We start from the raw sequence: 51,657 nt of genomic DNA, 5'->3' as shown, positions 1-51,657 counted from the left end.
GCCCTTATTTGATTTATTGATGGATCGGTTTAATGTACTTACACTTAATTTTTAACCATGATTGGCTTCCAAAGCAGCTTATAATTAAGATCCATCATGTCATAAAAAAAATAGTTCCTGACTTGTGCATTTCTGGTCTTTTTTTCTACTTGGTGAAATAAGTTTTGTAAACTAATATACTTCCTATATTGTCAAAGGCTTTCACGGTCAGAGTTCATCGGTTCTTGAGAAAATACGGATAGCCGGGCTGTGTGACCGTGGTCTTGGTATTTTCTTTCCTGACGTTTCGCCAGCAGCTGTGGCAGGCATCTTCAGAGGAGTAACACTGAAGGACAGTGTCTCTCAGTGTCAAGTGTGTAGGAAGAGTAATATATAGTCAGAAGGGGGTTGGGTTTGAGCTGAGTCATTGTCCTGCAAAGTATTAAAAGTAATCCTTTAATACTTTGCAGGACAGTGACTCAGCTCAAACCCAACCCCCTTCTGACTATATATTACTCTTCCTACACACTTGACACTGAGAGACACTGTCCTTCAGTGTTACTCCTCTGAAGATGCCTGCCACAGCTGCTGGCGAAACGTCAGGAAAGAAAATACCAAAACCATGATAGCCTACAAGAACCGATAATATACTTCCTGTTGTGGCCTGAATGAACACAGAGAAGTTGAGACTGTCAGTTGGTAGAACCAATTACGGAAGTGGGGAGGGGAGGGGATACTCCTCCACGCTAATTTCTTCCTCTTGATGGCTTCTAATTGTTGGGCCTCAAAGGTCCATGCCTGAGGATGGCTTTACTCTTGGAAGTGCTCACTGACAGATACAAAATGGGCAGAGCACAAGTGATCTTCCTCAGAAGAGCCCAAGTTACTGCTTCATTGCTGAGGATTGGAAGCTGTCTCCTATACTGTTGACAGATGTGAAATTCAGGCCAGGGACAAGTTTAGTTGTCTTTGCTACCCAAGTTTTGCATGTTACAAAATCAGTGTGTATTTGTAGTATGTTTAATGTCTGTGAGAGGAGCTGACCTTTTTGTGGGCACATTTGTTTCCTCTTGCTCCTTATAGGAGACACTGATCTTGAATGGAAGTTTTGTAACATAAAACATGACCCTTCTGGTAATGGATATATGCTGGGGGTAGATTTTGGAAGGGGGGGCTGTTTATTATCACAATGGCCTACAACCCTTTCTTCGGGAATCTTGGGGTCTAAGAGTAAGCCTGTATTAAGGATTATGAGATGTGAACAGAGTTCTGGCTTGGGAGAATGGCACAGCTCCTGGATTTAAGACTGGAAGGAAAAGCTGGTATAGTGTTGATTGGGAGAGGTTCCTTCTCTGTGAAACAAATCAAAATGTGTATGTACATGGTCCAGATAAAGGTCATTGGCTCTTATGAAGACAGGCCTATGAGTTCTTATTGCATGGTTCTGAAATGCAAGCGATGCTTGTCAGTTGGAAGAAAACTACAGAGACTTATAGCATATTAAAAGCTAACTTGCTTATTGTAATACATGCCCTTGAAATTGGTTTGTGGTGGGTTGTTAGCTAAACATCAACAAGGACTTCAGGCAACAATGACTTAGATCCACTGGAGCTTTTCTGTGGGTGGAAGGATGTCCTTCTGCAGAGCCAACGTTTCTTGCTGTCCCTCTCACTGCAGCCTAAAATACCCCCCGAAATCTGAAATGCTGCTCCCGAGCAGATCTTACATATTATGCATTGACTTGATTGATTGAGTTTTCCTTTGAAAAAAGTTAGATTTTCTAGCCTGGAGGAGAGAAAAAACAGCTTTCAGTTAATTGTTAAACAAAGCAGGCACTTTGCAACTGTGTTATAAAGATGGAGGGCTTTGTGAATGCTTTATGAATTCAAAGTGTGAGAAATGCTGTTCAAGGAAGAAATAAAATGTTAAGTTGTAGATGATGGATTTAAGTATGATCTAAGAGTAATTCAGAGAAACTTCATCTAAAAAAGAAAGCTTTAATGAGAGACTAGGACTGTTTGGTTGCAATCTGTTTAGGCTTTCCAGGAAACCTTATTATAGTAACTCAGCCAACAAAATAGAAGGAAAAATGAAAATTTCAACAAATTGTAGGGAAATATTCAGCAATTTAATCTAGCTAAGTGAGATTGTATCTTTTGATGCACGTGGGAGAAAGTAGCACCACCACAGCCCAAGATGAGATGGCAGTTTCTGCCTAATGGGAGCTGTTTAAAGACTTGGCAGTGGTTCTGGAAGTCTAGCTGTGACCTTGATTTTCTTCGATGGGCATGTGAACTGGGCTGGATGCCCACCATGAATGTTGCTAACGAGCCAGCAGAGTTAAGTACTTTTTTTCTCCTTCCTTTTTAGGTTTCAACATGACATCCATATTGACCTGTACTGTCAAAACTCTTCCGGCTGCCACAACGTGGGCTGCCCGATTCTGTAAGTGCTCTCCCTCTGATTAATCACCACATTGGTGCAGCACAGAAAGATGCCAGCCTGAAACTACTCTGGTTTATAAAGGAACATCTGACTTTCCCAATCTTAGTTTCTTTGCACTTATTTTCTTATACAGTAACACATAGCCTAGGACTCCATAGGACTCTGTGTGTCTGTTAAGTACCATCAAGTCGCTTCTGACTTATGGCGGCCCTGTGAATTAATGATCTCCAAAATATTCTGTCATTGGCAGCTTTGCTCAGGTCTCGCAAATTGAGGGCTACGGCTTCCTTTATTGAGTCAGTCCATCTCATATTGGTTCTTCCTCTTTTCCTGCAATTTTTGTCTTTTCCAGTGAGTTGTTGTCTCATAATCTGTCCAAAGTACAATAGCCTCAGTTTAGTCATTTTAGCTTCTAGGGAGAGTTCAGGCATGATTTAATCTAGAACCTACTTAATATTTTAATCCTTTAAATGTCACCTTTCATGCTAGTTATATATATGGGTACTTGATTATTTTATTTTTCTGCTTTTGATATATCTAGGTGTTAGGTACAGTTTGGCCCTTTATCTGGAAGGCTGAGAAATTTTTTTTACATTTGGGTATTCTATTTTTCTTTTGTTTCAGCTGTGAGGTCGTTCAGCTGTTCACACCAGTTAAATGCAGCAGGTAAAGCCAACAACATACAGTTATTACATCTAGATTCATAGTTAAATGGGAGCTTTACTTGCATGCCCGTGTCATTTCATAAGTTGGAATATGCAACCAACTTTTTTTTTGTTAACTGAGGGCTACTTTGTTAAAGCTGTGAAGGCCCAAACTACTGGATTGCATCCTAGGGATCTGTTGTGCTAATGGCAAAACCTTCTCCTGATACAAGGGGGCTCTTGTATCAGGGGAAAACATGAGTGTTGGCTGACTAGATCCACAGGATTCAGTCTGTGTTTCCAAAACTGAAGTATGAGAAACACAAGCTGGTTCGAGAAACACAATCATCTGTGTTCATCTCTGTTCTGCTGGGACATGGGTTTCCCGATTTTGGCCCGTTGCTGCTATCTTTATTTCCTATATGTAATTATTAAACTGTTTTAATAAGAAGCATAAATGTATGATGCGGTTTACATGGATACTAGGAAATAAATCTAATTGAATATTTTCACATAAATGTGTTTAGCATTGGAACATTAAGTTTTTTCTGGCCGAAGTAGGTATCCATTTTACTTTTTCCATTTTATATTATTGCTGAGTTATTAAAAACAGTGTACATTAGGGTGTCCAAACTTGTGCTGAGACCCAGCAGTGGCTTGTGGAAATTTTGTGAGTAGGTAGCCAGAGTGAAAAAGTTTAATAATAGTTAATAAAACACTTGTTGATGTATAACTAGAACAGTCTCCTTTCCCCAACAAATATATTTGAGACAACTGAAAAAGTATGACAGCAGATATAGTCAAAGGGAGGCCACAAAGAAATGTTTCATCAGTACCTTAAAAGAGCTATGGTACAGAACAAGGGAGGCTTTCAAAGCAGTTTACTTGTGGAGGGAAAAAACCTTGTAGCATTTTAATCTAATTGCTTTAAGATCAGAAAAGTACACAAATCATTTCCAGCTAAATCAGCTGCCTTTTTCCTCAAGTGTCCATTCCTTTAATCCTTTTTAACATTGGGAGTGTCAATTTACAGTGGTGCTTTATATTTTATAGTGCTTTGAGCATTTAGAGAGCTATTCATGCTTACCACTGTGCTTTGGGTTTATTTATTTATTATTTCCATTTATTACCCTGCTCTACCCAGCCTGATATTGCAGAGTAGGGGGTGCTTCTGGGGCAAAATGCTGGCTGTGGTGAGTTAAGACTTGCCAGGACAATGCTTTTTTAAAAAAACATTGTTTTAAGTAGCAGCTTTGCTGTAGATCTTTGTAAGCTGTATCCAGTAACTGGGTGATTTTCTCTTTGTGCAGTTCAGCCCATGACTAAAAAGACTTTAGCCAAAAATGGGGTGAAGAATATTGTACTGGTGGATGGGGTTCGTATTCCGTTTTTGCTGTCAGGAACCTCGTAAGTATTAAACTCTTCCCTGACCAAATGACTGGGATGGAATAAGTAAGATGGAGACAAATCCTACATCCTTGAGGCCCTCATTGTTTTTCCTCCTCTTTAATTCCAAGGTATGGAGATCTGATGCCACATGACTTGGCCAGAGCATCACTACAGTAAGTAGCACGTTGTATTAAGAGGAATACAGAAAAATGTGACTGTGCGGAGACAGATGTGCAGTGATTTAAAGTAGCCCAAGTTTGTCCTGTTCTCCTACTCCTGCCTCTGGGCTAGAAGATACTTCCTCTCTGTTGACCAGGTTCCTCCTCCAAGTCCTTCCCTAGTGGAACCTTTCCCAACCCACTTTTGGCTGCCCTGCCCTTGTGGAATGAGATAACTTGTGGGTTTGTCAGTTTCCACCTTTTCTTTGCTATCCCAGCCTTGCCAGTCTATTGTGGAACATCAACTTGTTGAGTAAGGATCTTGAGCTGAGGATGCTGTTGGTACTTAGTCAGTGTGGACAAGAAAGACAGTGGCAAGGATTAGAATTGGCATGTCTGACTTCTTTTTAAAAAGCTGTATTTTGCCTCGTGCTCTGGAGATTCTGCGTTACACAGAAATGCAAATAGTTTAGAACCTTTTTGAGTAGCTGGTCCAAGTCTGGCTTACCCTGAGAAAGAAACTTCCAGCCCTTTCCACTTTCTGTCTTGGGTGTGTTTGTGTGACTTCGCTTCTGTTAAGATTATAGCAGAACAAAACAGTAGAGGGTTTCTTCATGCTTCACTCCTTTGACACTGAGGGTAATATGTATGGGTAAAAAAGCACTTGGCCTTACCTGTTTAGTCTCACCTGCCTACAACTCTGTACTGTCTTTCCTCTTCTGACCAGATTCCACTCGAGACCTGATCTGCTAGATTTGATCTCGTAAGCTTTGCTTGTGTTCCCTCATATGGTGCACAGTGTCAGAACCAGCACGCATGAAATAGCCCTGAATGTGTCATCTTTGGCCAGGCACATTTGCTTCCCTTCTTTTGCAGGCTCAACTTTTAATAGAGGTTGGCTAGTGATTCTCTTGATTTGGCATGCGTACACATAATTTCTTCCTCTGATCTCTTCCCACAGGGGCTTGCTGAACAAGACTGATATACCAAAGGAAGCTGTTGACTACATTGTTTATGGCACTGTTATTCAGGAGGTGAAAACAAGCAATGTCGCTAGAGAGGTGGGTTAAATGGAGAGGGGAAGGGGAAGCACTAGGCAGCTACCTCAAGACACTGTGAAGAAGATGGAATGTTACCTTGAATTCCTGTGCAGTCTGGTTTTAAAAGCGACGTCTGTGCATTTCTTTGCATTCCTCAGAATACTCATTGTGTATTAATAGAAGCCCACAACTCAGTTCTTTATCATCACTTTACAGCCTCTGGGGAACATGGCAGTCCATAGCCGTTCTCCCACATCTGCTGCTGGAAGGAAAGAAAGTGAAATTATTTATATAGTCACCTTGCACTTCAAAAGCAACCGCTGTCCCCAAGCTCTGGAGTAGTGCCGAGGCTCAAGCACTGTGCTTTGGAAGTGCGTGAAGTGCCTCAGAAGCACAGCGTTACATGGATGAGTTCCATCCCTCCTTCTGAGCTAGCAATAAGGGGAAGGGGTGTGTGTCTCTGATCTTGTATTATAATTTGCAGTTTGTGAAGTGTCTCTAGTTCAGCTTGGTGTCTGAGACAAGACCTTCCCCCTCCCCCTTGGAGGAAGTCATGTCTCAGTAACCACAAACTGGTGATAATGAAGTAGTAACAGGGCTTGGGAACTGGAAACATCCCACTCACCCCCTCTGAGGCTTCATTGTAGGCTATTTCAGGACTCACTTTTGGCAGAAGTGGGCTATAAACATCATAAATAATTTTGTTTAGGAAATTAAATCTGTTAAAAGTAGTGTGCTTTAAGTGGGAGTCCCAACTAATTCCTTTTTTCCTACACTTTCTCTTATGAAGTGCTGTTCCCGTCCCTGCATGTTTGCTATACTAATCGAACCTCCTTTTTGCCTCTTTTTGGTCTGCTTGTGGTCTGATCCTGCAGGCTGTTGTACCAACTAGGATTAAATACACGATTCCTTGCACCAGTGTAGTGTTGCAAGCCATGGTGCTTTTCAACTACAGGCAAGTCTGCATAACGCAAGAGGGCTGGTGTGCAAGGCTTCGCAGCTGGAACTTGCAGAGTCATACTGTTGCAGAAAGAGATGACTGCAGGGGCAGAGCAAGAAAGGCATGCTTGTAGCCACCTCAGCTGGATTGGGAACATGGCTGTTAAGGCGTGGGCTCTGAGTACCAAGGCCAAAGTCCAGGCTGACCTGCCAGCCAGAAAATACATTAACAAAACCAAACACTGAACGTGAGTCAGCAGTGTGATGGGGTAGCTAAAAAGGCAAATGCGGTCTTGGGCTGCATCAACACAAGTATAGTGTCCAGATCACACAAAGTGATGGTATCGCTTTACTCTGTTCTGGTTAGACCTCAACTAGAGTACTGTGTTCAGTTTTGGGCACCACGATTTAAGAAAGATGTAGACAAGCTGGAATGTGTCCAGAGGAGGGCAACAAAGATGGTGAGGGGTTTGGAGACCAAGTCCTATGAGGAAAGGTTGAAGGAACTGGGTATGAAATTAAATCAAAAGAGTTTCTGTCTAGACATTAGGAAGAATTTTCTAACAGAACAGTTCCTCAGTGGAACAGGCTTCCTCGGGAGGTGGTAAGGTCTCCTTCCATGGAGGTTTTTAAGAAGCTGTTAGATGGCCATCTGTCAGCAATGCTGATTCTGTGACCTTAGGCAGATGATGAGAGGGAGGGCATCTTGGCCATCTTTTGGTCACTGGGGGTGCTGGGGCGGGGAGGTAGTTGTGAATTTCCTGCATTATGCAGGGGGTTGGGCTAAATGACCCTGGTGGTCCCTTCCAACTCTATGATTCTAAGAGCAGCAAGCAGAGGAGCTTCGTCTGCCAGCAAACACCCAAGCGATCAGATTGCCAGTGTGAAATTTAACTCCTGGTAGCTTTGGTGTTCTATACAGAGCTGAGCGTGTTTCCTGTTAAAATATAACATCCAAAAGATGTGTAAGCGAGTTTATTCCTTTCGGAATAGTGTACTTTGAACCAGCCTGTTGGATTCAGCTCCATTTTTTTTTGGGAAGTCTTTGACACGATAGATGATGCTGTGGAAATTATCAGTCTTCACCAGCCCATAAGAACATAAGAAAGGCCCTACTGGGTCAGACCAAGGCCCATCAAGTCCAGCAGTCTATTCACACAGTGGCCAACTAGGTGCCTCTAGGAAGCCCACAAAGAAGAAGCCCATGTTGACAGTCTCTCTGTTGGTGGCTGTTGCTCACTAGCAGAACTATGGGGGGAAATGTTACCAGTTGAACATTAGGTAGCTCTTTGTGTTTCTGAGAACAAGTGAGTGATGTGAACCTTCAGTAGTGAAGCTGATACTTTCCAGGAATATCGTTGCAGTTAAAGAGGTTTTAATAATCCATTTCTGCTAAATAGATTTGCTATACCTGTCCTGGTGTGCTTGCCTTTTGCCTGCTTGCTTGACCGATACGCTGTCCTGCAGCACTGATAACCTGTGCTTAACTTGCAGCGCTGTCCTAACCTTTAACCCAGCTGGCTGTGTGTCAATTAAGGTGTGTCATTCTGTGGCAATATGTATTTAAGAATGTGTGACTCAGACATTTTGCTTCTGCCATGTGAAGCTGCTTTATACTGTCAGACCTTTGACCCACATAGCTTAGTATTATCTACTCTGCCTTGCGACTCTTCTGCAATGCATTATGCTGAGATGTTGGGGGTTAAGCCTGAGGTGGTCTGATGTAAAGGATGTTCTACCAATGAAGTCCACAAACATAAATGATAATGAATAATTTATATGACTCTTTTTCTGGGGCAAAAATGGGCATCTGTGGTATATTCGGTCTTAACGTTACTGGCATACTTCCAGCAACTTTGGTGGCTGCTCCCATGCCAGTCAGAAGACATCTAAAATCTTCCATCAATGCGGACATCTTAGATGTTGTTCCTAGCAGTCATGCAGACTGTATACTTCCCAAGCAGTGGTACTTCCTTGATTGGTAACATCTTATATGCACCTATATAGGTTCTTTGGTGCTTTTTGGCTTCATGGGAATAACTGGGAGCTGCTGCAGCCCGGCTGCTTGAAGGATGCGTAACGGTTGTTGAGATTTTAAAAATCCAGTTGGCTCAAGTTACTGTATCCACTGGGCCATGCTTGTACTTGGTGACAAACTTTAAAAAGCAGAGGGGGCTCCCTTTGCAGCTTTCAGAAAAAGGGTTCAGCTTTGTGCACTTGCAAAACAAGCTGATTCAAAGATCACAAACCTGCATTGTGAGTAGCATCAGCACCGTAGTGACAGCTGAACTGGTTGTGCTGTGAGCTTCTTGTTCTTGAAAGGTCAGATCCCAGCATAAACACACCGTGAAAGCTTCCATCTGTCAGCCCAGGCTATCGCACAGCATTTTCATGAGACTAAATGAAGCATGCGCTGTAAAGCTCTTCACATGTTGAGGAATGTTATAGGAATGAGACTGTTCTTGATGCTCGATCTGGCAAGCGCATGAGGGCCTCCATACTCTGTTTTGCAGGCTGCCTTGGGAGCTGGCTTCTCAGACAAGACTCCAGCTCACACCGTCACTATGGCTTGCATCTCTTCAAACCAGGCTATGACCACAGGTATGTCAGTTATAAAGGAGACTAACATGAGCCTTCTGCTTTAAATTATAAAAAGGCCTGCTGATTGGCTGCTGATGTACACAGTGATTCTCGGACAGTGTGCAGGATGTTAACTTCTTAGAAGTGGCTGGTCTCCATCATGCTCATTTCTGAACAGCCTGGCCTTGGAACACTTTCCATTTGAAATTAAGGAGGCTTAGAAAGGCAACCCACTTAGGCTAAAATGGATTATAACCATATAACAAATGGTCCACATCTTCTCGAGCAACTTTGGAGCAAAAGATTCAGTTCCTCTTAGAGGACTCAGACCCTCAGCGTACCTATTTTGTTGCTCATTTTTTGGAGGCTGCAGAGAAGAGACGAAGGGAGATGTTTTTAGAGATGGGTCTTATTTAACTTTTATTGTTCAAGACTAAGAAAGAAAGAAAGACAAGCCTCCAAAAGCAAGTCTCCATGAGCAACATCTTGGCAGTAATTGCTTCTCCCATGAAATGTCTTCACAAATACTGCTTTGCATTGATTGCTGAACCACCAGCTGTCTGCAGAAGGGACTATTTCTGTCCTTGCTCCCCCTTAAGGTAACAAATGGGCAGGATATAAGAAGACCAAAGATATTAGGTGCTCAAAAGGAGTACGGAGGTTTAACAGTGCAAAAACAATGAGAACTGAGGGGCAAGAAATCAGCAACCTGAAACTCTGAACAAAGTGAACTGAGAGGAAAGGCTGCATAGGAAAGATGGGCTTTTGGGTAAGGATTTAATGTAAGAAATTGAGCGTGTGCAACAGCTGTGTGCAGGGAAAGAATTCCAAGTCCCTTTTTTTGCCTGCTCTGTTATTTAATGTTGTGCTATTGTGCATTGGCTTAGGAGATGGTAAATCAGTCCTATGAATGTGCAATGGGAAGGCTGGGGTAGCTTAAAGAACGTTAAACTCAGGTGGAGGGATGCTGTGTAAGGATGGCGAATGATACTGAACAAAGCTGTAGGAGGATGTTCCTTCCTAAAATAAAAAAGCCGCATTGTTCTGCTAAAAATGTTACTCCCTGGTGCCCTCTTACTCTTCTCCTCTGTAGGAGCCGGTCTCATCGCTTCTGGCCAATGTGATGTAGTGGTTGCTGGCGGCGTTGAGCTGATGTCAGATGTACCCATCAGACATAGCAGGAAAATGAGGAAGACGATGCTTGGCCTCACAAGGGCAAAGTCCTTGGTTCAGAGGCTGTCCTTGATCTCCAGAATCCGTCCTGATTACTTTGCTCCTGAGGTAAAAATGTACACACGCATGTGCACACGCCCTGTTTCTTTGTCTACTTGTTTGTTCTGCTATTAAAGAAAGGGGGATAATAAATCAGATGTCAGAAAATTATATCCCTTCTGTTCAATCCATTGGGTTCTTAGTAGCCATTGCTGACTGAACTACAGCAAAGGCTAGTGGGTTGATGCTCCTGAGAGCCAGCGTGGTGTAGTGGTTTGGAGCGGTGGTTTGGAGCGGTGGACTCTGATCTGGAGGACCTGATTTGACTCCCCACTCCTCCACGTGAGCAGCAGACGCTAATCTGGTGAACTGGATTTGTTTCCCCCACTCCTGCACATGAAGCCTTCTGGGTGACCTTGGGCTTGTCACAGCTCTCTTAGAGCTGACTCAGCCCCACCTATCCCACAGGGTGTCTGCTGTGGGGAGGGGAAGAGAAGGTGATTGTGAGATTAAAGGGGAATGGATGAAGAAGGGGGCAGCCTCAGTGGAGAGACTGACAGTGTAGAAATTTGAATTTGCAAAGTCCAGGGGGTGCTTGCAGGTGGACAATGGCTGTTGTGCTGGCTGTGTCGGCTCCTAGGAGCTGAGTTTCACCAAGTGCCTTCTGACTTCCTGCAGCTCCCAGCAGTGGCAGAGTTCTCCACCAGCGAGACCATGGGTCACTCGGCAGACCGGCTGGCAGCTGCCTTCGCCATCTCGCGTGTCGAGCAAGATGAGTATGCCCTGCGGTCACACAGCCTGGCCAAGAAAGCCCAGGATGAGGGGCTCCTCACTGATATAGTGCCATTCAAAGTGCCAGGTAAAGCAGCTGCTCAAAGTTTCATAGAGTGTGGACATAAGGCAGTGGGGGAGAGGGGAGAAAGAGGAGATTTCTGTATCCAAAGAGGTCAGAATGATTGGCTGTCAAAGGGCCAGGAACATTTTAAGGATGAAAATTGCATGGGGGAGAGGGGGATAAAAATGCCCATCTCCTTTCATCACCTTCCAATTGCTAGACTTTGGGTTAGATCCTGTGGCTGCATTCTGCAAATAGAAGTTCCAGAAGCTGCCTTCTCTCGGCAAAAGAGGCCAGGCCTTTGCCTCATGGGATGCTTCTTGCACAGGTGGAAGATGCTCCTGTTAGTGAAACAGAGCAGCAAGATCCAGCCCTCTCCTGCTCTTCCCCTACCCTGAAGTTGATCATTGTTTTGTCTTCCAGTATAGGCAATGGTAATATCCAAATAATAAACCTCACTCACCCAACCACACCTGGATTGTACAGAGAAAGTAGAAGCCCCCTGTCCTACAAACAATGGGACTGCTATAGTTATGGTACAGGGAAGCCAGAGTCGATCCAGTCTGTTTGCATGAAATTACAGCCATCTTGAATTCTGATATGGCTTGAGCGAGTCTGAAATTACTATAGTTGTGTCCCAACAAATAGAACTGATTTTAAGATTATTACAATACAAAACTACATGGCTCAAAAACTAGAAGCAGCTTAACAGGTGGAATGCTACATTAAGGTTGAGCAGCCTGTAATACAGGTTAATGATTCCTTACTTCATTGTAAATACACATATCCCCAAATGACTTTTCAGTGCTGACCACAGTTTTGGTAGTGCCTTCCCCAGTTTTACAAGCATGACCGAAGCATCCAGTTTCTCCCCAGCTCATTATCATGTAATAAGGAACAGATTCCTGTTCTTCAAGCAGGGTTCTGTCCTATGTGAACAGTAGCTGTTGCGGCTTCAGTGGTAAAATACTAAGGGGTTTACTGAAATGGATGAAGCTACTTGCAGTGATTGCCTAGTTGATGGTTCGAAGAGCTTCTGATATACTCTGATCCTAAAGGTTGGTGGTTGCCATTGACTTCAAAGCTTTGATCTTACAACTGTACAGCTATTGTTTTCTGAAGATGCAGGTGTCTGGAAAAAGAAGCTTCATAGAAAATGAGTTGAAAAAGACGATGACGAGAGTGGGGGCAAGAATGGGCAGAAACTAAAATGAAATCAGCAGCAGGCACCTTGATCTCTCAATTGGTTCTCAATTGATTCTTGCAGGCAAGGATACTGTTGTGAAGGACAACGGAATCCGTCCTTCTTCAATGGAGCAGATGGGCAAACTGAAAGCTGCTTTTGTTAAACCTTACGGAACTGTCACAGCCGCCAACTCTTCTTTCCTGGTAATGTTAAACCTGCATTTTCCCCCCCTTTGAACAATAGTACAGTTGAAAGTTTTCAGCTGTTCCAAAAACCGTTGCTGCTAAAATCATAGCCTAGAGACCTGTGATCAAAGTAGTTTGAAGGACTACTTGTAATAACTACAGATTCCCTTGAAGAGGGTTCTTGGGTGAAATGTGTAGGAAAATTCTATTCTGAGTAATAATTTTTTTATCCTATTTGGCACCATTGGCCTCGGCCTTATTTTTATCTTCTTTCTGAAATAGAATCACATCTGTGTTGTGCTTTTGGAATAGGCTATACATGCCAATAAATAATCGTTGCAATTGATTATTAAGGAGATGGGGATGGTGGTGCTGTTGAAGGACACGGGAGCTTTTACAGTGTGAAAGAAAGTAGGTCCCTAATGCAAGGACTTTCAGTCTGAAACGTGACATAAGGGAAGACCACAGAGGGCAGGAAGGAAGGTGGGGATGGGGATAAGCTGGAGAAGAATAGGCTTTTATCCTAGTCACATCTCTCATGGTGGAGGGCAGATTACTTTCTGTGTGGCAGGAGTCTGTGTGTGCACACGTTTTTATTTTTATTATTTGCCGTCATGTCACATCTAACGTATAGTGACCCCTTGTGGGGTTTTCAAGGTAAGAGATGTTCAGAGGTGGTTTTGCCTGCCTTCATGTCATGATTCTGGTATTCCTTGGAGGTCTCCCATCCAAATTCTTGCCATGGTCAACCCTGCTTAGCTTCTGAGATCTGATGAGATCAGGCTAGCCTGGGCTATCCAGGTCAGGGTGAGTGCACACGTACATACCCCTAATTCTCCCTGGGCACTGAGAGACTATACCTTCTCAGAATACTGGTGCAGTGGCTAGATGACTGAGTCTGGGTGGTCGCTATAAACTTTTGCCCTGCACTGTACCGTTTGAGACTGCAGGTGGAGCCTTGCATGATGGAATATTCCCCAATGAAGAAACACACCTACACATAGAAACCTGGCATGTCAAAAAGAGTCACACTTAGAAGCCTTCCCCCAACATGCTGATGTTCTGCACACAAAGGGTGGCTTTTGTATGCCAAAGCACAATTTGCTCACTTGAGTGAGAAGCCTCCATCACATACCTCCAGGATAGTTGTGAGGTTAAAGTGCAATTCTGAGTTCCTTGGGCAGAAGTGCAGTGTGTAAACTTAACCCAGCACATCCTCCTCCTTCTCATGCAGTCCCATCAGTGTTCAGCGCAGGTGGCCTCTGTTCTGCTTCTTTGCCTGATGGCGTTTGTCTGGCTTCCTTTTTCAGACCGATGGAGCCTCTGCAGTCCTGCTGATGTCTGAAGAGAAAGCTCTGGCGATGGGGTACAAACCAAAGGCCTACCTCAGGTGAATGGAAGCTTTCTGCTTTAACTGCAGGCTGTGTTGTGCTTGCCCTCTCACCTGTCCACCACTTGATAGCTCTTTGCTGTGCTTCTCTTATCTAGGGATTTTGTGTACGTATCCCAGGACCCAAAGGACCAGCTGCTGCTTGGGTAAGTTGCAGGCTGTTGGGCCTCAACGACTTCTAAGTGTTTGTCTTGCCATGAGAAGCCCTTCTGTTTCAGTAGGACTCCCAAGCTGCAACATGAGCCGAATACTCCCAGCCAGCCCTCTTAATCTCTACCCCCGTACAGTGATTTCTGTTACAGTGATTTCTGAGAGAGCCAGCATGGTGTAGTGGTTAAGAGCGGTGGTTTGGAGCGGCAGAGTCTGATCTGGAGAACCGGGTTTGATTCCCCTCCACATGAGTGGCGGAGGCTAATCTGGTGAACTGAATTTGTTTCCCCACTCCTACACGTGAAGCCAGCTGGGTGACCTTGGGCTAGTCACATTCTCTCAGCCCCACCTGCCTCACAGGGTGTCTGTTGTGGGGAGAGGAAGGGAAGGTGATTGTAAGCCGGTTTGATTCTTCCTTAAGTGGTAGAGAAAGTTGGCATATAAAAACCAACTCTTCTTCTTACTCCAGTTCTAGCTGCCAAGTATGCTGAAGGGAGATGGTAGTCCCCTTACTCACTGGTACATCACCTGCTGTACAGGTCCCAGGTTCAATCCCCAACACCTGTGTTGCGAAGGATTTCTAGTGAAAGGGTTGCAGTAGTCCCAGTCCGTTCATTTAAATAACCCAGTCCCTTTGGTCATCAGTTACCTCAGCTGGAGGAATAGATCCTTTACTATTCCTCTCATGGGCTGTTTTACCAGTCTTCTCTACCCCTAAACCTACTTTTCTTCCTGCTGAGGTAAAAGGTATGTGAACCCCAATGTAATTTGCAAATTGGAATTCCCGCAGAACCACATTAACGTGAAAACAAAAACCATCAGGAGATGCTTTGTGAGTCTCCTCGCATCTTAGCTCTGGTTCATCTTTAGTTCTTTCCAAAAGAAAAGTGCAGCACAAGTAATATTTTAAAAGGGCCCAGAATAACACTTACAAACCACACATCTTTGATAAATTCTTAGAATCCAGCTTATCCGCTAAGTCCCTCCTGATCACAGTGAAGATGGAAAAAATAGTGTGCTGGCTTCTCTCAGAACACTGTTTTTAGAGACACCTCCCTCTCCCGCCCCCCATTCCATTCTTTTTCCACTTAAAAAATAGATCTGGCTTTAGTATAAGGCAGCTTGATATGGTTTCCAAGAGCTAGACTGGTGGTACTCAGTCCGAGTAACAGGTATGTGGGGTACAGACCCTGGTGAAATGAGCAGCCTCACAAAAGAGAATCAGGCACATAGCCTTTCTCCCCCAACACATTCTACCCACAAGGTGGACCCGTGTTTACAGCTGTGGTCCGCCATGTTAAAAGTGCGAGTGTCGAGCTGTTAACTAATGGGAAGAAATACCAGTTTGGGTGCGTGAGTTTTTGGAAGAGAGTCTTGCAGCAGCAACGAAGGAAGATCATCAGTGCGAGTTGGAGCAACCTGTAGAAACCCATCTGTGACGGACAGGAGGCTATCCTGTCCCTGGAGGGAAAAACAGCCACTCAAATGAGCCCATAGGAGTGCTGCTCCAGCATCCAATCACCTTTGAGAAAGGGATGGAATGTTGGAGGGAGGGAAGCAGAGGAGGAGAAGAGAGGGGAGAGCAGTGATTGCTCAGGAAAAAGAGCAGGCAGAGTGAAGGGTAGCTCTGCCCGGTAGTGTGGCAGAGTGGTTTACCTCTGTCTCTAGGAGAGAATAGAGTACCCAGTTGTTAGGGGAAGGTTTATAGTTCAAAACAAACCTAGATCCCAAAAATCATAGGAGGCTGTGTGCGTCCCCTCAGTAGGGGAAAAAGAGCTTGTCACACCATATAATAAAAACTTTTTTGTGTGTTTCGGGTTGTTGTGGATAAGCATAGCACAGCATGTTGTGTCTCACTCCTCCATCTCAGGGCACCAAGTGTGAACGGTAGCAGATCCTCTGTTATTTCAGTGTCGTGAACAACAAGGTGCACCCCTCAAGGGCTTATTCTTGCATACTGAGAGGGGGGTGCCAGCAGTTGTCTTCTGTACTGGTATCTGCAACTCTTCTCAAGAAGCAGTTGGTCCCCTCCACAAGCCCTTGAACCCAACTCTTTTTTTTTCCTCCATCAGCCCCACCTATGGTACTCCCAAGGTGCTAGAGAAGGCTGGCCTGACAATGGCAGATATTGACGTGTTTGAATTTCACGAAGCGTTTGCAGTAAGTATTTCTAAAGTTGTATGTTAGGAGGGGCTCCTGGGATGCACTCCCCATAGAAAGAAAAGCCATACGTCTTCCTTCATCTCTTAACCAAAAGAGACCAAACTGTGTGCAAGGAAATCCTGGGAGTTGTGCAGCCAAAGATAAATGTGGAAATGGAGCCCTGTTACATAAAAACGTCTTCTTTGTGTTGATATTTGAGTTGCAAAAGTGAGGATAGCATCCTTCACTGGCTGCTATTCGTCTATGTTCCCCCAAGAAAATCTAAGTGATGCACCTTGTAGCACGGTTAGTTGGGTTCAAATCTCATTTCAGCCACATAATTATTGGCTGTATTCAGATGTCACAAAAAACCTCTCTGTCCAAGGTAGGTATGACTGCAGCTTATTTTCATGTACTTCCCTACATGGAGGGGAGTTGTGCTGGGTGCCTGTGAACTCAACAAACTGGGTTGCTGACCTTTCTGGAGGAATAGGCTTGCCGCCCTAAGCCTGACTTGGTTGGGAAAGGTGGAACATAAATAAAATAATGTGTGAATGCGGCCACCGAGTATCCTGTGACAAAGCAAGAGGCATCTCTCAGCCCTTGTTCCCCATTTGCAAAATAAGAACAATTAACTGCTGACCTTGCATTACAGTGTTTTATTTAGAAATGATTGTGAGAATGAGTAGCCTAAAGAGTAAAACATTTTGGACAGTAAAAGACCTTGATACGTTTTTGGTGGTGGCAGCAATATGTAAACCCTGGACATCTGCATTTTTATCCGTCAGGTGTCTCCATTCAAAGAGACATAAGAGATCCTCTTAGTGCAAGGGGTTTGTGTGCTTAGATCTGACGCAGCTATTTCTTTTCTACAGACACATTTTTTTTCCTCCTTTTCCTTTCCCACTTAGGGGCAAATTTTAGCTAACATGAAAGCTATGGATTCGGATTGGTTTGCTCAGAACTGCATGGGTAGAACGTCTAAGGTAAAGTTCTGGTTAGCAATTTCATTGTAAATTTGTGCGTTTATTTGTGCATAGCTTAACCCTGCCTGCCCTCGGTTCATAAGAACATAAAAACATAAGAAAAGCCACGCTGGATCAGACCAAGGTCCATCAAGTCCAGCAGTCTGTTCACACAGCTGCCAACCAGGTGCCTCTAGGAAGCCCACAAACAAGACAACTGCAGCAGCTTTATCCTGCCTGTGTTCCACCTAATATAATAGGCATGCTCCTCAGATCCTAAAGGGAATAGGTATGCATCATGACCAGTATTCATTTTGACTAGTAGCCATGGATAGCCCTATCCTCCATGAATACGTCCACCCCCCTCTTAAAGCCTTCCAAGTTGGCAGCCATCACCACATCCTGGGGCAGGGAGTTCCACAATTTAACTGTGCATAGTATGAAGAAATACTTCATTTTATCGGTTTTGAATCTCTCACCCTCCAGCTTCAGCAGATGACCCCATGTTCTAGTATTATGAAAGCACTGGTCCACTCCCTCCATACCATACATAATTGTATAGACCTCTATCACGTCTCCCCTTAAACGCTTCTTTCCATGCTAAAAGGCTTAAGCATTTCAACTGCTCCTCATCGGGCAGTTGCGCTAGCCCCCTGATAATTTTGGTTGCTCTTTTCTGCATGTTCTGAAGCTCTGCAGTATCCTTTTTTAGGTGTGGTGACCAGAACTGTATACAGTATTCCAAGTGTGGTCTCACCATAGATTTATACAAGGGCAGTATGATAGTAGCAATTTTATTCTCTATTCCTTGTCAAATTATGGCCAGCATGGATTTTGCCTTTTTCTCAGCAGCCACACACTGAGTTGACATCTTCATTGAGCTATCCACTACCACCCCAAGATCCCTTTCTTGGTCTGTCACTGCCAGCACAGATCCCATCAGTGTATATGTGAAGTTGGGATTCTTTGCCCCAATATGCATCACTTTTCACTTGCTCACATTTAATCTCCTTTGCCATTTTAACGCCCATTCCTGCAGTATGAAGAGATCCTTTTGGATCTCTTCACAGTCCAATTTTGTTTTAACCACCCTAAATAATTCAGTGTCATCTGCAAACCTGGCCACCTTGGTATTCATCCCCAACTCCAGGTCATGGATGAACAGATTAAAAAGCACTGGTCCCAATACAGATCTCTGAGGGACCCCACTGCTCATATCCCTCCATTGTGAGAACTGACCATTGATTCCTACTCCCTGCTTCCTATTTTTCAGCCAGCTCTCAGTCCATAAGAGGACTTGTCCTCTTATCCCATGACTATGAAGTTGGCTTAGCAGCCTTTGGTGGGGGACTTTGTCAAAAGCCTTTTGGAAATCCAAATACACAATGTCCACAGGCTCATTCGTGTTCCAACTTCTCCACATGTTCCTTGCTTGTTTGCCTCAAGGAAGTAAGCCCTGGGGGGGCAAAGGCCACCTCATATAGGACACTGTTGGAACTAACTACTTTGAATAACCAGGCCCCTCAGCCACCCCAGCCCTACTGCTGTCCAGATGCAAGGAGCATTCCGGCAGTGGTCCTTATGCAACCAAACTGGGTGGTTTGAAAACATTGCCTCATTTTTGGTGTGTGTTAATACTAGTCTTACATTACTACATAACTTACTGTATCCCATTATAGGTGGAATTGTGTGATTTATTCAAGGCGGGGATTTTGCTTATGATATTTCTCCTTCTTGCAGGTTGGAGCCCCTCCTCTGGAAAAGTTCAACAACTGGGGTGGGTCTCTGTCTCTGGGGCACCCCTTCGGTGCCACTGGCTGCCGGTTGGTAGTGACTGCTGCCCACAGATTGAAGAAGGAGGGAGGACAGTATGGGCTGGTTGCTGCATGTGCTGCTGGAGGACAGGTAAGAAAGGGAAGGTTTTGCCTGTTGCATTTGGGAAGTTGCGTACACTTTGGGGGCATCGGCATTCCAGGGGTGAGAAAGTCCCAGGCTTGCCTGTGTAATTTTGCTTTTCCAGAGTTATGTTTTCTTCCTCCCTCCTGTATATGGTGTGAGTCTGTTCTTCTACGCATGTGTCTAATCTAGTGTTGCTTTTCTTCTTGCAGGGCCACGCAATGATAGTGGAACTTTACCCACAGTAAAGGCATGAAGAACTGCTGCAAATGGCATTTCCTGAGACATCGGTGCAATTCCAGCACACTTGTGCGACATAAGTGTGTCTGATCCTGCCTAGAAAGGACTTCTGGTGGCCTTTGTAAATATTTTCTAACTGCCTGTGAAAGCTAACTAAGAGTAGGCAGATCCTCTGAAAAGTTCTATCTATTTATGACAATAAGGGGTGTCAGCAGTTTGTCCAACATATAATGGTGAGTTTCTCCGTTTTTCTGAGAACAGTGTGTAGGAGTGCACTAATTCTGAAACAGAGGCTTGCCAGTGATAAATGGTTCAGGTTTTAACACAAAACCTGTATAAAAGTTTAGGCTTTTTAAAAAGGATCTGTAATCTGAACTGAAATGAACTTTTATAGCAGAAGGCTAGCTCAAAATTGTTGAGACAGTGGGGAGAAGACTATGAACTGCGTACAGTGTCTGTCACCACTTATCAGCCTTAATAAACAAGATAAATGTTAAGGTTTGAGTGTTCTTTGCTTTTTATCTGCTGCTTTCACAGTTATGCATTCTGCAGCCACTGTATGGCTCAGTGATAGAGCATCTGCTTTGCATGCAGAAGGTCTCAAGTTTGATCCTGAGCATTTCCAGTTAAAGGAGTCAGGTGAATTGAAAGACCTACGTATGACACTGGGTAGCTGCTGCCAGGGTAGACATCACTGACCATGATGGATCATTGGTCACAGTCCAACTAAGGCAGGTTCATATGTTCCTATATCCTCCCTCTTCCCAATGGGATTCCATCCTAGCTCATATTTAGGTAGGGTCACTGTCCTCAAGGTGGGGCCTGGAGTTCTCCTGGAATTAGAACTGATCTCCAGCCTACAGCAATCAGATCCCCTGAAGGAAATGGCTGCTTTGGAGGGTGGAGAGTCCAGGAGTTTCCCAAGATGGAGTTGACACCCCTATATCTAGGTAAAGGAAAACTTCATCTGTCAGTGCTTGCAAGCTGAGTGGCAATTTATAACAATATTTATGTTTAAATGTGGAATATGGTGTGTGGGGGGGTAGCACCACTATCCCAGGCTGTGTAAAATGGTGCTACTGGTTTCCAAAGTCTCGCTTGATTGGGAAGGGGCTGACTCATTGTCATAGTAAGGCTCCACAAATAAGTGACTCTGCCGATCCACAGTCCTCTTCGCAAGGCTGTTCAGCTAAAAAACAAAAAAGCACTCCTGATTTTCTATTCAGCAGCTACAACATGCACTTAACAAAATGGAAACGCTGGGTGGGATGGAGAGAATGCTTGCTGTAATATACCCAACTGTGCTTTAAAATGGACCTTTCCATTACTGGTACACAAACAGTTTGACTGTAGCACAGCCTAAGGTTGTCCAGCTGTGAACTTTGCCACCTTCATTCAGATGTGATTTTTTTACACCTACAATCAAAGCCCCTTGTGGGCCAACCTTTGGCGGGAAAGCACCAGTTGATGTGTGAAGCTTTCTTCCCTCCACTGCTTCCCTCCACTACTTCCCTTGTATTTTCATTCTACTCAGCAGCAGCATATTTGCAAGCAAGAAAATGTGAGATAGTTTGGAAGTGCTTGAAATGCCACTGCCTTAAGAGGGATGTAATAAAAAGGGAATGTTGAGATTGAGAAAGGAGTTGGTGCTTTTTTATATTCCCGCCTTTCTCTTAAGGAGCTCTGCATTCTCCAAAGAAGACAAGCTTTATCCTCATAACCTCATACAGTAGGCTGAAGGTTTGGGATTGTCCATGCTTACTCAGAACCTCTTCAGAGCTGAGGTCTGGTCTTCCTGGCACTCATTTAGCCATAGCCTCGGTCCACAGTGAGAGGTCTCCCAATTGTATCTAACTGAGCAGCAGGCAAGTAAGGCTGAAGTTGGCTCCTTTGAACACATGCCACCAGACTCGTATTTGATATGTTGCCCCAGCAAGAGAGAGCCATGTATGCTGCCCTGAGCTGAGATGGGGTTAAAATGTCCCTGATAGTCTTCAATAATACACGGAATGCCAGGAACTCATCCTTGGCTTGTAAAGTCCAACTTGTTCCCTGTACTAGAAACATCATTGCCTATACATGTAGACATGGGGGGGGGGGGTATACAGGTGGGAAGCAAGAGTAAGATCCTTGTGACCCACACCCTGGTAACTGAGTAGAGGAGAGACTGCTTTAACCCTGAGCCAGTTTAAAGTGAGGATGGCACATTCAGTTCTGGGGTGTTGACATAGTGGCTTTAAAACACAAACACTGTAAGCAAGTAGAACACAGTGGGTTTAGGGAATTGGGCAGGCAACAGGCAGAGGCTGCTGTTCTGTTCTTGTTCAGCGAGGAGGTGTCTGTGGGGAGCCTTACATGTCTGTTGGTCTTCTGAGCTGTGCAAATGCTCACTGTTCTCGGTTTTTCTACCCAGAGCAGCTGCAAATAATTTTTCTTCCATTACTGTTGGGTGGTATTGTCACTGCATGCCTGATTGCTTTATCAAGTCACACAGCTCTCAAAAAGTACAGTTTTAGAAATTGAGACTGTTTGTTTAGATCCTGGCTGCCTTCAAAAGTGGTCCTTTCCTGAGGTTCCTTATTTACATATCGTTCCTGAGCCTCACAACCCTCTCTGCAGGGGCACTGGGTATTTTTTTTTTAGCAGGAACGGCACATAACAAACATCTCTCACCTCTGTAGCTTTCCAGCCTGTTTAGCTGCTTAGCCTGGAATTAAGTTTCAATCTTGCTCTGTGAACACAAATTGAAATAAAAGGGCAAATAATGGATCAAGACAGGCTTTGGGCAGCAGGATTCTGCTGCCAGGAGCAGCCCTCCCACAGAATCCAGTGACGTCAGAAGAAAAGTATGGGGGTCGTGTCTCTGGCCCTGCTGTGCCCTAGTGCCTGTTTTCCCTCACCCCACCCCACCCCAGATGCAGTAAAGGAATAACTTGACCAGCACAGCCCTCAGCACTGAAGCCATGATTCCTTGTGCCTGGCAAGAGGTTACTGCTTTCCGGAAGAACAGGGAAAGGGAAGAGATAAGCTAGGACTCTGTTTCTCATGAGACTGTGTGGACAATTCTGGGAGAGAGCCCTGTGGGTTTCTGAACAGGCAGGCCCAGCTGCTTCACCCAGGAACAGGGAAGTTTGTCACCAAAAAAGCTCGCCTCCTGCTGTCTTCAAGCGAGAGGAAAACATTGATCAGGATGACCCCAATCCTTGCTAGGGTACAGCAATGGATGCAGTTGAAGGGAGGGGATTTGTAAGATCTGTCAGGGATAATCCAGCCTTAAGCTAGCATGGTGGCTGAAAGCCAAAGTTATAGCTCGTAGCCCCTTTATTGTCCCTAATATGATGGCAGGGAAGCCCAGAAGAAACAGCCAGCCTTGCTTACCTGAAATAAAGTTACCCCATCTGTGCGCGACCTGCACAGACGCTTCTTGAGAGCTCCCAACACCTACAAGGAAACACAACAAGCTTGGGTGCCAGCAGAGGTACTCAAAGTTGACAGGTTCCTGACCATTGACAATTTTCATTTGTGGTTTTACTGCAGTCTAAACAAATACCCCCTTAGCAGTTACCGGGGCACTTTGGTACACAGCAGCTACTTGTGTCCATTCAAATTATGCATTGATTCACTGAAACTAAAAAACAACAACTAGGGGGCAAAAGGGACTGGCTTGTTTTTATTTTGAAAGCCAAAACAGTGGTTTGAGAAATTACAGTTTTGAAAAGAAAAGCCAGCAGGCAATCGGGGGAGACAACAGGATCGCGTGCTCATCAAGTTAAAGGCTTAGCAGAACAGAGAACGAGGTTCTAATGTAACCCACTCCCTTCTGGGGTAGCTTTCTACCTGCAGGGAGCAGTTAAAAATGCAATTCCTCACCTGTGCTCTACAATGACGCCCTCCATTCTACTACTTTAAGCTTTGACTGCCTCTGAGTGCTGCATTCATAGACCATGTCTTAGTCAATGGTACTTATACAGGAAAAGACACATGCATTCCTTCCCTGCCTGTCAGCCTGTGGGGTCTTTTTTTCCCATAGGGAAAGGATTGTGTGGTTTCCCTGATGCTGCTGATACAGTGTAACAGCAGCGGGGCTCCCAAGAGGCGGGTTTCCTTGTAGTTTCTTGCCCCAGTCACATGGCAGGGGCCATTCTGCGCTACTGGGGTTTTTCTAGATTTTTAAAAAGTTGGCAGTTGGCTATCATTATTTATTTATTTATTTGCTGTATCAGATTCCCTAATTCCCCACTGTCATTTTTAAAACAATTTAACTATCTAGCCCCTTTTGTTGCAGAGGTATGCCTGTTGGGAATTCAGAGGACATGATACATAGTATACTATAATGTTATAATGATACTCAAGGGCTGCCACAGGGACAGAGTCAAGCAAAATAGCTGCCATGTGGATGGGACCAGGAACATCTGAACTTTCCCACCCATTCAATAGCCATACAGGCTTTACTGAGATCTTGCCCAAATCTTTGCAGTATAGAAAATGAGGGAAAGATCAGGAAAATGCTGGGAGGTGCATTAATGCACCATTATGATGTGGGGAAGCAGGAAGAAAACCTGCTTGCCAGCAGCATCAAACCCATGTGGAAAAGGGCAGGGTCATGCAGGCAGCAAATCCCCAACTTCCTGTGCTTTGGAATAGGCCACCAGCTCCAGAGTAGAGTTTCCAACCTCCAGATGGGGCTGGAATTCTTCTGGAATGACTACTGGTCTACAGAGATCAGTTCCCCTGGAGCACTGGTTCCCAATTAGGGGTCCGTGGACCCCCAGGGGTCCACGAGAACTAAATTAAGGTCCATGAAACAAAGTTATAAACCCATAATAAATTAATATTTTCAATTATAAGTTCTCTATTATAAAAATATATATTAAAAATTATTCTAAGTTTAATGTTTAACTAACAGTTATGATTAAAGTTTATTTTCAAATTCTCGGAATTTTTATTTTGAACCTTGGGGTCCCTGCATTGAACAAAAAAGTCCTAGTGGTCCCTGGTCAAAAAAAGGTTTGGAACCACTGCCCTGGAGGAAATAACAGTTTTGGGCTGTAGACTACGGCATCACATCCCTGCTTAGCTTTTTCTTCCCCAGTTATTACTTCCAAATCTCCAGGAATTTCTCAAGCTAACGTTGGCAGCCCAACTCCACAGCCTTCAGGCTTTCTTGCTAAAAAGAAAAGAGCATGAGGATGTTGGTGAGGCAGGGACACACTTACCTTCTTGTCCATTAGGCAGGCAAAGAGCAGAAAGAAAACACCCTGGACAGGAGAAAAATAATGATTTTTGTTTAGCAAAACCAGTTTTCAATGTTGGTGTGGCAGTTATTTGCTTAAGTTTTAAAGATTTTGTAGGCCAGTTGAAGAACCTCTGCTTAGAAGGTTTTAAATAAGGTTTTAAATAAATAGAACAGCTAACTAAATAATAACTCTCAAAAGCCAAAATAAACCAGGGCATCTAGAAAGTACTTCTCAGGTTGAGCATGCTGTAGCGATCTACAGAGAACTGAGAGAGGAAAGGTGCCTGACCCTTCTGGCTCACGCACAGACAGGTGGACACAACGGGCAGGGCAGAGACGGCAGCAGGGCAGAGACAGCAGCAGCGCTCTTTCTCCCTTCACTGAAGACCTGCATGATGCTCCCCACTGTGTGACTGCCCAGAAAACTCTCATGAAGCTGTTCACACATCCCCTGTTAAGTCCATCTCTCTTGTGTCTTCCTGCTCCTAAGTACGTTGTTCAACCTTATCCAATATTATCGTGCAGTGAGCCCAGGCTCACAGCTCTTTGGGTACAGCCTCGATTCACAGACCACATTTATTTATTTATTTGAAATAGAGCCTGCCAAAAAAAGGGAGCCCAAGACGGCTACAAGGCCATGACACGTAAAGTCATCAGGTTTGCAAACCTCCAGGTGAGGGCTGGAGTTCTCCTGGAATTACAACTGTTCTCCAGACTACAGAGATCAGTCCCCCTAGAGGAAATGACAGCTTCGGAGAGTGAAGTCTATCAAGCCATCATGTCCTTGCTGAGCTCCCTCCCTCTCTCCAAACTCTGCCCTTCCAAAGCACTGGCAGTGCCCCGAAATATCCAAGAATTTCCCAACCCTGAGTTGGCAATCCTAAAAGGTGTCTAACAACCAACACAACATTCACACAATTTTTTTAAAAAATAGCAAACAACAACAATCAGCTAAGATGACACATTTCCCATCAGCAATTCAATAAAAAATTCAGCCAGCTGTTCAGTACCCACATCAACAGAAACAATTGTCCTGAAAACTGGTAGAATGAACATTAACAATCTGACATACAAAGGACTGGATTAAGACATGTGGAAACCCTAAACTATGTCAAGTTTGAACACCATGACACCATTACAAAAAATGGTAATTTGTACTTAGAAGCCCTTCATAATATGAGCTCCTGTGAAGCTTAAGCTTATCCATAAATCCAGCTCTGGACATAAAAAAAGAATCCAGTGTTTTGTGATTCTGTCAGCTGGTCAGCAATGACCCAAAGCTCTGTGATTTAGTTTCTGTTCCATTCAAGACCTCTTTCATTTAATCCCCAAGTGGCCACCACACTGGGGATTACTATTCAGTCCACTGCCTCCTTCCCATGCGCCCAAATTGTGTACACAATTTATTTTTCACATATTGATAGAGATCTGCAATCTTTGTCACATCTGTTTGAAACTTCGGGTATGTGGATCCCACGTCACGAACGTAAGATCCAGCACTTTAGTCTCCACAGTGCTTGGGGGTGGGGTGGGGGAATTAACGCACAAAACAACAAGAAACAAAAAGGATTGTAGCAGAGGAGGGCCTAGCTGTACAAATTGAGCTTTAACAAGATTATTTTCTGCCACGCTCACACACCAGCAAGCAACTTTATTTCCACAGGTACAATCCCCATGTAACTTCAACAAGCATACATACCTGAAGTGAATTGAGAATCGTAAATGCGTAATGGATAAACTGGGAGGCATCCAATGTCATGGTGATGACCCCCAGCCCCCACGTCAACCCGAAGATTGGCGTGAGGATAAGCAGGGCTTTGAAAATGGCCAGCAGAGCCTTCCTTTCCTCTCCTTGGGGTCTTTCTGATGGTCTCATGAGCTTGAGCAGCACCACAAGCAGGATCAGGAGGTTGACAGTCACAATGGCCAGGGCAGGGATGGCGAAGGCGTAGATTGCTTTGCTGCGGGCGCTGAGCCAGCAGAGGGCTTCATGGAGGTATCTCTGCTTGGGGAAGAAGGCGGCCACCACAGCCACGGCAAGGACCAGAGGGCAGACGTAGCCTACGGCGATCATGGCAGGCACGACAGACCTGATGGACAGGTGGTGGAAGACGAGGATCAGCTGGTGGCAGAGGATGAGAGCCTGGACCAGCATCCAGAAGAACATGGCCAGGTAGAAGAAGTGGGTGAAAAAAGCGGCGGCCACACAAAGCTTCCTCTCGTGGCTGACTTCAAGCAGGGAGGCACCCAGAAACCACAAGCTCCCCAACAGCAGACAGACTGAGACGTTGACCAATGTAGTGTAACACAAGCAGGAGACCTGGAAATCAGAAGAAGGCTTTCACTGTTACGGCTCAATTACCCAGACGCTAACTGGGACAATGCCCCTGGTCGATGTGGATATATGGAATTCTGGAGGGATTTAGCCACGTCCCTTTTGAGGGTCATTTCAGGGCATTCATGTATCACCTTTTTTGTCTACAGAGCCTTGAACTCCACCCACCCAAGATGCATCAATTATTCATGTGATCATTTATTGTTTGTATATATATATATGCCAGTTATCAGCATTCTGTCATGTCCTGGTATTACCCAGAAAGAGAACCCAGGGGCAGGGCTTTGGAAGCAGGGCGCCTGAGAGCCAGAAGCAGCCTTCCCTACCCTGAAAGACAGTGTGGGGCTTGGAAGAAGGAAGTTTCTTACCTCCTCCTCTTCTGTACCCAGAGGCAGGAGAGAAGGGCCTTGGTCTGGTTAAGGAAAAAAGGTCCCGGCTCTGCCAACAAGCTTGGTAGCCTGTTAACTAGCCACGACCATTCATCACAAGCCAGAGGAGGCCAGAGTCCCTGATTGTTTTTTCAGGAGTTCTTAACTCTCTCTCTCAGTTCTTTTTTTATTATTATTCATCCTCCCACCCTGCCAATATTAACAGGACATACTAATGTTCTTCCATGCCTAGAATAAGCTTCTAGAGTGCTCTTCTTTGGGGGGTTTTATTCCTTCAACAAAACTTCCCTTGGAAGAACTTGCCAGGCAGGGTTTGCTCATAATCTGAGATCCTCTCATTCCCATATCTGGGTCAGGAAGGAGGGATAGGAGAGAGGGGGCTTGTCTTCATTGGTAGTATGCAGCTTGACTCATCTGTTTGAACCACTTAGAACTGTTTGCTCTGCATTTCCCATTTTAGGATGCATGTGTCTGTTCATGGCATGCTGTGGTATGGATTATGTCAGTTGTGATATGAGGTGGGGATGGAGCTAGCTTCAGTGCTGGAGTGTGCATGTGCGCACGCACTCACACATATGCACAAGAAACTTCTTTGCCTTTAGACCAGAGATTCTAACCTTGTCCTTCACCACAGAAGTCCAGACGACACTGTAGATGAGCAGGCTGACGACAAGGGCGAGGATAGTGACGCAGACCCCAAACTTGCTCAGGAAGGTCCAGGCAGAGCTGACAATCACCGGGTTGGCGGACATGAGGACAGAGAAGGAAGTAAGGTGGTGGCAGGAACAGTTGGTAGCCATTTCTGTGCTGAAAGTCTGGCATCCCTGGGTAGACCAGCCTCCTATACCCTCAGGCAAGCTGTGATTCCAGGACACGCACTGGGCCGTCAGGGTCTCCTCCGTGATGCGAGTTGTGTTCCGGAGACCAAAAATCATGTCAACATCCATCTTTCTCACGCTCCCATTGTTGGACATGGCGGCATTGAACATCACTAAACTACCAAGGATGTGGTCGGAGTCTGCACCATAATGCCCTGGCAGGATCTGGTCCATCTTCTTCAGCACCAGGCTGCTGATTATGATGCTCTGCTCTTTTTGCACCACTTCGTCCAGTTCTTTTCTGGAGATATGAGAGCGGAGCAGGGGATCCGTGTCGAAGGTTTTGTCGAAGTCACCAAGTCGAGTCAAGTTAAACATGGAGCTCTGGAGTTCAAGGTTGGGGAGGGTCAAGTTGAACTCGCCAGTCGAAGGTACCAGAAGGCTAGTGAGGTCCTCAATCGCCCGCAGGAACATGGAACCCGTTGACTGATTCCGAGCTTGGACCTCAGACCACGTGGTCTCGGGGTCTAAGTCCAGCATCCAGTTGACAGCATTCAGCAAGTCCTAAAAGCAAGAGGAGAATTTTCCCCAACATTGTGTGCCATTCATTAATTTTTCAACAGCTGGTGGTGGGTAAGGTGGAAACTACCCGAGGAAAAGAAACAGCCCCTGAAATAATAGTGAGGTAAGTCTATCAACAGATACTAGTCAAGACAGAAAATGGAACCTCCAAATTTAAAGGCAGTGTACCTGTGAAAATCAGGTCCTGGGGCCAAAGAATAAGGATAGGGCTTTCTCTGCCCTGCCCTGCCTGGGAACTTCTGTCTGAAGATCAGGCCCATACGCTGCTCCACATTTCAGAAAAGGTGTAGAAATCCAAAACTGTGTTGGCCACTAGAAACCATTGTGCATTTTTAACAAGGTTACAAGGTTGTTGGGAGAGGTAAGCATGTTTAAAAGGGGGAAATGGTGTTTGCATTCTAAATATAGTTTTGGGTATTGATCCTGCGCTCTATTCTTTCTGCCAGAACTGGCAATTTCTAGGGGTGGGCAAACAATCCTGACCATGAGCTAGTTGGTGAAAGCAACATGGGGACATCAGATGCCCTTCTCCGAACCCCAACTGCTCCACTTACTGGCCACCTCACATGAACCACCACCTTAAACTGAGTCAAGTCATTAGTCTATCGAGGTCAGTATTGTCTACTCTGATTGGCAGCAACTCTCCAGGGGCTCGAGGTCTTTCACATCGACTACCATCTGATCTTTTTAACTGTAGATGCTGGGGATTGAACCTTGGTCCTTCTGCATGCAAAGTAGATGCTCTACCTCTGAGCCACAGACCCTTGCTGGGTACTTACAATCACAGATTTGCTGTCTAGTCGCATGCTGGAATCCAGAGCCACCTGAGAGATGATGTCCAGGGTGATAACAAGAGTCAGGAGGTCCAGAGGGTAGATTTTCTGGTTCTGGTCGGGCTTCACCTCCATCCTCAGCCACTCAATCATCCAAGGGACCTCGATTTGGGGGCTGCCCATCCCTGCCTGGAGTAACTGTGGAGCAGGATGTATGTTTGTGTGTCAATGGAATCATTCCCATAATATAGATAGAGAAAATTAAACTGAAAAGAGTTAAGGGAGAAAGGGGTCTCTTCCTACGGAACTCATTGCCACTGAAGTCGAAATACCCAGTGGCCCCACCCAAAGTATTAGCTGAATACAGGAGATCCTTTTATCAGTAAAGTGTGAACTGCCATAGTAAAAAAAAGAATCATGAAAGACTACTAGCCTGTAGCCTAGAGAGAAGTTGCATTCAGATATTGTGATAAACTGTAGTTTTTTCAACAAACTCTGGTTAGCCTATCAGACATATGGGGCCAAGGCTCAGCGGTAGAGCACCTGCTTTTGAAGATCAAGAGGTTCAGTCCCTGGCATCTCCAGTTAAAAAAGCAACAGTTAGGAGGTGATATGCAAGACCTCTGTCTGAAATCTTGGACAGCTGTTGCCAGTCAGAGTAGACAATACTGACCGCAATAGTCCAACCGTCTGACTCAGTATAAGGCAGCTTCATGTTTTCATGAGTAACATATGACACATGAAACTGTATTATGCTGAATCAGATGGTTGGTCTATCAAGGTCAGTATTGCTTACTCTGTCCAAAGTCTTGGAGAGCCGCTGCCAGTCAGAGGTCTTGCATACCACATCCTAACTGATTCTTTTAAAACTAGAGATGCCGGGAATTGACCCTGGGACCTTCATGACAAGAGGATGCTCTACCACCACTGAGCCATGCCCCCTCCCCAAACATGTCCTGGTTCATCTGCTTCATGCCTCCTACAGAGAAGAAATAATCCCAATACTGCCAGCTATGTTGCCAAGTGGCTGTTAAGGGCAGTGGTTGGCTCATTAATGGAGATATTGCTGCAATAAGTACAAACAGCTTAACAAATCTGTTAGAAATGCTAGTTGGAGATCTGGATCGATATCAACCAGCAAGCCACCAGTTTGTTGGGCAGTGTACATTGAGAAATCACTTCTCACTAAGGTTTAATCAAATCATGATTTATCACAATGTCAAATGCAGCTGTACTAGAATAAAGAGAGTTATTTCAGTTTACCAACTGCTCAGGGAAACAAGGTGACTGACTAAAGGGTAGGGTTGTCAGCTCTGGGTTGGGAAATACCTGGATATTTTTGGGGCGAAGCCTGAGGAGGGCGGGGTTTGGGGAAGGGAGGGACTTCAATGTCATAGAGTCCAATTGCCCAAGCAGCCATTTTCTCCAGGGGAACGGATCTCTATTGGCTGGAGAACAGTTGTAATAGTGGGAGATCTCCAGCTAGTTGGCAACCCTAATAAAGGGGGATCAGTAACCTACTGGGTTGTCGTAAATTAGCTGCGACTTGATGGTACTTTACACACACCCACAATAACTGTTAGATGTTCTCAGATTCGTTTGTGCTGAGATAAGGATTGACTTTGAATCCAAATCTGTGCTGGCCTAGAGACTGTGGGGCACAAGTCTCTTTTCCATTTCTTTTGATATGATGCTCCTCCTCCTTTCAGTGTAAGCAAAGTTTGCTCTTTCATGCATGGCCAGCCTAATAAGCCTGGCTGAAAGACAAGAAAATTTCTGGCCCATGAAGGGTTCAAGCCATTGACAATGAAAAGTCCCACCCTCTCCACTATTGGCCTTCATTTCTCCTTGCTCTGCTTGTTCCTTAGCCTGCTCTGCAAGAAGAGGGTGGCTTCCACCGTCTCCCTCCCCAATTCCCATCGCTGTGCCTTCTTCCCCATGGCATGCTGTGTGGGACCTGGCCTGCCCTCTCTTTCCAAGAAGCCCCGGCCCGAAGGAGATAGACCCTCTCTCACCTGAGCCTCGCGCAACCTAGAGAGCAGCTCCTCGCTTGCGCAGTTGTTTTGAATGTTTCCCCAGGTCCTGTCAGAGAAGCATCTCCGCAGCATCATCCCTGTTCTGCCCTTGGGACACAGGATCTCGGCCACCCGGCCTGCCCTTGTCACACTCCACCTACCCTGCACATTCTCGCCAGGGCAAAAGAGATCTCCAACTGTGGCATAATAAAAGCACAGTGCAAGCACACAGTGATTGTACTGTTACAGGTGTGCATTCTAGCTGCATTCATGTACACATACAGATAGAGTCAAATTTTGCATTATGAATTTACACTGCTCTGGATACATACACATATTCTGCATAATTCATTCTGCTACAGGACAGACAACATCAAATTGTGAAACTCCTTGCCAGTCACATGGACACATGAAGCTGCCTTATACTGAATCAGACCCTCCTTGGTCCATCAAAGACAGTCTTGTCTACTCAGACCGGCAGCGGCTCTCCAGGGTCTTAGGTGGAAGTCTTTCACATCACCTACTTGCCTAGTCTCTTTAACTGGAGATGCCGGGGATTGAACCTGGGACTTTGTGCATGCCAAGCAGATGCTCTGCCACAGAGTCACAGCCCCTCATCCCATGTTGGTCACTAGTGTCGATGGCTTTAAACTGGGATTAAACAAGTTAATGGAGAATAGCTTCTACGTCAATATCAAAGTGGTCTTCATATTTGCCAAATAAGTAAGCAATTTTTTAAAAATGGGCTTCCATTCTTCCCCATCTCTCACATTACCTTGAATCACGCTCACAGCCACGGTGGTTTGTATGGATCCAAGCCCACTGCTTTCAAATGTGCACCGGTATGTGGTGTCAATGCTGGGACAGGAATCCAGGACGAGGAAGTGGCAGAGCGGGTCTTCAGCACCCACCAAGTCAACTGAAGAGACAGCACATTACATGCTCAATGGAGCAAGGAAAGGGGTTGGAGGCATGAGAGGGAAATGGTTGAAGGTTCTCCTTGGCTTGAAACCGACAACCCGGTGAGTTGCAAACTAGGTACGTACGCTATCACATTTTACATGGCAAGAATGCAAGGATGCTTCTTTATATCAAACAAAACCTTATATCTCTGTACACGTGCCGATACACCAGGTGAAAGTGGAACTTACATCTAAGGCTGAAGAGCTCTGAGCATTTCCCCTGTCCCCTTTACTCACCTGGGTCTGGAGCTCCAGGATTCCAGGACGCTTTCAATGGGGCACCTCTGTTCCGGATGCAGCACTGCAGAGACAGCCTGTCTGGGGAGCTGCAGTTCATGGAGACTTGTGACGGGGTCCGGACAATATCTGCTGCTACGAGGGGGACCGTGACCTCCTGCCTCCATTCCTGTAGGGCGCTTCCATTCCGAGAGCGGCAGATGTACTCTCCTGTCAATATACAAGGCATAACTCTCAGGAGTTTGCATCTGCTCTTTGCCCTTGAGCACTGAGCTGCTGTGTGTGTGCCTGGAACTGTGTGTATGGGGGGTGCTCACTGAGGAAGGCCTTTTGGGCACCGCTAGGTGTACTTAGGGTTGCCAACCTCCAGGTACGAACTGGAGATCTGCTGTTACAACTGATCTCCAGCCGATAGAGATCAGTTCCCCTGGAGAAAATGACCGCTTTGGCAATTGGACTCTATGGCATTGAAGTCCCTCCCCTCCCCAAACCCCACCCTCCTCAGGCTCCGCCCCTAAAACCTCTGCTGGTTGCCAAGAGGGACCTGGCAACCCTAGATGTATTCTAAATTCAAAATAATCCCAGGTCTTGCACCAAATTCTGCAATCAGAAAGTACAAAAAAGAAACAAACTTTCACTTTCATCTGTTATGGATGCTTAATTTATTCAGGGTCCAGTAGTTCAATAACACACACACCCCAAAAAAAACCTGAAGCCCCTTTTGATTTCCAGGTATTCACCTGACTCTGCAAACATAATTTTGAGTTTCCCCTACTCCTGCAGACATGAATTCTAGAAATTTAAGAAACAAAACCAAAGCAGAGTTTGTAAGAACACAAAATTAGGACCTGCTGTGAAACTTTAGTGCTTATTCAGCAATTTCCTGCACAAACAGAACATAGACCACTTTGTGCCCAGTATTTAAGAGAAACTATCCCTCCAGGGTGAGGCAGTGGGCAGTTAGACCTATAAACTGGATAGCCACAAAAAAGGGTTCCTTCAGATTGTCAGATTATTGCACAGTAGCACAATACCAATTGCCGGTTTGTAAAAGCACTTGGGGAAAAAAACCCTTCAGTGGCTCAACAGTGGGAAAATGCAGAGAAGCAGACAGCTGGCGGAGTAAAGTGCGCACAGTAGTTCTGTGCATTTGTTCCACTGCCAGGGCAAAAAAGAGCAACACAGAGAATCGTCGCATTTCAGATTAATTTTTCCCAGCCTCATCTTTGTGTGTGTGTAAAGTGCCGTCAAGTCGCAGCTGACTGATGGCAACCTCCTGTAGTTTTCAAGGCAAGAGACTAACAGAGGTGCTTGGCCATTGCCTTCCTCTGCACAACAACCCTGGCATTCCTTGATGGTCTCCCATCCAGTTACTAACCAGGGCCGACCCTGCTTAGCTTCTGAGATCAGGCTAGCCCGGGTAATCCAGGTCAGGGAAGCCCCATCTTCAGATTTAGAGAAAAAGAGGAGGAATACGGTACCAGCCCAGTCTAGGGAGGGAGAGGAGATCCTCAGAACAGCCTTCAAGCCATTTCGCAGAAGCATCACTTGTTTCCCGTTGCGAATCTCTTTGGCCTCATTCCATTTAGGACTGAGCAAGTACCACTTCACATCAGTGGCTCCTTCTGCCAAGCTGAAGGAGAGAGTCAGATCATCTGCAGCTCCTACAGAAGCTTGTTTGGAGGGCAGTCTTGTGCTTTTGGAGACTGAAAGCGAGAAAGAAAATGTGGGTCAGGCATGGAGGGGTTGGGGGGCAATTGGAGGTGCACCCGCAAGCAGCCTTGACATTTTCCCTCAGTCTTGCCCACCACTACTGGGCCTGTCGGAGAAACCACATGAATCCCAGGGAATGTGGTAGAGCATCTGCTTGGCATGCAGAAGGTCCCATGTTCAATCCCCGGCATCTCCAGTTAAAGGGACTAGGCAAGTAGGTGATGTGACAGATCCCTGCCTGAGACCCTGAAGAGCTGCTGCTGGTCTGAGTGATGTACCAAGGGTTTGATTCAGTATAAGGCAGCTTCGTGTGTTCAGGTGTGTTCATGTGAACTCCCTCTAGGATTGTTTCAGGTTGGGAAAATGATGCAGGGGAAGGCTGAAGCCCCTTCTCTACATGCACCCTGATCCTAATCAAGAACTACATACTCAGGAACTGAGGAGAACACTCAACACATATAGGTATAACAGTGCTATCTACCTATCTTGTCCATTTTACCCTGCGCTTCTGCCAAGAAGCTCAAACTACATCACTCTTCCTTCCCCATTCTAGCCTCACAACCACTTCATGAGGTAAGTTAGGTTGAGAGAGAGAGAGTAACTGGCCAAGGTTACTCCATACTTCAGGGTAGAATAGGGATTTGAACCCCGGTTTCCCAGATTCTAGTGCAAATACACAACCCATGCTCAGTTCTGGAACAAATTCATGAGTAGTGGGGCAGAGGGAGAATTGGGTAGCACTGGAGGAACATATGAAAAGGAGGATCCTTGGTATATACTGAAAATAGGGAGTCCAGTTGCAAAAAAAAACCCCAGAGAAGGTCCTGGTTAAGATTGCTTACTGGACAGGAGAAAAGTGCCCTGTCTCTTTAACAGAGGTAGACTGGGTGCTAATGGGCAGGTGAATCTTTTTACAGCATGAAGTTAAATAACCTCACCGGATAACTGCTTGCAGCTCAAACTGATATTAAAAGGAGAGCAAGACGGGTCAGTTTAAAAGTTGGCAACTCTAGTCTTGGGTCCTCGAACTTTTATATAGAAAATGACATTTTTATGGCATGCTGTATCTTAAACAAATGCCATCCAGGAGCCTTGAAGCCCAGCTGTAAACCCTTCGACAGTCCCACCCATCCTTCTTTACAAAACGCAACTCCCACCACCTGCAAAAAAATCCTCAGATTCCACAATGAGACTAAAATATTGTCCCCTAGATAGATCTGCTGACATTTGGTAACTTTGCCGCACCTGTAGCCTAATTTTAAGATTCCTTTTCCAGGCAAGAACTCTGGTAATAATCTGGATGATTGTGCTTGGACTGTGGTGTCATTGGGTGGGGGCAGCTAGGGTGGGTGGACTTACCTTTCGAGGCTGAGAGAGCTGACTGGCAATAACCAGTGTCTGAAGAAGTCCAGCGAAGACACTGGCAGGGGGGTGGGAGGAAGATGGAGACAAAGGACTGGAAGATGCCGCCACCCTTGCAGGCCTGTAAGCTTGTGCAGAATTTGTCATTCCACTGATAACCCGGAAGGCAGCGGCAGTCCCGGCTGCTTCCCTGCAGTGGGTCACACTCTGGAGGAAGGAAAAGAAGAAGGGAAGAACAGACCTATGTGCAGGTTTGGGGGAGCCTTTGAGCATGGATATTTATGGTGCCCCCTAACTATGACTCTGTTATCTTGTCCACCTCCCTAACTCCAACTCCTCCCAACTCACTATTCTCCTCCTAGAAATGTAGCTACGCTGGAGGGAACAGAATGCAACTTTCTCACACTCTTTTTAGCACCCTCGTGACTACCCTGTCTGAAAGGAGTCGGAAGAGCTGCTGCCCTGTAACGGGGGCCTCGCCCTGACCTGGATGGCCCAGGCTAGCCTGATGTTAGATTTTGGAAACTAATCAGGGTTTTCCCAGGTTAATATTTGGATAGCAAACCACCAAGGAAGTCCAGAGTCGCTATACAGAGGCAGGCAGAGGCAAACCATCTCTTGCTTTGAACATTCTGCGGGGTCATCATAAGTCAGCTGTGCCTGGACAGCCCTTTTCACAATCAACAGGAGCCTCTGGACCACTTGCCAGGGATGCCTGTAGGGGGCAGCAGAGCACAACTCTCTTGCTCTCTGGTTCCCCAGATGCCCCCAAGTGCTTCCTCCAATAAGGGCCAAAATATATAGTACATGCGACATAAGTTGGGTCACGGGTGCCCTACCTGACTTGCAGTTACATGTAGGATCAGGGGAACTCAGTTCAAGGTGTTATGATGCTCCGTTGAGCTCATGAGTGCTGCAATAGGGGAGGAGGGGTTTCGGGCTTCCCTCCCAAGATGTTTTCGCCAGAGGAAATGGCCACCGGTGGGGGGATTATTTGCCCTTTCCTTGGGCTCCAAAGGACAAACACCCCCAAATAGTCATTTCCACTGAAATTAAATGGGAGGGAAGACTGAAGCTCCTCCTTTCCTTTCACAGCACTCCCAAATTGAACAAAGCAATATAACACCTTGAAGGTGAACATCAGAGAATATAAGAAAAGCCCTGCCAGATCAGACCGAGGCACCATCAAGTCCAGCAGTCTGGTCACACAGTGGCCAACCAGGTGCCTCTAGTGTGCCCACAAACTCCCAAAAAGAGTTTTGCTGATTCTACGCGCCCATGATCCGACTCATGGGTCACATGTAGTATGTATTTTGGCCCTAAGAAAAGGAAGATAGAGACAGCATCTCCAGCCATGGACCTCTGCCAGGCTCTGGGCCCGAGCAGGTGCCCAACCATACTGACCAGCTCTGCATCTGAGGTGGCACAACGGGGACATTTCCCACCACAACCAGGTCTCCGACACTTTGAAACACCTCACTATATTTTCCCTTGCTGCCCCGATGCCTGGAATTCCCTCCCAGAACCCACTATGTGGTGTCTTTTCTGTCTTCTTAGATTGCACTGATAGCAAAGTAGACAAAAGGAGGAGATGAAATGTGTCAGGAGATTCAGACTGAGAACTACAAGACTTAAGTACTAGACGCTTCATGCGACAGAACAGAAAACCAGTGCCAGGGCTTATATTTCCCTGCTAGATTTGAGAAAGGGTAGGAGAGTCAGTTGAGTTCGATGAAAACAGCTGCTGATCGTAAGTGATCCTGGAACATCTGTAGCAGGGCCCGACAGCTACTCACCTGTAGTTAGAGCAAGGCCGGTGATGGTGCTTGCTGTGCCATTAACAGCCCGGGGGATTCTCACAGTTCTGAGAGTACTCTGAGTATGAGCAGAGTTCACGGTAGCAGGAGCCACTGAGGTCAGCTTGATATAGGCAGTACCACGAAGGATGCCTGAAGTGGCAAAAACACACATGCAAACTGGAGGCAGGACAGTGGCCCCAGGGTAGAGTGTATACAATTCCTGGGCAGAAGGCCACAAATTCAATCCCTAATAAAGACTCTGTGAGAAAGCCAGAATATGCTATCTCCATCCTTGCAGCCATAATCAGTTGGGTACAACAGTTCTCAGTGGGAAAAGTCACATTTGGTAAGCAACCCTCCTATCCTGGGGCAGAAGTTTTTCTAAAAGGAGCATGGCCTTCCATTTGAGGGGAGAAGTCTGGATACCTTACGAGATGGAGCAGGCTTTTCCTCATCCCCAGTTTAATCTTGATTCATTCCTTTCTCTTGAAAGTCCTTTTTTTTTTACTCACCAGGAGCTCTTCTGACTCGAACTGAGGGGTCACAGGAGCCAATATCCTTTGCTGAACTTCTCACACACTAAAAAAGATGAAACAAATGCTAGAAGATAGGCTATCTTTCCAATAACATTCCCATTGACCCAGTAAATACTGAGCATGTGCCAACAGTGGTTACTAACTGGCTGCCTACGTGATGAGGAATTCTGCCAACTGTACCAATATTCTAGCTATACCGCTTGCTTTAAATTGTGATCAAATAAGCAGTTCAAGAATATGGGATGCTCGACCCAAGATAAAACAATTACTGTGAGCACATTTTTTGGTACAGATTATAGCATAATTCGTTTTAAGGTAAATGAATCGATGGGGTGGCTCTCTTATCGGGCAGCTTTGACCAAGCCCTGAGGCTTATTGCACCAACAATTTACAGCATATTATCATTGTGCTCGGTGTGTGTGTTTTGGATGCGTATTCTTCATTTCCCATTGCACCGTGCCTGTTCAGACTGCTCCCAAGTCGGCATATCGGCATATCGCAAGGAGGAGCGTGGGGGAGCACTGCGTCATGTCTACGTTGCTGATGCTTCCCCGCCTCCCCTCCCCTTTTTTTTCACGTATGCGCAATATCATTGATCCGAAGGAGCGCTGTACGCCATTAAGAATTGCCTCATTTGCACGGCAGGGAAACCCTAATCACAACCCATGCAGGCATTTCCCCCCCCCCCAAAAAAAACCCCCAAAATGAGCTGTTTCATGCACAGTACTAATCACAGAGCTGCCGTCTTTTTGGATGTTGGTCCAACGATCTTGCATTTTTTCGTTGGGACGAGCACATTAAAAAATTTTTTTTGAAAGCAGGGCGGCACCCCGGCAGTGGGAGAAAGGGGGGAACAGGCGGGGAGAAACTTTGTGCCGGTTGATCTAATGTTGAAACGTTCCCGTGTTCCTTTGTAAGACCACAAGCACTTGGAGGGGGGATTAAGTAAAAATAATGATTGGTGGATGCAAACGGGAGGGGAGGGGGAAGGTGGGAGGGGAGGAGAAAGGCTTTTCATTGGGGGTTGCAAAAAGAGGGGAGGAGAACTGAACAGCGTTAAGTAACCGAACGCACCCGTTGGATGGCCGGTTTTGAAACGACATAACGAAATACATCGTGGTATAGGCGTTTCGGGGGAAAAAACAGATGCCTGGCGCTTCCAAAGCATTTCCAAGCCGAAATGGGAGGTCCGGGGTGCGATCTAGCCTGGATAACACGTTTTTTTAAACGTAGTACATACGGAGTGCGTTAGGCCCCCCTGTACGTCTAAGACAAGTGGCAGGACCCCCAAGTTAGAGAAAATGGCTCCCAGGAATGTTTGAGCCCCAGCACGCAGGGTTCTGCAGAACTAAATATAAGGCCATTTTATGCATTGTAAGAAGAGGGCCTTGTTTGGAGGCAGTACATTAGGTTTCAATGCCCATAAATCTTTCTTGCTGGCCCCACAGGGAAGTGAACAGTTTGTAGCTGGCAGCTTTGACTCCAAGGACAGAACATCCCGTCAACTTGTGGGAGCAAACATCCTCCGATTTCCATATGTTTTTCCTCAGCTCCTGGGAAGGACAGGAAATGGCTGCCTGCATGTAAAACTCAGTCTCCGGTGAAGGGGGAAAGGTACGGTTGCCAGCTCCAGGTTGGGAAAATACCCTAGAGTCCAATTGCCAAAGTGGTCGTTTTCTCCAGGCGAACTCATCTCAATCGGCTGGAGATCCGTTGTAATAGCAGGAGCTCTCCAGCTAGTACCTGGACGTTGAGCAACCAAAATCAACACCGCTGTACTGTTACCAAAAGTTAGGAAATAAGCACAGGAATGGCTGAAAGAACTTTTGGACAACACTCTGTTAAACAAGGTGTATTAAAGTGCATAAGGTGACTATAAAAAATAAATATATACAACTATGCCTAAACAGTCCAAAAGGTACAAGTATCAAAAAGTTCAATGTGAGTAGAACTGGAACAATGTCTTCATAGACGAATGATGAGGGGGACGATCGTTTCATTTCTTCTTCAGCCCCATTTTAATTGGAATCATTTCACATCATATAAAGGAATTTAATTATTCTCAATTCTCCCGCCGGGATGAAAAAAGCAACTTATGTATATTGACAATATTAGGTTCCATCCAGGATACATCAAATCAGAAACATAGTTGCACAGACGAATTCAACTGTTCCCAAAGGGATACAAATGGTAACTGTTGGCAACCCTAGGGAAAGGGGGTCTTGACAGGTCTGGCGCAGTTTCTGTGGCATCCATGGCGAGTCTAGAGCAAGCAGAGGAGGGTGGATGGACACAAGACCTGGTTATTGTGGTGTGCAGACTGGGAAATACTTTGCAAGTTGGTGTTTTGTTTTGGCTTCAGCCTTGTCTTTGTGGTTTCAACCTGCTGTTCCTTCTCTCTCAGACACAGTCAGATCAATGTAGCTACCTACAGCCTCAATCTATTGAGGGGATACCAAATTTAGCCAGGCCTGAGGGATCCAAGGGGAATTCTTCAATGGGAGAAAGATGGCATTCGCTTCTGTGGGTTTCTTGCACTCCAACCACTATATAAAACCACTATTTGGTTTCTACTGACTGGTATCTGGTGCACCTTCGAAATTTATCTACATTTTGGTTACTGTAAGCTCAGCATGGTATAATACCATACAGTCCACCCTCCAAAGCAGCTTTTTATCCTTCAGAAGGAACGTGTACTCTGGAGATCAGCTGTAATTCTGGGAGATCTCTAGGACTCACCTGGAGGTTGGCAACCCAACCTCAATCTTTCCGCTGCCCATCCCTCCTCTGACAGTCACCCTCTCTGCTTTCCGCAATCTTGCCTATTTAAAGCAGAAAGTCATCCCTCTGGGACAGAGGCCACATTATTTTCTCAGTCCCGTATAGCAGCTAGAACAGGGGCAGGCAAACTTTTCGGCCCAAGTGTAAAAAAATCCACTCCTACTGTAAACAATTGGTGTACCAGCAAATCAAAGGGTGGGGGATGAGAAATATACTTAGCCATAAGAAAGGCCTTGCTGGATCAGACCAAGGTCCATAAAGTCCAGCAGTCTGTTCACACAGTGGCCAACCAGGAGCCTCTAGGAAGCCCACAAACAAGATTACTGCAGCAGCATTGTCCTGCCTGTGTTTCACAGCACCGTGCTAAGATAATAGGCATGCTCCTCTGATACTGGAGAGAATAGGTATGCATCATGACCAGTATTCATTTTGACTAGTAGCTATGGATAGCCCTATCCTCCAGGAACATGTCCCCTCCCTTCTTAAAGCCTTCCAAATTGGCAGCCATCACCACGCCCTGGGGCAGGGAGTTCCACAATTTAACTATGTGTTGTGTGAAAAAAATACTTTCTTTTTATCTGTTTTGAATCTCTCACCCTTCAGCTTCAGCAGATGACCCCACATTCTAGCACACCATACATAATTTTATAGACCTCTATCATGTCTCCCCTTAACTGCCCTCTTTGCAAACTAAACAGCCCAAAGCGTTTTAACTGCTCCTCATAGGGCAATTACTGTAACCCCTGATCATTTTGGTTGCTCTTTTATGCACCTTCTCAAGATCTGAAATATCCTTTTTTAGGTGTGGTGACCAGAACTGTACACAGTATTCCAAGTGTGGCCTCACCATAGATTTGTACAAGGGCAGTATGATAGCAGCAGTTTTATTCTCTATTCCTTGTCTAATTATGGCCAGCATGGAATTTGCCTTTTTCACAGCAACTACACAGTGGGTTGACATCTTCATTGAGATGTCCACTACCACCCCAAGATCCCTTTCTTGGTCTGTCGCTGCCAGCAGAGATCCCATCAGCGTATATGTTAAGTTGGGTGCAAGCAGAACCCCTGTAGCACTGCAAGGGCCACAGAGCTCAGCTTGATCTTTTGGGGAGAGAACCAGTTCCAAGCAAACTGGTCTGGCATATTGCTGTTCAACACACATGCTGGGGGATGCCGGCTCTTGACATCGAATTCCAGGGCAACAGGGAACCAAAGGGACATCAAGGGTGACCCCCTTGTTCAAAAACAACTCTCACCAGCTCTCTTCAAATGTCGTTCCACAGCAAAGGGCGGGTGGAATGGAAAGAATGGGCTTTCAGAGCAAGCCTGTGTGCCAAGCTAAGCATTATAGAGAAAGATAATCCATCTTCCTAACCCTTAATCCACTGCAGAACTGCTATCCAGTTAAGAACAAGGTACTTCTCCACTGCAAAGACCTGTCAGAACTTGAGCAGGAGTAAAATTATTCCACTGATTGAATCATAACAAAAAGTATGGCTTTTTCTTTTTTTGGTCAGGTGGGAGGGTTGACTCAGCCACATTCCACCCAACATCCCACCTAGTTGTGACATTCACCAGAGCTCTGAAGGCAATCAAAGCAGGTGGGTGAATGTAGAATTCAAAGGTTAAAGTTGCAAGTTGGAAGCAGGGCAGGCAGATGGCCAAAGGTTAGGGAGAGTGGAAAGTGAGACTTACCACCTGTGCAGCTCCTTCCACAACGGATCCCAAAATCTGAGGCAGGCAACTTAGAGACACAAAAACCAGGCAGGGGAGCATCATGCCCAAGTGACCTACAGCAAGTCTGTCCCACAGCATCCCACACTGAATGTCCCACAGCCCGGGCTGCCTGTGGATGAGAAATGCAAATGATGGCGAAGGTATGGCCAAGATCCAGCCAGGATAAAATCCAAGGCTTGTGTGTTCAGGTGGGGAACCAAAAGTGGGCAGGATACAGATCAAGCACTGGATTTGCATTCAGGCTCTATGGGGCTGGGCCCTGCTAAGTCCCCAAGGAGCAGAGTTCAGAGAGGATCTAGTGGGTAAGGAGAGGAGACTGAAGCTGGTTTCTAGTTCCCAATCTGCAGCGCTTGGTTTCTTATTTGTAAATCATGATGCTGAAAAAGCTCTGTACTCTGAAGTAAGCATCAGGTGACTATGCCTTACAAGTGACACATCACGATGGGTTAGTCTGTCTGTAGCAGTAGAAAAGAGCAAGAGTGACTCACGAAAGCTCATACCCTACCAGAAACTGTGTTAGTCTTTAAGGTGCTGCTGGGCTCTTGCTCTTTTCTACTATTACAAGTGACATACATTGGTACGTTTAGGGAGGGACTGTGGCTCAGCTTGGTATGCAGAAGATCCCAGGTTCAATCCCTGGCCTCTTCAGTTAAAGGGACTAGGCAAGCAGGTGATGTGACAGACCTCCACCTGAGCCGCTGTCAGTCTGAGTAGACAATACTGATCTTGATGGACCAAGGGTCTGATTCAGTATAAGGCAGTTTCATACGTTCATGTGTACTCAGTTCAAAGTCTGGTTTTACTACTAACTTCGCCACACACAAAAAGTGCCCCCAAGAGGAATTAATATTAAGATACTGGGGGCAGCTACACCCAAACATAAGCTTTGTACCATGCTGAAACAGACACCAGACTTTGGGGACTGTACCGTACAAAGTGCCATACTGTGTAAAGTCTAGTTTTGGCACCAAAGGCTTCCATTTGGGTTGCCCCTGGGAAACCTGTATGACTCAGGTTGAGCTGAATAAGGAACTGCGGCAACTGAATAAGGAACCTGGGCAACTCAATCCCTTCTGCACCCCAAAAGAGCTTTGGGAAACCAAAACCATACACCCCCAGACTCTGGGAAACTGTGCCCTGTGAACTGATATGTGTGTGTGTTAAGTGCCGTCAAGTCGCTTCCGAGCTATGGTGACCCTATGAATTTATGTCCTCCAAAACGTCCTTGGGAAGGTGTGGTTTGGGGAGGCAAGGGGCATCAGTGGGGTATAATGCCAGAGTCCACCCTTCACAGCAGCCATTTTCTCCAGGGGAACTTATCTCTGGTCTGGAGATCATTTGTAATTTCAGGAGATCTCCAGGCTCCACCTGGAGGTTGGCAAGAGCAGTTTAAATTTCCATTTCACTGCCTTTGCTAGCAGCCAGTTCAGTGCCAGGTTTCGTCTTGATGTTGATTCGTCTCCTGGCACCTTTCCTTCTATAGTTTAACCATTGTACTGGCACAGAGTATTTTGAGAGTGAAGGGAGAGGTGAAGCTTATCAAGTTATGCTTCTGCACACACCCAGTTGAAAGGTGCGCCCATGCGAGAGCATGCCTAAGTGAAACTGGGACGTTTGTCTGCAAGAGGGTGCATCAGATTAGACAAATGAGTGTGTGAGGTGTTGTGGCGGCAGTGGGGGGGGAATATTTATTTCGTAGACTTTACTACCACTTGCTCTGTCATTAAAGGGAGTGCATCTCTCTGTGTGTGGGTTTTAGCAGCTACAAGCCAGGAGCCCAGAGTCTTGTTCAGGCTTGAAGAGGAGGAGCAATGGGGAGCGTGGGAAGGCAAGAGAGCTGAGATCACTTTCCTGATATGTCTGGAGACCGGTACAAGAGCTGGTAGGGTTTGTCACAGAGTGAAGGCCGCACATGAATCCGAAGGGGATGGACCGGACCCCTGCCGCACCTTAGATCTCATCCCTCTGGGTGCCCAGCTGGCCTAGGAGCCTCCACCACCACCCACAACAAACACAAGAATATTGGCTTAAAGGACCTTTGTTAACACAACAGCTCCAAACTCTGCTGGATGGTGAGTACGTAATTTGGGGGATGTACCTGTATAACATGCCCTGTCTCTGTTTTCATATGGCAGTCCAAAGAACCCGCAGGCTTCTGCAGCTGCTTTTGTTCTTGTCAGCTGTGTGATTGTGGGCCAGCTTTACGCCTGTGGCCATTCTAACTAAATGGCTTGCACACCAGCTCCCCAAGGCCACAATGAAGTAATTAAACAACTCCAGGTTGGTAGGAAGTGCGCATGAACGGCTGGCCTCAGGTAGGGAGTTGAGTGGCGGTCAGCTGCAGTTCCTGTTGCTGCTAGTGAGTATCTAATTTGTATCTTATTTTTTGGCACAAATTCTCCAAAAACAACTGTGGTGACAAAATACCGGTGTTTTTGCACTGAAGTTTGAAATAGTGAAAATTCAGCCTGTGTGAGTATTCGGGGGGGGGGGGGATAGCATTATTGAAGAGAAGAGAAAGTGACAGTATCAGCGCTTTAGAAGGGGACCATAATTTATTTATTTACTTCATTTGTACACCAGATTAGATTATCCGCTTCTCCTCATGAAGCCTACTGGGTGACCTTGGGCCAGTCACCGTTCTCTCCGAACTCTCTCAGCCTCACCTACCTCACAGGGTGCCTGTTGTGGGGAGGGGGGAGGAAAGACAATTGTAAGCCGCTTTGAGACTCCTTCCAGAGTAGAGAAAAGTGGGGTATAAAAACCAACTCTTCTTCTCCTTCCCCCCACTGGGGACCCAAAGTGTGTTAAACATTCTCCCCTTCTCCACTGTATCCTCACGACAACCCTGTCGAGGTAGGCTAGGCTGAGAGTATATGTCCCCCCCCAAGGTCACCAAGGAGTTTCTATGGCAGAGTGTTGATTCAAACCTGGGTCTCCCAGATCCTAGTCCACCCTATTAACTCCAGCTCAACTAGCCATCCCAGACTCTTCCCCCATGTCCCCAGAATTCCCCGCACAACTTCACAGCCCTCATCACAACAAAGGTAGCTTAAAAAATAAACGCTACTAACTTTAACCATGGCTCCGAGATTTCCAAATAAATGGGATTAAATGCATTCATGGAGAAGACATCCATCAATGACTTATTAGCTGTGATGGCTAAATGGAACCTCCATGTTCAGAGGCACAGTACCTCATTTTTTGGGGTGGAACAACAGTGAGTAGAAGCTTAGGCCTCTCTGCCCTGCTTCTTAGGGCATCCGCTGGCCATTATGTGAAATAGGATGCTGGACTGGATAGGCCACTGGCATGATGCGCTTAGTGAAAGTTCTTAATAAAAGCAAAGATGCAATAGTTGGGAATGAAAATTGAATAATCTGCTACAAAAAATTCACTGCAGCACTGTGGCAGCAAACCAGTGCTGGAATTTAGAACTAAGATAGGGAAGCATGCCTGTCACCTGTCCCACCAGAGTGGCCATCCGCTTGCTCTTCAGTGCTCCTGCAGAAGGAACTTGCTTCTTGGCAGGCATCCATGTTTTGGTTTCAACTGACAAATGCTGGAGGGTACACAGGACAGGACAGCCCCACCCCCCCATCCCCGGAAACACACCTCCCGGATGAAGTACAATTAAAAATAATGATTTCCTATTTACAAAAGGGAGCAACATTTTACTAGGTTCTGGATGTGAGTCAACACTCAACAGGTGCTTGGCTGCAGGCTTCCTGTTTGAATAAATATTAAGCAAAGCGGAAGGGAGTGGTGAGAGGAAACACAACCTCTTGCTATGAAAGAAAGAAAATAAAGATTTGGGACCTGGGACCTGGTAATCCTTAAAGAGCTTGCTCTTCTTCCATTATCATCTCTGCTTGAATGCTTTTCATGTTGTGTAGACTATGGTGGGGGTGAGTGGGGAGAGATGGCTGGAAACATGGGGAAAGGCTGGTGGTTTGTCCTGTTGATAGAGAAGTAACATTTTCTCTTTTGAGCTGATAGATGATAGATAAGTAACATTTTCTCTTTTGAGCCTTGGCTGCTATGGACATTTGTTTTAATGCAAGAAAGCTTGCACTCTACCATGCCAAGCACCCTGTAAAATAGCCTCCAGCCCAAACTTTGGTGTGAGACAAGCCCTCAATATTCGCTTTTGTTAAGTGATTGGGCCTCTTTCTGGTGGCTTTGCAGCAAACGTCTCCCAGAGACTCACCTGGCTGCCTTCTTTGTTCTGGTGTGCTCATGGAAACCACTTCAAGAGACACCACTGAAGTGCTGAACAGCACACAGCCCAATGTCAGTGAGTCACTTTGGAGAAGGTTAACTTCCACATCCACACAAGCCATAAACCTCACAGCATCCACAACTGGGGAATGTTGAAGAGAATTAGAAATAAAATAAGAATGTTTGCAACCTAACGGAAGCCTGTGGTTTTCAGATAACCTCAAAAATGAAAGGGAGGAGGCAGCTGTCAGTAGGATTACTGTGATAGAAGTTAACTCACCTAAGATTTGCAACTGATCCAGAACTTGATGGTAGTTCTAGAGGGGTAGGCATGTCAGACTGTAGCAACCAAATAAGACAGGAATCTAGTTGGTTGATAGGTAAAGGTAAAGGTCCCCTGTGCAAGCACTGGGTCATTCCTGACCCATGGGGTGACGTCACATCCCGACGTTTCCAAGGCAGACTTTGTTTGTGGGGTGGTTTGCCAGTGCCTTCCCCAGTCATCTTCCCTTTACCCCCAGCAAGCTGGGTACTCATTTCACCGACCTCGGAAGGATGGAAGGCTGAGTCAACCCTGAGCCGGCTACCTGAAACCAACTTCCGTTAGGATCGAACTCAGGTCGTGAGCAGAGCTTTTGACTGCAGTACTGCAGCTTAACACTCTGCGCCACGGGGCTCGTTGGTTGATAAAGGGTAACAAAATTTATTCCACCAGAAAGCATTACTTCAGATGCATAAAGTCAGCTCTGACTCACAAAAGCCGATGCTGGAATAAGTTTTCTTAAAGGTACCCATGAACTCCTGTAATATGAAGTAAACCACCCCCATCTCCACTTCCTGCCTTTAGCACAATGTTTTGTGTTTTTGCTCAGGCATACTTCACTCCTGCCATTTAAAAAAATGCTACTCCCCAATAGAAGGGGCTGTGGCTCAGTGGTAGAGCATCTGCTTGGCATGCAGGTCTCAAGTTCAATCCCTGACATCTCCATTTAAAGGGACTAGGCAGGTGGGTGATGTGAAAGACCTCTGCCGGAGACCCTGGAGAGCCACTACCGGTCTGAGTAGACAATACTGACTTTGATGGACCAAGGGTCTGAATCAGTATAAGGCAGCTTCATGTGTTCAAGGGCCGCCTAATTTAGGGTAAAGGAGGAACAGATGCTCAAATGCTCTTGGGCTAGTGGAGTTAATAGGGAACCTTAAGGATGCAGAGACTCCACTTACGCTGCATCCACACATTATTGGATATTGTTCTATAACAGTAATTTGCAACTGGATTGGCTTGCCCATGCAGGAAAATCCAGTTGCGAATTGCCGAACAGTTGAACAATAATGCAATATCCAATAATATGCAAATACACATTGTTGCACTGAACACATACTGTAACCAAAGTGTAAGAAAGACTTTGAAAGAGATCCATGCCGTGCAGGGCTCAGAAGACGATGAGACAAGGCGGTCCGTGGCCCAGTGGACTGTATCAGAAGTGTGTGCCTGGCTGAACAGCAGACCCTTGTGGGCTCATGGAGGCCCCCTGCTAGAGTCAGCAAGCAAGCACGCCATCTCTGGCAAGGCGCTGCTCCGGCTGACAGAAGAGACGATGGAGCGCATGGGGATAGCACCACAGAGCCTGCGCCAGGAGCTGCTGCATGAAGTCCTGTGTCTCCGCATCCAGCAGGAAATGGAAGATTTGCTGGACATTACAGATGGTGAGGTTCTCCCCTACTGGGTTCAAACTCTGTGCAGACAGTGAACACATTTGTCAAACTGTTTTGGAAGCAAGGCCATGCCTGATTTGAAAGGGGGTGAGTGTGTGTTTGAGAGAGGAAAATCCAAGCCCTAACAGTGAACACATTTGTCAAACTGTTTTGAAAGCAGGGCCGTGCCTGATTTGAAAGGGGTGCAAAGTGTTTGAGAGAGGAAAATCCAGGCCATAACACAATATTTTTAGTGAGATGTTTACATCCCTTTTCTCCCCAATGGGTAGGGTTGCCAGGTCCCTCTTCGCCACCGGCGGGAGATTTTTGGGGCGGAGCCTGAGGAGGGCGTGATTTGAGGAGGGGAAGGACTTCAATGCCATAGAGTCCAATTGCCACAGCAGCCATTTTCTCCAGGTGAACTGATCTCTATCGGCTGGAGATCAGTTGGAATAGCAGGAGATCTCCAGCTGCTACCTGGAGGCTGGCAACCCTACCAATGGGGACCCAAGGTAGTTCACATGGTCTCCTGTTTTATCCTAACAAAACAACCTGTATGGCAGATCAGGCTGAGAGTGTGACTGGCCCAAGGTCGCCAGTGGTTTTCTGTGGCAGAGTGAGGATTCAACCCTGGGTTTCCCATACCCGAGTCTGGCGCCTTTAGCCACTGCACCACTCTGGCAGTCATGACCAACCCAACAAAGCTGTAGAGCAGAGCAAGGAAGGGGCAGGGAGGATGCTGTAGGTACAGTGGCCCATACTGGTCTGAGATAACAGAAGCAACAAGGAGCAGGAAGATGGGAGAGAGAGAGAGGAGTGACAAGGTAGGAAGGGCAGCGGTAGTTCCTGCTGCTGATCCCAGAGGCAGGGGCCAGTTCTACAACCAACTCAAGTAGCTGCTTGGGAAAACCCAAGCAAGACAGTGCTGATACACCAGAAGGGCTCAACTCATGCCCAGCCACCAGGGGCACAGGAATAGCTGGCACCCTCTCCCAAATTGGCGCTACCACCAATGAGCTCCCAACCTATGAGAGCCAGCGTGGTGTAGCAGTTAAAAGCGGAGGACTCCAAGCTGGTGAACCAGGTTTGTTTCCCCACTCCTCCACATGAAGCCAGCTGGGTGACCTTGGGCTAATCACAGTTCTCTCAGAACTCTCTCAGCCCCACAGGTGTCTGTTGAGGGGAGAGGAAGGGAAGGAGATTATAAGCTGTTTTGAGACTCCTTAAAGGTAAAGAAAAGTGGGGTTTAAAAGCCAACTCTTCTTCTATGTTGTAGGGGCTTGGTATGAAGCCCAGCTGTGACAGTACAGGCCCATGTGGTGATGAGTGCACCATGCCGTTTTTTTCTTGCCGTCAAGTCACATCTGACTTATGGTGAACCCTGGTGGGGTTTTCAAAGCAAGAGATGTTCAGAGGTGGTTTTTGCCATTGCCTGCCTCCACATCACAACCCTGGTATGCCTTGGAGGCCCTCCCATCCAGATACTTGCCAGGGCTGATCCTGCTTAGCTTCTGAGATCTGATGAGATCAGGCTAGCCTGGGGCTTTCCGTGTCAGGGCCCGCCGTGCTTAGGATGACAAACCCCCTCGAACATTCCTCAGGCAAGGCACAACCCAGGACTCTCACATCTCCCGACAGGGCTCCAAACTGTAAGAGTAGAGAATTATCAAGAGCGGAGGCCTTTCGGTTGGACCTAAAGAACACCCAGCAAAGCTTTTGTCTTGTGCTGGTGGGAGAACAAAGAGAGCTGGCACCTTTCTACTGTAAAAAAACAACAAGCAACATCCTTTAAAGCTGCCAGGAAATTATGCTTGAGGGCATTAGTCATTTTTAGCTCCTTTTGGGACCTTCCATTTGCAGGAGGTGGCTAGCATGGCATCAGCAGGAGAGACCGAGACTCATCCTTGTTGCTCACGTGAACCAAAAATGGTTTTAGCCCCCGGCCCTCTTTCAAAACTGCTATGTTCTAGAAGGCGCCCTCAAAACAAAGCACTAGACAACCTGTCAAGCCAGTTTGTGCTCTTTCCCAATTCCCAGACCTTTCAAATAGGGCTTCTTCCCCACCCTCCTCTCACAATTTTGTTTAAGCTTTTGCGCGTAAAGACCTGGTCTCCACGTACATGTGGTAGAGTTGGCTATGCCATTTCAGACTGCAGGGGGAGAGAGTCATGCTTTTTATACTCCCATTTGTGAAATCACCGGGGGGGGGGGGGGAGAATAGTGCAGAGTGTAAGGTTCTAGCCTAGCTGTTTGCATGCTGTGCTAGTTTTCCCACTTACGAGGGATTCACGGAGGAGTTTTTTTTTTGGGGGGGGGGAACCATAATCTACCACCAGCCACCTAAAATGGTACATTCCATTCTACCACCTCACCACTCTACCACCTCATTACCCTGCGTGTCTACACCAGGCCACAGCTGCACCTCACCCCACACATTCATACACCCTTTATTTTAGCTGCTCCGCACCATCCTCTGCCAGGGTGGGGTTTCAGCTGAGGGTTCTCTTATTTTACTTTCTTTTCACAGGGAGTGCTGCAAGCCTGCCTACAGCTGAGTGAACAGCTTTGGAGAGAGCAGGCCTCTCAGCAGATGCCCTAGCTGTGGATTCAAGCTAATTTGTCATGCAACGGATTAAGGACTACAGCGAGAGAGGGGGGAAATGGAAGCTGCTGAACTTCGGGGCTCATCTAACAGTGCCTCCATCACCAGGAAACAGGGATTTTCTCAAAGGAGGAAGAGTAACCTGCATGCATGGAAGAGAGTACCATCAAGGGAGGAAGAGTACTCTGCATGCATGGAAGAAGCTATCCAGCATGCTGCTACATAAAATGAGTTTTGATGGCTTGAAAAAGATGCCTCAAAATATGTTTGAGCTTTGATGCATCTATAGGGATTACAGGGAAGGGCTTTTGTGGCTTTTGATACCATCGACCATGGTATCTTTCAGGACCACCTTTTCCAGGCTAGGATTAGGAGGCACCGTTCCAGTTGGGTCCGGCCCTACCTGGAAGGTAGGTTTCAGAAGGTGGTGCGGGCACTCCTTGCAGTTTGTCCCTGTTGCAAGAGTTAGTCTCATGAGCTTTCCACTGT

General features: G+C 46.1%; 2 protein-coding genes across 2 annotated transcripts; one reads left to right on the top strand and one right to left on the bottom strand.

Moving 5' to 3' along the window:
* Positions 1-2,353: 2,353 nt before the first annotated feature.
* HADHB (hydroxyacyl-CoA dehydrogenase trifunctional multienzyme complex subunit beta) lies at positions 2,354-19,445 on the top strand. Its single transcript, XM_056852497.1, has 15 exons — positions 2,354-2,424; positions 3,049-3,090; positions 4,379-4,475; positions 4,586-4,630; positions 5,577-5,676; positions 9,108-9,195; positions 10,268-10,455; positions 11,065-11,245; positions 12,489-12,610; positions 13,903-13,982; positions 14,081-14,128; positions 16,205-16,292; positions 17,186-17,260; positions 18,980-19,144; positions 19,348-19,445. Exons 1-15 carry the CDS (start codon positions 2,358-2,360, stop codon positions 19,381-19,383), a joined length of 1,422 nt encoding a protein of 473 aa, XP_056708475.1. The 5' UTR covers positions 2,354-2,357; the 3' UTR covers positions 19,384-19,445.
* Positions 19,446-20,426: 981 nt separating this feature from the next.
* ADGRF3 (adhesion G protein-coupled receptor F3) lies at positions 20,427-47,699 on the bottom strand. Its single transcript, XM_056853414.1, has 13 exons — positions 47,627-47,699; positions 37,594-37,746; positions 35,795-36,004; positions 34,204-34,428; positions 32,723-32,932; positions 32,299-32,442; positions 31,524-31,720; positions 29,515-29,706; positions 27,953-28,717; positions 26,311-26,931; positions 24,592-24,633; positions 22,754-22,816; positions 20,427-20,564 (listed from the first exon to the last, which is right to left on the bottom strand). Exons 1-13 carry the CDS (start codon positions 47,697-47,699, stop codon positions 20,427-20,429), a joined length of 3,033 nt encoding a protein of 1,010 aa, XP_056709392.1.
* Between the last annotated feature and the right edge of the window lie 3,958 nt (positions 47,700-51,657).

Source organism: Euleptes europaea, chromosome 7, assembly GCF_029931775.1.
Source record: "Euleptes europaea isolate rEulEur1 chromosome 7, rEulEur1.hap1, whole genome shotgun sequence".
Classification (NCBI taxonomy): domain Eukaryota; kingdom Metazoa; phylum Chordata; class Lepidosauria; order Squamata; family Sphaerodactylidae; genus Euleptes; species Euleptes europaea.
This window is presented reverse-complemented; position numbering and strand designations above follow the sequence as displayed.

Coding starts and splice junctions, on each gene's coding strand:
- HADHB (XM_056852497.1), top strand. CDS start 2,358: ATGACATCCATATTGACCTGTACTGTCAAAACTCTTCCGGCTGCCACA. Junction 2,425..3,048: donor AACGTGGGCTGCCCGATTCT/GTAAGTGCTCTC, acceptor CTTTTGTTTCAG/CTGTGAGGTCGTTCAGCTGT. Junction 16,293..17,185: donor AATTTCACGAAGCGTTTGCA/GTAAGTATTTCT, acceptor TTTCCCACTTAG/GGGCAAATTTTAGCTAACAT.
- ADGRF3 (XM_056853414.1), bottom strand. CDS start 47,699: ATGGGGGTGGTTTACTTCATATTACAGGAGTTCATGGGTACCTTTAAG. Junction 37,747..47,626: donor TTATTCCAGCATCGGCTTTT/GTGAGTCAGAGC, acceptor TTGCCACTTCAG/GCATCCTTCGTGGTACTGCC. Junction 28,718..29,514: donor TAGACAGCAAATCTGTGATT/GTAAGTACCCAG, acceptor TCTTGCTTTTAG/GACTTGCTGAATGCTGTCAA.